Source organism: Anolis carolinensis, chromosome 5, assembly GCF_035594765.1.
Source record: "Anolis carolinensis isolate JA03-04 chromosome 5, rAnoCar3.1.pri, whole genome shotgun sequence".
Lineage (NCBI taxonomy): Eukaryota > Metazoa > Chordata > Lepidosauria > Squamata > Dactyloidae > Anolis > Anolis carolinensis.
This window is the reverse complement of record NC_085845.1, coordinates 67768304-67840392: the sequence shown is the minus strand read 5'-3', so window position 1 is coordinate 67840392 and position 72089 is coordinate 67768304. Positions and strand designations below refer to the sequence as shown.

Sequence of the window (72089 nt, the reverse complement as noted above, 5' to 3'; positions counted from 1 at the left end):
TGCCCGATATCCAGAAGTTCAGTTACCCATTCAAAAGGCTAATTTATTCATTTCTGCTCAGCTTTGCCTTCCATGGGAATCATAAGCTTCTGGACACCTCTGGCCAGATAAACAGTGTAAAACAGAGCTGTACTGATAAAGGAATTATCTGTCTTTCCCGCACACACAAAAGGGATTACATTTTCAGGCTTAGGAGATCGCCAGAGGGATATTTCCTAATGGTGCAGCGATCTCTGTTCCCAGGGGTTTATGCAAGTAGAGAGGACTGGGGGAAAGGGTACCCTCACAGTACATTTAATTCATCTTTATACAATATTGATTAATACAGCATACACAAAATTTTCATTCACTACATTTATTAAAGGTTTTAATTTGATAGAATTTGGGATACTGTTGTTACTAGGTCCTCCCAAGGTTTTCAGCTACTTAGCAATAGCAAAACTTTGATGAAGTGGAAAAGATTTAATATAAAGAAAAAAAATCATATAAATTCTTGTAGGGTCTTCTTTTGGTCCAGATTAATTTGGGAGAGGGATACAGTGTCTCGATAACGAGGTGAGCCCAAATTTTCATCCCCATGTAGACTTACTCTTAATGGATGGAGATCCTTTATTGAGATGGTGTGCACAGCAATAATAATAATAATAATAATAATAATAATAATAATAATAATAATAATAATAATAATAATAATAATACTTTATTTATATACCGCCCTATCTCCCGGATGGGACTCAGGGCGGTTTATAGTCATAAAAGCAACACAAACATTACATAACAACATAATACATATTATTAAACAAAGTAAAATAATACAATTATAACAATAAATCACACTTACATGACCAGCTCAAGCAAAACATAGCAAAAAGGGAGAATAGATAAGCCTGCTTTACCAACAATGTACATCGTGTGAATAAGCACCAATCTATAAATCTGGCTACCAAAATGGAAATAAAAAAATGGAGGTTGGTGAAAGAAAAAGTTACTCCTAGATGCATTTTGGAAAATGCCTTTACATCTTCCAGATTTATGTGACCTAGTTGTTTCATAGCACACATTGTTAGTTATGAATACAAAATTTACTAAAGCATGTTGAATTGCTGTTTTTTGTATGGTCTAGAAAGCTATCACTATTCTTTCCATGCTATTTCTGCCTCTGGTATCAAATTTTCTGATAAACAAATAATTTTCAGGAACACATCTATTTCATTCACTAACGTACTGTCTTTTTGTTCTATTAAAATTTTTTCAATCATCAATTAAAATGCACTCACCAAAAGTTGTGGATTTACACTTATTAAAAGTCCTTTAGCTTTTATATCATGTAACATAATAGTATTGGTACATATATATGCACCTTTATTCAGGAAAAAGAATAAAGGTGCATATATGAATATAGAACAACAAAGCTACAATTTTCATGAAAAGGGCCTATAGTTTTTGAAAAGCTTATGAGGTATCTACAAAGGAAGGGCTACAGCCAAAAGATCGCAGATGTTAGTTATATTAAAGATGAGAGGACCATTTGTAAAGCCAACCCGTATGGGACTGTAACAAATAAACAGCAATGAACAGGTGGAAAAATCAGAAATTGCTGTTATTTGCAGGCCACTTATCTGTAGGTAAAGTGTGGGTCACAGGGAGGACAGGTAATGCCACACAACAATCACATTCCTCAAGTTTTGTCTGGAGAAATATTGCTAATGGTGCCATTCAGCTAGCCTTCCTTTGTCTTGCTGTATACTCCAGTTTAGAGGCCATTGTCTCTGTTCTTCCTTCATGCTAGTGTACATTCATCTGAAATGACTAAAACCGATGTTATGAAGATTTTCAATTATATTGACCTTGGGCTATCATTGCCATACATAACAGGAGGCAAGGCATTGATATTTATGCCATTCAATCCATTAGTGGTATCAATGACATTAAGTATATTAATGTGCTGAGATATATTAATGGTATCAACTACATTAAGTTTACTAGTGTGCTGAGATGTATTTAATATATTTTAAGAGCCCTGTAATTGAATAGTCCATTGTCACGCATACTATGTACCTGATGTAACTTAGTTCCATTCAGTATATTTAAGGAGAGTCAGTCCTGGTTAGTGCCAAGTGCTGTGAGATATATTTCAAAGGAAAGACCTGGCAAATCCACCTTTGAATATTCCTTACCTAAGAAAACCCTATAAAATCCATGTGATCACCATAAATCAATAGGCAATATGAAGGCATATACATGCATGTAGTTTTATTAAAATGTCTTTAATAGAAGCAAATATATAGAATTCCAGAATGCTAAGTGTTTATGAATTTGGACAGAATGACTTCTAAGGCGTTTCAGGGACTAAATGCCACTGAACCCTTCACACAATGTACAATTACTTCTACTTGTTTTCTATTGCCTGAAATGTAGTAGAAGTGTAGAGAAACAAGGGGGTAAAGGAGACAAAGATAAATCCTCTGAGCTCCAGGTGTAGGTGGAAACAGGAGAAATAGCTGGGAAACACATGTGATGGGACATTGTAAGATTCCTCAGGTCATTTCTGTTCATTGACATGGAGCAATGGGTGGGTGATCAGCTAATTCTTCTTCAGATGATGCAGGTCCTACTGAAAGAAGTGTTTGAACAGGTTGCCTTAACTCTCCTTCAGTGGAAGGGTCTTGAAGGCAAAGGTCCCCATAGAAAGTGGTGTCTTAAGAATGCCACCTTAAGAAAGATATCTTAACTCTGCCTCAGTGGAAAGGCCTTGAGGAAAAACAACTCGAGGGAAACTGGTATCTCAAAAAGGATGTCTGTTTTAAAATGTGTGCTGGTGTCCTTGAAATGGGTGGAGACATTGCCTATCCGTGCTATGGGAATTCAGAGGATGGTTGAGTTAGAAGCCGGAGGAGGCCATCTTGTGTGATGGGGCTGAGTAAATTCTTTGTCTTCTTTAAAGATGGAACCCCATGAAATGCCAAGCAAAGAAAACGATTTCCCCTGTTTCCCCCTTTCCCCCCATTTCCCCCAACTCCGTCTGATGAAGTCACTAATTAACTTATTAAGGTAAGTCACAGGAGTCCAAGAGTTGGAACTGTAAGGCTAGGCTGGTAAAAGCCTAGCACAACATCTTATCAAAGTCTTACAAAGAGAAGATGAATATGCAATATTTGGAAATCCACATTACTGGTGGATAGTCAGCCAAATGCCTTTCTATACATTGATCTGGATTATCAGCTCAAGATTCAGATTTTGACCCAAATCAAACTAAGGCTGGATCTACACTACAAGATGATGCAATTTTAAAATAAAGTTTTAACTGCATTGAACTGAATTATATTAGCCTACACTGTCATATAGTCCAGTTCTATGCAGCTAAACTACATTCTGAAACTGTGTTATATGGCAGTGTAGAGCCAGCCTAAGTAACCTGTAGCTGGGGGGACACCTGCTCGGACCCCTGGCCATTGACCTGTGGGGTCCAGCAAGGTTCTATTCTGTCCCCCATGCTTTTTAACATCTACATGAAACTGCTGGGAGAGGTCATCCGGAGTTTTGGAGTATGGTGCCATCTCTACGCGGATGACACCCAACTCTACTACTCTTTTCCACCTAAATCCAAGGAAGCCCCTCGGATTCTGGAACAGTGCCTGGCCACTGTGTTGGCCTGGATGAGGGCGAACAAGCTGAGACTTAATCCTGACAAGACAGAGGTCCTCCAGGTCAGTCGTACATCTGATCGGGGTATTGGGTGGCAACCTGTGCTTGACAGGGTCGCACTCCCCCTGAAGGCGCAGGTCTGCAGCTTGGGAGTCCTCCTGGATTCAGGGCTGACGCTTGAGGCCCAGGTGTTGGCCGTGGCCAGGAGGGCCTTTGCACAATTAAAACTTGTGCGCCAGCTGCGACCATACCTCGAGAAGTCTGATCTGACCATGGTGGTCTATGCCTTAGTTACCTCTAGACTGGATTATTGCAATGTGCTCTACATGGGGCTGCCTTTGAAGACGGCCCGGAAATTACAATTAGTACAACGCTCGGCAGCCAGGCTTCTAACTGGAGCGAATTACAGGGCGCATTCAACGCCTCTGTTTAAGGAGCTCCACTGGCTGCCGTTTATTTTCCGGGCCCAATTCAAGGTGCAGGTTATCACCTACAAAGCCCTAAATGGTTTGGGACCCACCTACCTTAGAGACCGCATCTCCCCCTATGAACCCACACGTTCTCTTCGCTCATCGGGGGAGGCCCTTCTCTCGCTCCCACCCCCCTCGCAGTCGTGGTTGGTGGGGACGAGAGAGAGGGCCTTCTCCGTCGTGGCCCCCCGGCTTTGGAACTCGCTCCCTAGAGAGATCAGGCAGGCCCCTACCCTCCTCTCCTTCTGGAAGAGCCTAAAAACCTGGCTTATCCAAAAGGCCTTTGATGATTAATTGTTATGGTTTTGATTTATCTGCCCATCCTACAATAGCTCCATCGTTGATGCTTTGCCATTATTACACTGCACTTTATTGTCCATTTTAGCTGTGAAACTACCTCTCCCCATTTTGGAATATTCTGCACTTTGGCCTAGATCTGTTTATTAGTCTCCTGTTTTTAACATTTTATGCTGTATGTTGATTTTAATGGCTGTTTTATTGATACTGATGTTTTTATTGTTGGGATATTTGTTTTATTGTTTTGTTGTTGCTATTATATTGTTGTATCGGGCAAGGCCCCATGTAAGCTGCCCCGAGTCCCTGCGGGGAGATGGGGCAGGGTATAAAAATAAAGTTATTATTATTATTATTATTATTATTATTATTATTATTGTTATTGTTATTACCTCTGAACCTGTTTCCAGCCTGAATTATGTATTTTCCTAATAATATGTATAGGTATTATGAAAAATATTATGAAAGGAAAAGACTAATCTTGTATTTATTTATTTAAATTGATTTCATTCTGCCTTTTCTTTTGATGAATGTCAGATGACAGGTTCTTTCTCATCATAACAGCTTCCTCGATATAAGAAATATTAATATTTTCTCCCTAATGATGATGATTATGATGATGATGAGGTTTGTCGTGCTTGCAAGCATTTATTAAGCAAGAAACCGATTCTCCATCACATAACTAGGTCACTGTTGAGTATATTTTTTAGCATTTTTTAATTTTCTGTCTGTAATAGGCACTCAGCCTTTTTGAAAGCATGCATACTCCCCTGTAATGTTTAAGCACTCCATAAATGTATTTCAATGTTTAATGCTTTGAGTGCAATCAAGTCTACCTAGGCATACAAGAATAAATGCTATTCAAACATAGTGGAAGTTCAGGAAGGAATACATTCCAGTTTCAAGTGCAATTAAGTTGTAGTCAGGTATAGAACCAATAGCTCCAGGTTTTCTTGCAGGAGGAGAGTTCCTTTGTACTTCTCATTGATTTGTCCTTCAGATAGACATAATGCTTAATTTTCATATCCTTCCATTTGGAGAAGCCCAAACGTTAAGGCACTGAGTCAACAGTGGCTGATGATTTCTATATCAATTAGGCAGCTAATACAAAAAAAGGTTCTTCTCGGAGGTTCCTCAGAATCATACCCTTGGATTACTTACCATTCATGCCATCATTTTTACCATATGATCGCGATTTGGATCACAATCAAGGCCTTGCCTTTTTGAAATTTAGATTGTTTATGTGAGTCTATCTATATATATAAAAGGGTAATGAATCATAGAATCATAGAATCATAGAATCATAGAATAGTAGAGTTGGAAGAGACCTCAAGGGCCATCTAGTCCAACCCCCCGCTAAGAAGCAGGAAATCGCATTCAAAGCACCCCCGACAGATGGCCATCCAGCCTCTGCTTAAAAGCCTCCAAAGAAGGAGCCTCCACCACGGCCCGGGGGAGAGAGTTCCACTGCCGAACAGCCCTCACAGTGAGGAAGTTCTTCCTGATGTTCAGGTGGAATCTCCTTTCCTGTAGTTTGAAGCCATTGTTCCGTGTCCTAGTCTGCAGGGCAGCAGAAAATAAGCTTGCTCCCTCCTCCCTATGACTTCCCCTCACATATTTGTACATGGCTATCATGTCTCCTCTCAGCCTTCTCTTCTGCAGGCTAAACATGCCCAGCTCTTTAAGCCTCTCCTCATAGGGCTTGTTCTCCAGACCCTTAATCATTTTAGTTGCCCTCCTCTGGACGCTTTCCAGCTTGTCAGCATCTCCCTTCATCTGCGGTGCCCAAAACTGGACACAGTATTCCAGGTGTGGTCTGACCAAGGCAGAATAGAGGGGGAGCATGACTTCCCTGGATCTAGACGTTATTCCCCTATTGATGCAGGCCAAAATCCCATTGGCTTTTTTAGCTGCCGCATCACATTGTAGGCTCATGTTTAACTTGTTGTCCACGAGGACTCCAAGATCTTTTTCGCACACACTGCTGTCAAGCCAGGCGTCCCCCATTCTGTATCTTTGATTTCCATTTTTTCTGCCGAAGTGAAGTATCTTGCATTTGTCCCTGTTGAACTTCATTTTGTTAGTTTCGGCCCATCTCTCTAGTCTGTCAAGATCGTTTTGAATTCTGCTCCTGTCTTCTGGAGTGTTAGCTATCCCTCCGAGTTTGGTGTCATCTGCAAACTTGATGATCGTGCCTTCTAACCCTTCGTCTAAGTCGTTAATAAAGATGTTGAACAGAACCGGGCCCAGGACGGAGCCCTGCGGCACTCCACTTGTCACTTCTTTCCATGATGAAGACGACGCATTGGTGAGCACCCTTTGGGTTCGTTCGCTTAGCCAATTACAGATCCACCTAACCGTAGTTTTGTCTAGCCCACATTTTACTAGTTTGTTTGCCAGAAGGTCGTGGGGGACTTTGTCGAAGGCCTTACTGAAATCTAGATATGCTACATCCACGGCATTCCCTGTATCGACCCAACTCGTAACTCTATCGAAAAAAGAGATCAGATTAACAACAAATTATCAGATTAAAACAACAAAACTACACATCCCAGAAACACTAAACTTGGCAGCACAACCCATCATCCATGCCTCTACGCTCATACAACAAAAATAAAATAAAAATAAAATCCTAATTAGAGGGAGAGCAATAATTGTTTTTATCCAATTGCTGCCAGTTAGAAGGCTATGCTCCGCCCACTTGGTCTCCTAGCAACCCACTCATCCCAGGGGACAGGCAGAGTTAGGCCTCACTTAGGCCTCTTCCACACTGTCTATAAAATACAGATTATCTGATTTTAACTGGATTATATGACAGTGTAGACTCAAGGCCCTTCCACACAGCTATATAACCCATTTATAATGGACTTAATGTCAGGGGAAAACCTTTACCCTCTACCACCAATTCCTCAATACTTTATTTCCCATACCACCATACTTCGCCACAGCAACGCGTGGCCGGGCACAGCTAGTTGGAGATTATATATATATATATATATATATATATATATATATATATATATATGAGAGAGAGAGAGAGAGAGAGAGAGAGTTTTACCTCACTCCCATCCTCCACCCCTTCCCCTGGACATACAATTTACACAATAAACTACAGAAATTACATTTGAAATATCAGTTTAATCTCAGTTTTTCAATCCTACATCTTAATACATTCTCTAAATAATTCCTAATTGGGTCCCACGCACTCATAATTATGATAACATTTTTTATTTCGTCTATATTGCTCAATTTACAATTTGTTATTTTCACATTTAGCATATTTACTATATAATTATACCAATTTGTCAGAGTCCACTTTGTTTTATCTTTCCAGCCCCTCACTAAAATAATTTGTGCACACTCTATTAATTTGTCAGCCACTATTTCACTATTATAGACTCCTGGTATCCTTACATGTAATACATTGCTATTAGCTATTATTATTTGGAGATTTAACAGTCTATTAATTTCTCCTTCAATTGTCCTCCAGTACGCATGTACTCTGTCACATTCTCATGCTGTTGTTTATTCGTTCAGTCGCTTCCACTCTTCGTGATCTCATGGACCAGCCCACAGCAGAGCTTCCTGTCGCCTGTCGCTACCGCCAATTCGTTTACAACCGTGCCAACACCTGTCCTTTATTCCTGGTAAAAAAATGTGAAAATTGTGCAGGAGTACTGTACCATTTTTGTAGCTTTTTCCTTCTTGCTTCCCTAAGTACATTATATTTTTTCCTTTGCTGTATTACTTATTTCCTTTTGGATATCTTCTCTCTCAATTTCCATATCTATTCTCCACATTAAAATATTTCCTCTATTATTTCTTCTTTTACCGTTATAATTTGTTCATACAAATATCCTGCCACTTTTTTCTCAGTCATTTCCTAATCACCTTCTCAAATGGACTGTCCTGTTTCTTAATTCTCTCCCGCCATCTATAGATACTTTGTCTCATACTCCAACTTTGAATCCAATGTCCTCCTCCTGTCCAATTCTGATTTTCTTTCTGCTCTAAAGGATTTCCATCTTCCCTCTACTTTTGATTAATCTCAATGCTCTGCCTACATTTACATCTTCATTGTGATTAATTTGCCATATTGTTGCCAGCTTATTCTCACTGCCTGGACTTAATTTCTTCTTTTTTTTTTGTATTGTCGAAGGCTTTCATGGCCAGACTCACTGGGTTGCTGTGGTTCTTTTGGGCTGTATGACCATGTTCCGGAAGGAGAGAAAGCTTCTGGAACATGGCCATACAGACCGAAAGACCTACAGCAACCCATCTTCTTTCTTTTTTCCTACACTCTTATTGTTCCTTTAAATGGTTCCTTATATTCTGTTTTCTCTCTTCTATTACATTCCTTAAATATTATTTCATTTTCTTTAATTTTATTTATAATTTTTTCCATATTTACCCTTTTTTTCTAGTGTGCTGTATTTCTAACTGTCTTGAAATTGAAACACATCATGGTATGCTTCTAAACTTGGTATTCCCCAGCCTCCTTCCTCTTGGTAGCACATGACCATGACCTGGCTGTAATTATTATTATTATTATTATTATTATTATTATTATTATTTATTGCCCACCTCTCCTCATGATAAAGCAGAACTGTCAAGGACAGAACGCCACAAGATTCAAAGTAACAGAGTTTATTAGATTACAGAACTCAAAAATGCCCGTAAAACACAAGGGCCAGGCAGTTTTTGCCTTTAGGAGCAAAAAGGGGCAAAAGTAAATGTTCAAAAGATAAACCGGATTAAACCGGAGTTTAATCCGGGTAAAAACAAACTGCTTGCTTCAGCCTGGGTATAAACGAAACGAAAGCCAAGGAACAAAAGATACAAAGAATGCAACTAATTGGCAGCAGATTCCTCTCTGCTGCCAACACTGTGCTTAGAGTAACTTGCGTCGCTCCCCCACACACACAGCAGACAGGATCTCCAACACGAGTAAATCAGCCAAGGATTGTAGCAGTTGAGTAGACCAGTTCCGTTCCGTAGATCAAAGCCAGAAGCAGACGTTTGTAGTTTTTCCAAGTCCAAGAAGGGGGGGGAAGACAAGCCGTGGTCAGTTCAGTCCGAGTTCTCAAAGCAGGAGATGGCGTCCGTCAAGAAGACGACGGAAGGTCAAGCTAATAAGAGTAAGCACAGGTTTGCACAAACAAATGCCCACACAATCCCTCCCGCCGTCTGACCCTGGATTCCAATCAACTTACGTCACAGCACAGGAAAGCACACAAGTCTTCAGGGAAGCGTCCCACACACACACGGATCCCAAGCGTTTGCCCAGATTACCTTGCCCAACGCAATTTGCAATTGCTCTCAAGCCCCATTTTATGCCAGTTACAAATCTTCATCACTGTCAGCTGTCCTCCTTAACCCGGGCGTTTCCTCATCACTTTCCTCGTCAGAGCTGGAACACCTCTGACTACGCCCAACAGCATCTCCAGCTGTGGATCCCGTCCCATCCCTCCAGCTAAGCCATGGGTCTAATCCTGAAGGTCCCCATTCATCTTCTGTCCCATCATGGCCAGTGGCACCCACTTCCTCCCTTACCCGAGTCCAATCCATCTCATCCTCCTCTGAGCTAACCAGCCCCTCCTCCATTCTCTCCGTAAACCCTTCGAAAGACTCCTCGTCAGATGGTGCTGCAAATATGTCTCGCAGTCTTTTTCTCTCTCGCTCCTCGAGAGTATCTGACTCTCGAGGAGTCTTACGCCCACGTCTGTCAGTAACAGAGCCATGAGGCTCAATCATAACACTATCCCCTCTCACAAAGGCCTCCTCCCCCGATGGCGGAGAAGTGGCAGTGATACCTTCCGCTATAGCACCACGACGACTAGAGGTATCAAGTTTCAACAGCGAACGATGAAAGACTGGATGGACCTTTAAACTAGACGGTAAACGCAAACGAAACGCAACAGAAGAAATCTTTTTAACGATAGGAAAGGGACCCAAATACCGAGGCGCAAACTTTCCCCCAGCCTGTTTAATATGTTTGGAAGATAACCACACCAAATCCCCTTCTTCCAACTCCTCCCCTGCCTGCCTGTGGCGGTCAGCCTGAGTCTTCTGCGTTGCCTTAGCTTCCAACAGTAAGCGACGGGCAACATCATGCAATGCAGCCATTTCCGAAGAGCGGTACACAGGGTCCGAAGAGACCACATTGGTCGACGGCGCCACACCTCCCCGTGGGTGAAAACCATAAGTTAGCTCAAATGGCGTATGCTGACTAGACGTGTGCACCGCATTGTTGTAAGCAAATTCCGCCACCGGTAACCACTTTACCCAAGCCGTGGGTTGATCTAAACAAAAACAACGCAGATACTGCTCTAAGAGCCCATTAACCCGTTCCGACTGTCCATCCGTTTGCGGATGGAAAGCTGAAGACACGTTTAACTTAGTCCCCAAACACTCATGGAAGTGTTTCCAAAAGCGTGACACAAATTGCGGAGCCCTATCTGAAATAATCACCTCGGGTGCTCCGTGCAAACGATAGATGTGCTTTGTAAATAGTAAGGCCAACGTAGGGGCCGCCGGAATGGTTGAACAAGGAATAAAATGAGCCAGTTTACTAAATAAATCCACCACCACCCAAATACAAGTATAACCCCCAGACTTAGGCAAATCTGAAATAAAATCCATGGAAATGATTTGCCATGGCCTCTCCGGAACAGGTAAAGACGATAACAACCCTCTAGGGCGCCCAACAGGCGTCTTACTCTGCTGACAAACGGCGCAGCTGTCACAAAAGCGCAGAATGTCTTGCCGCATCTTTGGCCACCAGTAGCTCCTGGTGATAAGCTGTACGGTCTTGAACCTGCCAAAGTGCCCAGCCATGGGTTCGTCATGGTGGGCTCTAATCACCTCCAACCTGAGGGTCCCCACTGGTACGTAAACCTGCCCCCTACGCACCAATACCCCGTCTTGATCCTGGAGATGCGGCAGTATGGTACGGTTACCTGCAGAGAGCAGCATCAGTTGCTCCTGAGTCCACACATCATCCTTCTGAGCCTCAAGGATCTGGTCATGTAACCCAAGCTCATTATCTACAACACACAGAGAGGCAGTAGGCAAGATGGTCTGACATACTACCTGCTCATTGGTCTTAAATTCCGGCTTGCGGGATAAAGCATCGGCCCGCAAGTTTGCCTTCCCCTCCACGAACTGCACCTTGAAGTTAAACCTGGAGAAAAACAAAGCCCAGCGGATTTGACGCTGGTTTAACTTCTTTGCTGTTTGCAAGTGCTCTAAGTTCTTGTGATCAGATCTGACCACGATCTGGTGCCGTGCCCCTTCAAGCCAGTGCCGCCACACCTCAAACGCCACCTTAATCGCCAACAACTCCTTCTCCCATATGGTATAGTTCTGCTCGAAGGGTGTTAGTTGCCGCGAGTAAAATCCACAGGGACGCAAGGTCCCTGAGGAATCCTTCTGAGACAATACAGCCCCCAACGCGTAGCTAGAAGCGTCCGCTTCTACCACGAACGGTCTGTCAACATCAGGATGGGTTAGTATGTTGTCCGATTGAAAACTAGACTTTAGTTGTAGAAACGCCTCGTGAGCTTCCCGCCCCCACACAAATGGCTGTTTCTTGCGCAGAAGCTGCGTCAAAGGTACCGTGAGCTTTGCAAAATTCGGAATAAACTCCCGGTAGTAATTAGCGAAACCCAAGAACCTTTGTACATCCTTCTTAGACTTCAGCTCCTGCCATGAGTTGACGGCGTCAACCTTATGTGGGTCCATTTTAAGTTCCCTACCTGACACTACATGACCTAGGAACTCCACTTCAGGCACATGAAAGACGCACTTGGAAGCCTTGGCGAAAAGCCCATTAGCCCGCAGTCGGTGCAGAACCTGCTTGACATGTTGACGATGTTCTTTCTCGTCCTTAGAAAAAATCAAGATATCATCCAAATAAATCACTAAAAATTGGTCAATTAGGTCCCTGAACACATCGTTCATGAACCTCTGGAATACCGCAGGAGCATTACAAAGCCCAAAAGGCATGACTCGGAACTCGTGGCATCCGAAACACGTGTTAAATGCCGTCTTCCATTCATCCCCTTCCCGTATACGGATTAAGTTATAGGCCCCCCGCAGGTCAAGCTTGGTAAAGACCTTAGCCCCTTGCACCCTTGATAACAGTTCCGAGATTAAAGGGAGCGGGTACCTATCCCGAATGGTGTATTTGTTTAGGATCCGATAGTCACAGACCAGCCTAAGTTCCCCAGTCTTTTTGGCTACAAAGAATACTGGTGCCGCAGTTGGAGAACTAGATGGGCGAATAAACCCCTTGGCTAAATTTTCATCTAGAAACTCCCGCAAAGCTTGCCTTTCCGGTACAGTCAAGGCATACAGCCTCCCTGCTGGCAGTTTCGCACCTTCTGCCAACTTGATGGCGCAATCATATGGCCTGTGCGGTGGTAATTTGTCCGCTTCTCTTTTACAAAATACATCAGAGAACTCCCCATACTCAGCAGGCACTCCCTCCATATCAGAATGAGTAACATTTAGAGTGCAACAGTCCTGCCTCTTTAAGATCACTTTACGTGTTGCCCAATCTACTTGTGGGTTTACTACAGCTAGCCAATCCATCCCCAGGATCACATCATATCTAGGCAAGCTCGTAATATCCCACACAAACGTTCCCGTTACTCCCTGCACCTCCCACGTTACTGCTGAGGTTTCATGGTTAACCACCCCAGTCTCCAGCAGTCTCCCATCTGCTCCTTCCACCCACACGTCGCATGCCTTGCGCACTCTAGGAATGCCATGCTTCTTAGCAAACTCAATATCTACATAGGAGACCGTAGCCCCTGAGTCCAGCAGTGCCAAAGTAGAAACAAGTTCCCTTCCCCCAACAGATAATGTAATGGGTACGAAAACATGCTTCCTCCCCTCAGTTGACTGCTTGAGGAGCCCTAGTGCGTTGGACTCACGTCGCACTAGGGCTGGCCTTTTCCCGAAAGCTGGGAAGGTTTCACATTACAATTTTTGGCAAAATGCCCAGCATTCCCACAGTACAAACACAAGCCCAGCTGCCTCCTACGGCTCTTTTCCTCTGTAGACAGCTTTTTAAAGACCCCAAGCTCCATGGGCTCTTCCCCCATCACCACAGGTGCCCTGGTTACATGCATGGGTGGCGCACACATTGCTTTTGAGTGTTTACGAGCCTCGAACCTTGCGTCTAAACGCAGCACCTTAGCTACTAAGGCGTCCCAGCTTTCAGCCGGCTCCAAGCGTGCTAATTCATCCTGGAGCATATCACTTAACCCGGCAGTAAATAAAAGCATGAATGCATTTTCCCCCCAATCCAGCTGGTGGCGATACAGGTTAAACTTATTTAAGTAATCCAAAACAGTCCCCTTTCCCTGTTTCAACCGATACAGAGCCCACCCAGCGTTCTCCGTGCGGAGAGGATCCCCAAAAGTATCAGTTAACAACTTTTTGAAATTATCCAAATTGTCCTTGACTGGGTCATTTCCCAAAATTAAATTAGTGGCCCATTGTCCTGCGGGACCGGTCAACAAACTCAAAATAAAGGCCACCTTGCTAGTGTCTGTAGGAAAAGCATGAGCACTGAGCTGAGAAAAATAAAGCTCCACTTGTGCCAAAAAGGTTGGCAACTTGCACCTGGTTCCGTCAAAGCGTTCAGGAGTCAAAACATGTCCTTTCACAGCCTGAGCTGTTTGGCTAACGGTAAAAGCCGTTTGCAATTGATCTACTTTGGCCCTTAACTCATCCATCGTCTTCCTGACGGGTTTATTGCTGCAATAAACTTTTTATGGGCGTTGGGCAATCTGTCAAGGACAGAACGCCACAAGATTCAAAGTAACAGAGTTTATTAGATTACAGAACTCAAAAATGCCCGTAAAACACAAGGGCCAGGCAGTTTTTGCCTTTAGGAGCAAAAAGGGGCAAAAGTAAATGTTCAAAAGATAAACCGGATTAAACCGGAGTTTAATCCGGGTAAAAACAAACTGCTTGCTTCAGCCTGGGTATAAACGAAACGAAAGCCAAGGAACAAAAGATACAAAGAATGCAACTAATTGGCAGCAGATTCCTCTCTGCTGCCAACACTGTGCTTAGAGTAACTTGCGTCGCTCCCCCACACACACAGCAGACAGGATCTCCAACACGAGTAAATCAGCCAAGGATTGTAGCAGTTGAGTAGACCAGTTCCGTTCCGTAGATCAAAGCCAGAAGCAGACGTTTGTAGTTTTTCCAAGTCCAAGAAGGGGGGGGAAGACAAGCCGTGGTCAGTTCAGTCCGAGTTCTCAAAGCAGGAGATGGCGTCCGTCAAGAAGACGACGGAAGGTCAAGCTAATAAGAGTAAGCACAGGTTTGCACAAACAAATGCCCACACAATCCCTCCCGCCGTCTGACCCTGGATTCCAATCAACTTACGTCACAGCACAGGAAAGCACACAAGTCTTCAGGGAAGCGTCCCACACACACACGGATCCCAAGCGTTTGCCCAGATTACCTTGCCCAACGCAATTTGCAATTGCTCTCAAGCCCCATTTTATGCCAGTTACAAATCTTCATCACTGTCAGCTGTCCTCCTTAACCCGGGCGTTTCCTCATCACTTTCCTCGTCAGAGCTGGAACACCTCTGACTACGCCCAACAGCATCTCCAGCTGTGGATCCCGTCCCATCCCTCCAGCTAAGCCATGGGTCTAATCCTGAAGGTCCCCATTCATCTTCTGTCCCATCATGGCCAGTGGCACCCACTTCCTCCCTTACCCGAGTCCAATCCATCTCATCCTCCTCTGAGCTAACCAGCCCCTCCTCCATTCTCTCCGTAAACCCTTCGAAAGACTCCTCGTCAGATGGTGCTGCAAATATGTCTCGCAGTCTTTTTCTCTCTCGCTCCTCGAGAGTATCTGACTCTCGAGGAGTCTTACGCCCACGTCTGTCAGTAACAGAGCCATGAGGCTCAATCATAACAAGAACACTATTAAAATACATAAAGCAAATATACACAGGTAAAAAGCAGATTAAATTTACTGATAAAATGCAGGTTAAAATTCACAAGTTAAAATTGACTGGGTAGGGTAAGTATGCCAGAAGAGATGGGTCTTCAGTTGCATCTGAAATTCCAACAACTGGTTTAGCTGTCAGAGTTCTTCTGTAAGATCATTCTACAGTCTTGGGGCAGCCAATGAAAAGGTCTTCTGGGTGATGGATGCCAATCGAGAGCTGATGAGGACTATTAAATGCAATTTTCTGAATCAGTGTCCCACAAAACCACAGGAACAGGCGTACAACCTAAGACACCAAAAAAGTTTTGTTTTGTTGGGCTGTGTTATAATTCAAACTGATGCATAATTTAACTTCTATTCCTTCAGCTACCTGCATTCTACATAACACACTTTCTCACCACCTCCCACACTTTATTTTGAGCTGCAGCCTTTCAGAACATTGAAAAAGCTCAGTTTGGCTGCCTTCTCCAACCTCCTTCAACAAATGAACTCATCCATCACAGGAGCAAATGTATTGCAGGTTTTTGGAGGGCCATCAAAGGATCTATCCAAGGTGCTGAATTTCCTTAGAGCTGGGTTTAGAGACAAAAAGTAAAAATAGGAGAGTATCCGTTGAAGTCTATAAAGTAAATGAAGATTGTCTTTATGTGAAGAAAGACCCAATATATCTGTGGGTGCTTGTAAGGCCTTCTTCAGGTGCCACTTCCAAGCAAAGCTACAGAAATTTCTGAGCTAGGAAAATCAGGGCAATTTTCATTATGTGAGTAAGGACCTTTAATAGTTCCTTAAATTTAGACCCAAAGCAGATTCCTCACCAATTCAGAAAAACCACACCTTGATTCGAAAATTTGAATACACCCTAGGATTCATTAGGTCCCTTTTGCCAAGTCAGAACCATACTTTCAAAAAAGGGGCTCTTGTTTGAATAGATATTAAGTAATTTATTTCCAAGGACACGGAAAATTTAATCCCCAAAATACCATTATAGGGTAGAAACAAGGTCATTTATGCATGAGGAAATATAACTCCCCAAATAAGAACAACCTATTTTGTGAGAATATGTTCTGTGAGAATGTAACTCATTTATTTATCAAGATTATCACTAATTTATTTCCATGGGAAAGGAAATATAATCCCCAAATAAATACACACTTGCTTGTGAAACCAAGAATTTACACTCAGAAAGAATGTAACTAATTTATTTCCATGGGAAAGGAAATATAATCCCCAATTAAACACAAACTTGCTAGTGAAACCAAGTATTTATGCTCAGAAAGAATGTGATTAAATTGTTTCCATGAGAAAGGAAATATAGCTCTGAATTAAATAAAACATTGCATGTGAAACCCAGAATTTTGCATAGAAAAAATGAAGTTAATTTGTTTTTTTAAGATGTTGACACTTTTATTTTCATGGTGAAGGAAATATACTATATAAGCATGACAGAATAGACTGGGCTGAAAGATCCAGGCAAACTCTAAGAAGATACTAAATTGAATTTGTGATGATCTTGATGTTTATTTCTTTAGAAAGGGAGTTCCAGAGTTGTGGGTAATGACAGAGAAGGCCCTCTCTCTCGTTCCCACCAGCCATGCTTGGGATGGGGGTGGGACCGGGAGCAGAGTCTCCTCCGCTGACCGCGCTATCCAGATTGGTTTATAGGAGGAGATGGGGTTAGTCAAATAGCTTGGACCTGAACCATTTAGAGTTTTAAAGGTGATGACCAGCATTTTGTGTTTAGCCCGGAAGCAGACTGGCAGCCAGTGGAGCTGCCGCAAAATGGGAATGATTCTCTCCCTGTATGGAGCTCCTTTAGTTATATGGCTACCGATCTCTGAACCAGTTGAAGCTTCCGAACTATCTTCAAAGGCAGCCTGTGATGCCCCTGGCTGCGAGAGCACTGGAAACCAATACACCGAGGCCAATAAACAGTCTAATACCTTTATTAAGGAATTAGTAAATTAAAACAAAAATAAGCAGAAAGTATAGTTCATCAATAGACCTTTCAGGGAAGGTCAAATATAGTCCAGTAATATATTGTCCAGTATATAATATTAGAGTTCAAAGTTGTAATCCAAAACCGAAACACACTCAAACTTCCAAACAGTTTGAGTGGGGAAAACGTCCAAGATTTTACCAGAGTTCAAAGCAAGTCCAAGGCAAGGAATTGAAGACAAGGCTGGATACACGACACGACAATGCAAGGCTGGAATCACGGCAAACAAGACAAGGAACACGGCAAGGCAAGGCACGACAAGACTGGAAGGTAGTGGACTTAAACGCAGTCCACACTTGGCTGGAAGCGAAGTTAATCCTGACACGTCAACTGACACGTTGACTCCACGCTGGCTAGCCAACACACAGAACTTTTAAGGAACTTCAAATCTCTTCACAGAGCAGGTGTCCAACTGCTCTTTTCCCAAGGGAAAAGAGCTAAAACAAACATCTTCACCAGATGCGATCCTCCCCGAGAGTTCTCAGAGGAAAATAGGTTAATCAAGAGATTCCCTTGCTGCTAATCTCGCGCTTCGTCTTTGTCCAGCTTTCTCCTGTCTGTTCGTTTGCACAAACATTCTCCTATCAAAGGGGGGAGAGCTGGGAAGAGAAGACTCCGTTCTAAAGTCCTTTTTAATGAGCACTGAACTGGAATTGTCAATAGGAAACATCTGGAACGGGGCAGAGTCTTGCTGAATTGGCACTAAACCTGTGTCCTCATTGCTGTTGTCCACAATGGACTCAGGTTCACGGCCCGGGGATCCATGGGACATCACACAGCTCCACATAGAGAGCACTGCAGTAGTCCAAGTGGGATATAACTAGGTCATGGAGTATCATGGCTAGATCTGGCATCTCAAGGTATGGACGCAGCTGGCGCACAAGTTTTAATTGTCGAAAGACACCCCTAGCCACTGCCAACACCTGGGGTTCCAGGGACAGCAATGAGTCCAGGATCACAACCAAGCTGCAAACCTGCAACTTCAGGGGGAGTGTAACCCCATCCAGAACAGGTTGTAACCCTATACCCTGCTCTGCCTTCCGACTGACCAGGAGTACCTCTGTCTTGTCTGGATTTAATTTCAACAGGTTAGCCCTCATCCAGTCCATTACTGATGACAGGCACCAATTTAGGACCAGGATGGCATCCTTGGCTTTAGGTAGAAAGGAGTAATAGAGTTGGGTGTCATTAGCATAAATTTGACACCGAACTCCAAAACTCTGGATTATCTCTCCCAGCAGTTTCATGTAAATGTTAAATAGCACAGAGGACAGAAATGAACCCTGAGGGACCCTACAGACCACCAACCAGGGAGTCAAACTGGAGTCCTCCAGCACCACCATCTGGAACCAATCTTCCAGGAAGGACTAGAGCCACTGCAAAACACTGCCCCCTAGCTCCATCTCAGAGAGCTGGCCCAGAAGGATACCATGGTTGATGGTATTGAAAGCTACTGAGAGGTCCAGGAGAACCAACAGGGACACACTCCCCCTGTTATAGTTCTCTTTGTTCTCTTTGGCCACCAAGGTGACCAAATGCTGTCTTAGTTCTGTAACCGGGCCTGAAACCAGATTGAAATGGATCCAGATAATTGGTTTCATCCAAGAAGCTTTGCAGTTGGGAGGCCACCACCTTCTCTAGAACCTTGCCCAGGAAGGGGGGATTTGATACTGGTTGATAGTTGTTCAGCTAAGTGGGATCCAGTGCCAGTTTCTTTAATAGAGGTCTTACTACTGCCTCCTTGAACCTCATTAACATTATACCTTGAGTCAAGGAGGCATTTACCTGCACCTTCACCCATTCCCCCAACTCTGCCAGTCGTCACCCCCTCCCAGCCAATTTTATAAGCCAGGATGGGCAAGGGTCCAGAGAACAAGTGGTCACCCTCATTTCTTCCAAGAACTTGTCCTTGTCCTTGGGCTGAAAAGAATCCAATAAACAGGGGCAAGCAGATTCCTCACTTACATCCACAGAGACTGCATTAATACTGATGTTCAAGTCGGAATGGATTTGAGCTACTTTATCTGCAAAGAACCTAGCAAACTCCTCACAATGAGCTGCCAATTGGTCAGGGATCCCTTGTTTGAGAATTGTATGCTTACAAGCATTCTGCCTTGAGATTGAAATATGATTTCAAGAACCTCTAAATCTGAAGCTTCACATCAACAAATTTTTACAACTTTGTTAAATTTAATAAAGTCTTTGAGCCATTATTATACTCTTTTTCTCTCATTTACTCTGTGAATATCATTTGCTATCCTGTTCCTATTTCAAAATCACAGCTGAAGTATTTTCACCTTTTTATTTAAGTCATAGTACAATCTACTGACAAGCATCAATCATTCTGACAGGTATAAATCATTTTGACAGGTGTCAATCATCTTAATAAGAAGAAAAGCCTCAGTGGATGACAGGTGAAATTCTTTAAACAGTTAAGGACAGACAATAAGCAAAAGAAAAAGGACAGAGAAATGTGGTGAGGAACCTGAAGACAACTGTTTTGCAACTTGTGCACAGGGAAAAGGATAACTACTGCAATAATCAATGCAGAGAAATAGAATTATCTTCTATTCCAACAACAAAAAAGGAAAACCAAAGACATTGTTTGCAAGATCCAAACATCTTGGCTTTTAGATAAAGTTCAGGCTTGATTTGCTCTAGGACATAGGGAAGCTCATGAAGAAACACAACCTACAAACTATCTACAGACCTACTAAGAAAATCCAACAAATGCTACATTCAGCAAAGGGCAGGAGGGATCCTCTCACCTCTGCAGGAGTCTGCCATATACCATGCAGCTGTGGACAAGTCTACCTAGGGACCATCAAACGCAGCATTGCCCAAACACGACTCAAGGAACATGAAAGGCACTGCAGACTAACTCGACCAGAGAAGTCAACCATAGCAGAGCATCTGATGAACCAACCTGGACACAGCATATGATTTAAGAACACAGAAATGCTGGATCACTTTAACAACCACCATGTCAGACTACACAGAGAAGCCATTGAAATCCACAAGCATGTGGATAATTTCAACAAAAAGGAGGAAACCATGAAAATGAAAAAAAAAAAAATCTGACTACCACTATTAAAAAAAACTCTAAAGTCAGGACCGTAAATAAAGTACAACACTCTGAAAACAGGGGAATTACAGACATGAAACAAACAGGACTAGTTAACATTTCTCAACAAAGGATTCCCCCAAGCTGGAATCAGCCAGGCCTTGAATCTGCAAGGCCATTCAATGCTAATCAAGGTGATTAATTGCAACATTCACACTTTCCTCCAGCAGACAAGAGTTATTTCTCCCACCCTGGATCTTCCACAGATATAAAAACCTCTCTTGCCTAGTTTCCAATATACCTCACAACCTCTGAAGATGCTTGCCATAGATATGGGCGAAAGGTCAGGACCATGGCCATACAGCCCAGAAACCTCACAACATCCCACTGCTCTAGGACACATTTATTAGTCCTTTTTGCACTGCACAGTATCCATAGAACTCTTCTCTAGCACCACATTTTGAATGAGCTCATTTCATTCCTATTGGCTTTCTTCACTGTAGCTAGATGGTTTTGCTACAGCAAATTATCCTTCATTGTTGTCTTCCTAGTGTCTCTTTCCATGTGACAGGAGGATTCCAGAACTACTTTAATGGTGGCCGGGTAAGTTGTTTTAATTTTTACGGGCTTAGTTTGACGGGGCTTCTCTGCGTCTGGGTGCCTCCCAGAAGGCACAAGGGGGCATCTAGACACCCCTCTGGGAAAGCACAGGTTTTGGGGGAGGTGTGGGGACTTAAATGCATGTCAAAGTGGGTTTCTTAAACCAGCTTCGGCGCACGTTTAAGTGAAGTCTGGAAGCTCCCAGAGATTGCTTTTTGCAGCAAGTTGATTGAGTGCTCAGTAGTGATGTGTGCGGTATTTGTTTCATCTGTTTCATTCATCTATTCATTTAGTATCATCCATTCGGATGCAAGATACAAAATATGCAATTTTCAGACAAAACAAAAGGCGACACGAAAGAGAAAGCTGCATGATCACTGTGCTTGCTTTCATTTTCCTTTCATTTCAGGCTGCAAAACAATAAGCAGGTACTAACAGAGGTCTGCTTTCCCATTACAGCTGATGCGTACCAATATTAATATTAATAACAATAGTTATTCTGGGACCCTAAGCTGAGTCTGAGAGAGGTCTGCTTCCCCATGACAGCTGATGTGTTCCAATGGGTGTTAATAATATTAATATTAGTGACAATAGTTATTCTGGGACCCTAAGATGAGACTGAGAGAGATCTGCTTCCCCATGACAGCTGATGTGTACCAATGGATGTTAATAATAATAATAATAATAATAATAATAATAATAATAATAATAATAAGACTCTGAGGAAGACCCAAATGTTTTAAAAGTTGGTGGGCTAAAAGGGGTGACAATTTTCACCTCTCTAGCCCAAAAACCGGGGGGGGGGGGGGGAGGTGAGCCTCAGAAGCCCTCCCATTGCTGCCAATGGTCCAAAAAAAAAATATTTTTTTGTGAGACAAAAATTCTATTTGTATAGTGGCTCTGTTTTCAGAAACAGGAACAAATACAAAACTGATACAAAATGAATGAAGTGAACAGTGATTCCATACAAATGCACACCACTAGTGCTCAGGCCTGCTGGAACTAAAGCCTTGAAACACTAATGCCCGTTAGGCTGGTAGCTGAATAAAAATAATGGTGTCGGGGCTGCAGCATGGGGGACTTTAGTTTGCTCCTTTGTCCACTGTACCTGTTTAGCTTTCAAAACCCTCAAGGTGGTTTGCAAATGAAGAAAAACAATGTCATGTGGGACACCTTTGTTTTAATTATTGTGCTGCAGAACTTGCAAATGTTACTATTTTGGGCTGTATATCTGATAAAAATCCAACCAATAGAGTCACTGGCTTTGGTGACTCAGAGATTCTGAGAGTTGGAGGACCTCAAATTAACTTTTCTAAACTCTGTGCTAAAGAGGGATTTGACAAGTGCTTCTTTTCATGTAACTGCAAGGTTCAGGAAATTGAGTTGGCTATATTATCTTTTGTAGCTCTGTTTCTAGACCAGAATTGATCTGTAGTCGTTTACCCAATTCCAACAACTGTTGCTTTCATCCATGCCATTCCAAAAGATGGTCTTCCTTTTCCCCAGCCTTTTTATACTATGGTAATCGAAGCACACCTGACTTTCAAGGTGAACTGTAATGATGCAGTGTACTGGATAGTAGAATGACAAGCTGAGAAGAAGCTCCACTTGGTATAAAAATAGACAGGGGCTGTCTTTCCACATTTCAATATCATTCAGTGCTGGGCATCATTCCTACGTGGCCGACATCCAATCTTGCATCTGTTTATACAGTGCCTACAAATCTCTCTTGCTGGGAAAGAACAAATAGAAGCAACTTTGTTTAAAAACCATATTCAGTTTTGTAGAGGCGACAAGGGTTGATTTTCAATAAGTAAATCATGTCCATCCTATTTGTTGCTTGTTAAAAAAAATACCAGCGAAGAAGTGAGAAGCTTACATTTTAACAAGCAATTTTAACTGAGCTTACAAGGCCAAGAAAACACCAAAGTGTTATATCTAGGCCTCAGTGCAATGTATATCTGAAAAGGAATATGTGAAATGTTCATGAAAAGGAAGGGACCGTTTAATTGCAATGATTTGGAGAACTTTGTCTACCAAGATAAATAAAAACATGAAGATGCTTTAGAGAAAAGTATGAAATACACTTCCTCGGGTATATTTAAAAAGCAATAAAGAAGCAATAAAGAGTTGCTCACACTAATTTGCATAAACAGATTATTATGAAATGAAATGAATAAAGGAAAACAATGGCAGAAAGCATACGACAGACAGCATCAGCAGCAGTGATGGGTCCCCTTAGTTCAATGTTGGGGTCACAAAAAAATTGACAACAATAAAAGGTTTCTTTATGCCACTCATTTACACCGATCTGTTAGAAACAACATACAGTTTTTACATTAGACTCTACAGAAAATGCTTCAGCTGTACTTCACAAACAGAAAATCAGCCTGTTTAGCAAACCTTAAAAATGCTGATTTATTTTCAGTAAATGTTTGATTTGTATACCTATTTTATATACTTATAGACCTGGGGTCATGTAAACATTTCTTGGGCCAAAAAGGGATCATGAATGCTTAAAAAAGCTTAAGAAATCCTACTTTAAGCTAAAGGTTTTAGCAGCCTTTAAGAGCTAAAATGTTAGCTCTAACATTACCTTGTCATCTATATGCACTACAGTTTATAATAAAAGTGAATGTATGGATGGATGGATGTGGGTTAGTGGTGGACTATGTATGTTTGTATGTATGTTTATAGGTTATTTTCTTCTGGGTCCCACTTCCAGAGAGCCCTGTGATCCCTACCAATATTGGATCTGTATGTCTTGGCATACAAATCCCCCATGAAAACAGAACATACTGGAGTGGTTGGTTGGGGGTGGAACCTGGATTTCAGGAGTTATAGTTCACCTATATCCAGAGAGCACTCTGAACTCAACCAACAATGGATCTGGACCAAACCTGGCATGCTGCACCCATCATGACCAACTTTGTATATTACTAGGGTCTGGATTGTCCTTGAATTCTGAGATGTATAATTCATTCCCATCCAAAGAGTGCTGTGAACCCATCTGATAATGAATCTGGACCAACCTTGGCATGCATACCCAACATGGCCAACTTTAAATACTGATGGGGTTGGTGGTAATCAGCCTTGATTTTTGGGAGCTATAGTTCACCCACATCCAGAGAGTACTGGGAACCCAACTGATTATAGATCTCGATCAAAGATGGCAAGCATACCCCACATGGCCAACTTTGTAGACTACCAGAATTTGGAGGGATTGTCCTTGAATTCTGAGACATATAGTTCACTCCGATCCAAAGAGTGCTATGAGCACAACTGACAATGGATCTGGATCAAACATGGCATGCATGCCCAACATGGCCAACTTTCCATTCTGATGGGGTGTGGAGGGATTTGACCTTGAATTTTGGGAGTTATAGCTGGGTAATTTGCCTTTTGGCCTAGGTCAGGTAGAAGTCAATGCTTCCTGTTTCAGAAATAAAATATAACATGTTCAATGGATTTACAGGAATAAAGTGGAATAAAATCTAGTTTATGGTTAGGAGGAGAATGGTTAGAGTCTAAAGGTGGAGCGGTCTGGGAGGCTTTATGCAAAATAGAGGATGCCGCTTGATCTCATTCTGACTTGTTGCTCTTGGAAAACTATATATTGCTAACTATAAATTCCTTTTGATTAAGAGTTTTGGTAACAGTGTTCAATGACAAATGCTTATTGCCTCCCACCACTTCTCTTAAAAAAAAAAAACCTCTCCTAAGCCTAAAATGACTTAGTGGGCCAAATAATAGCAACAACAACAACAACAACAACAACAACAACAACAACTTTATTTTTGTATCCTGCCTCCATCTCTCTAAAGGGACTCAGGGCGGCTTATATGGGGACAAGCCCAATCTAAATAGTTAAAATATAACACATTAAAAATAATAAAACAACATAATAAAGCAGTATAAACATCCTAGACATGAATGAAGTATAAAACACCCATCAGATAAAAGCATAGTGAGATTGTCCCAGGCATCCTTTGAAGGTCATTTGGGGGAACCACCCCTGCTTCAAATATATACATATATTTAAATTAACTCGAAGTGTTGCTTGATATACCAATGAAGCAACTTCCTTGCAACTCATTGCCTCATTTATGACATGTAATTTTGTCACACCATTTTTACAAAAGGAAAATGCAACTTGTTAGTTGTGGCCAGGTTTTTCTTGCCTGCCAGGGTCTACATCCATTTCAGTGCAAGAAATTCTGTCTCTGAAAATCTGCCAGGTGACTGAAAAGAATAGAGGGAAAGAAGTCAGACTCTAGTGTATCCAAAATGTAATGTTGGATTATATCCAAAATGTAATGTTCCGACATGCCAAGAGTGAAGCATAAATAGTTGAAATATTCACAGAAAGGAGTTTCTCACCATGCTTGATTTCTTAGCACACTTTTCTAGCTAATGCTAGACAAAGGCAGCTGCAAAATCCTTCAATTTCAGTTTGCCAGCCGAGTTTGTCATCACACAATTTCCCCAATGACAGATCTTACAGGTATGACAGCATGCACCAATGCCAACAAAACAGTCATTTGGGAAGCAGAACTATTGAACGGCTATCACACCTTGAGGGGCTACTGAGAACTGCAAAAAATGAAACAGCATAAAAATAAATAAGCCAAATGTCAGGTGCTAACAAAACAACAGTTAAAGGGGAAAGCTGATAAGGAATCCCAGATTTCAAGTATGAACAGGCAGGAGTTCAAAGAGAGCAACTGCATTAGGCTGCATGTGGGTGTCTGTGTCAAATGACACCACTTAAAACAATTTCTCCAAGGAATTGACTTCCAAAATGATGGGGGCAGTGTTTAGGATGCAGTTGGTGAAGAAATATACAGTGATATTGGCTTTGAAGATAGACCTATGACCAAGGTGAACAGATTGTGAATGTTCAGTGGCATATTTATATTCTGATGTCCATTCTGTGATAAAGATCTGCCCTCACATTGACTTGACTTTGGGCTGCTTGCATAAGAGAGTACAGTCAAGCCCTCCATATCTATGGGTTCTGCTTACATGGAGGGTTATTATTCTTATTATTATTATTATTATTATTATTATTATTATTATTATTATTATTATTTTATTATAACCCGACTCCAACTCCCTGAAGGGACTTGGGGCGGCTTAGATGGGGCCCAAGCCCAGAAGACAAAACCAGATAAAAATTAAAACACAACAACAATATAATTAAAACAATTGAGCAACAATATAAAACATCATAAAATACATCAGCAGGCATCAAGACTAAAAAGTGGGACTATTAAAATTGCAAGAGAGGGGCAGGGCATGTGAAAAACGCAGGACAGTAGAATCATGGGCGGGAGTAAAGTGCTGGAGATCAGGGCAGTATACAATTAGGACTGGGCAGTAATAAATTACAAACTGATCTATTCTTCAAAAGCATGTTGAAACAACAATGTCTTCAAATCTTTGTAGAATGTGGACAGGGTGGAGGCTACTCTGATCTCCCTGGGGAGAGAGTTCCAGAGCTGGGGGCCACCACGAGAAGGCCCTCTCCCTCGTCCCCACCAATCGTGTTTGTGATGGAGGCAGGAGTGAGAGAAGGGGGAGATACGGTTGTGAAGATAAGCAAGACCCAAACCATTGAGGACTTTGTAGGTCATAACCTGCACTTTGAATTGGAACCGGAAAATTATCGGCAGTCAGTGGAACTACTTCAGGAGAGATGTTGTGCGCTCCCTGTAGCTCGCTCCTGTTAACAACCTGGCCACTGATCTTTGCACCAATTGCAGTTTCTGGGCCGTTTTCATAGGCAGCCCCATGTAGAGTGCATTTCAGTAATTCAGTCTAGATGTAACCAAGGCGTGGACCACCGTGGCCAGGTCAGATTTCTCGAGGCACAGTCACAGCTGATTCACAAGTTTTAACTGTGCAAAGACCTTCCCGGCCACCGCCGACACCTGCGTATTAAGCATCAACGCTGAGTCTAGGAGGACTCCAAGACCTGTGTCCTCAGGAGGAGTGTAACCTCATTGAGCACAGGTAGCCACCCTATACCCGATTGGCCCCACGAATGACCAGGAGGACCTCTGTCTTGTCTGAATTAAGCTCAGCTTGTTAGCCCAACCATCCCTAGCTTGAAAATGTTCCCAAGAAAGAAACAAAATTCAAGAGCAAATCTTGATATTGTCATGTTATATAAAGGACACTATTGTATGTAATGGGACTTGAGCATCCATGGATTTGGGGTCCAAGAGAGAATCCTAGAACCAAACCCTAGCAGATACTGTAACAAGGGCCAACTGTACTGAATACTATTTTATGCCTACATGTTAAGACGACATACTTGCTTTGGAGGCATTGCTTTGGAGTCAGAATTTCCCTCCTCCAAACATGGAACTGTCCACACTGTACCTATTTACTTCTTTATTACTATTTCCTAATAAATGTCTGTGGGCAATGATTTAAAATATAAACTGAACTCTTAACTTGTAATTGCATCCTCGCCTTTTCTCCCTCCCCATTTGACTTTTATGGTATTACAACTTTGCTCTATAAAATTTCTTGCCAAGCAGTTAAATCAGTGGTTCTCAACCGTGAACCTCCTTCCTCTTTGTTAACTTTATTAATTTTATTTCTGCTCCTTTCCACAGAGCTGACCATTGCATTGGCTAGACCACATCTGATCTAGGTTATTAAATTTGTTTGTTTGTGGACGAGCAGATGATGACTACTGGATGGCATATGTTCTGTATCAGAAACTAGAGCTGATGTGGTCTATCCAATGCAATTTTCTGAATCAGCACCCCAAATAACCAAACCAAATCTAATGTTGACCAAAAACTGATTCATAACCCTTTTAGTACTAACGTTGGAGAGTCATCCCTGGTCAAAGTGGTCCCTGGTCAAAGTGGTCCCTGGTCAAAGTGGTCCCTGGTCAAGTGGGCCCTGGTCAAAAAAAGGTTGGGAACCACTGAGTTAAATAATAGTAAATAAAAATGCCCACTGTTATTCATATGCTGAAAGAAGCCATTATTTATATTTTCAGACTTAATCCATGAATACATGAAAGCATGTACATTACTTGAGCAAATATTGATTTACAATCACTGGCGGTTGGTGGTTTTCATTCCATTAGGGTAGTGAATTCATTCTGGATTTTAATCCAAGCTTTAAAATTAAAATCTGACTGGGATCTACCACCTTAATTGCATGGAAGCCACCAATCAGCTCAGCATGATTCCTCAGACGTTTCCCTACCTCAGTTTGGAACTGGCTTATTTATTAGTCATTTTCTCCAAGAGTTATTTCCTGATTTATAGAGTTAATAGTGCCTTCATGCTGGTCTCACCCAGTCAATTTCCTCTGTTGTACTGCTTCTTGTGTAGTCCCTGTAAGCAGCAAAACTTGATTTGCAGTATACTCAATCATTAAGAGTTGGGCACATTCATATTCTAGACATGGTAATTACAAATTCAGTTCATAATATGTAGTTTCTTACAACTGAAAAGTAAGAACGGACTTGGTTGGAAAAGTACTGTGTCTGACATAGTAGAAGGAAATGTAAGAATTCTGATTATCAGTGACTCATTAATGCATGCAGGTGAACTGATTCTCAGGTAAACTATGAATTCTGCCATTAGCTGCTCCTATATCTTTCTCAGAGATTTGGACTGAATTTGGAATATGATGACAATTATCTCACTTCACACCAATGGCTTTAAAAATAGGACTGTATATATTGAGAAAATGATGTGGTTTTCACAATCAAGTATGTTTTCAATGGTTCCTAGGAATGTAGAGTCAGCTAGGGTAGTGAGTCCTGACTGTGGGTTATTTTAAGGATTTCACCTTAATCTTCCTGCAGAGTTTGGCTTGCAATAGGATAGCTCTACACCCCCAAATCCAACCAGCTTAAATATCTAATCTATCTCAAACCTTGACTTCTATTTAAGAGACATCATTTTACTACACCCTTGTGTATCATGGGATTTGAGAATCCATGGGTTTTGGTATACATTGTGGATCCTGGAACCAAACCACACCAGATACCAAGGGCCACTTGGTATCTGATGTGGTTTTGATTTTTATGGTTTTGGAAGTTAGGTATGCACAAATTGTTTTTGCTGTGGTAGAATTGGTCCTTCACATCCACAGGTTTAATCATCTGATATTCATCCAATATCTGTTTTATATACTTATATACCCAGGGTCACATAAAAAAAATATTGGGCAGAAAGGGGTCACAAGTTGAAAAAGCCCTGAGATAGGGGAATTCATTTATTACCCAATTGTGAATAGAATCATAAAGGGCACTATATCCAAGAATATCAAGGCAGAAAATCCCTCAATATCAGCTTTGAACTGGGTTATCTGAGTCCACACTCAGATAATGTGGGATTTTTTTATTATTATTAATTAATAACAGCCTGGCATGGGTCTTGCAAGCTCAGGACCAAGGCTTCCTTCATTGAGTAAATCCACCTGTAATGTGGTTTTATTCTTTTTCTACTCCCTTTGAGTTTACCGCACATTTATTTGTCTTTTATCATGTTTTCTTGTTTGCTGAAATATAAGCCACACATGACCATTTTAGTATTCTTGGCAGAAGGCAGAGTCCAGATTACTCATCCCGATGAAACATTAATGTATGAAGTATAGCAGCAATCCATGTATTTTACTTCAAGGATGCCCACTAGCCAGACATCCAGCTCCTTTCACAGACAAAGGCATCAGTGAAAATAATTATTAACTCGATCCATCCTGAAAGTTTAAGATATGCCCTTCTCTTTCTATGTTTCTAAATTTGGTTGAAAGCTGGCAGACAATAATAATGGGCTCATTTGCATTTCAGTAGGCTCATTATCATTTTGGCTGCTGCTAATTGTAATTCATAGCAAATAAGGTCCTTCTAGAAGCACAACCATCCTTTTCCCTGCCTGTATAGACTAAAATATGTAATTTTTATTGTTCAATCAATCATTTGTCATGTTAAATTTGCATTCAGAATATCCCATTTGACTTCCAAGCTAAACAATATAATAATATCAGTCATCATCATAGGTGATCACTCATGGTCGAGTACCATGTCTTCCAAGAGTACAGTCTTGGCAATGGGAGCTAGGGGCCTCCATATTTCGCAGTTTCTCCCACTGTTGCCACTTGCTGATCACCATGTGACGTTTGTTGGTTTTGGTTGGCTTTGAAGATGCCTATGTGTGAGTTTGTTTTATGTGTAGAGATCAGTGCACAGTGACCAACACATAGTGTACACAGAAAAAGGTTCTAATCCAATGGCATGGATACCACAACAATTGTGGTACCACAACTCTTATCAGTTACACGCTTCATCCACCTTCACAGTCATTATAACATATACTGTGTAATCCTCTGCCTGTTCTTCCACTGGGAACATTGTGAGATTTTTTCAGATCGTTCTTGTCTGGTCCCTCCCCTGTGATCTTGCAGCCTGGGTGACCGTACGGGGAGTACATGACTCACAATGGCTTAGCTTGTAAATTCACTGTAGCACACAAAACACATACCATGACAAGGTGATTATCCGGTGGGGGAAAATATCAATAACAGTATTGCATTACTATAATATCAGAACAGTATGTGTAATGTGTGTGTGCTTGTGTATGCCTATGCACATGTGTGTATGGAGAGAGAGAGAGAGAGAGAGAGAGAGAGAGAGAGAGAAATTTATCTTGTCTTATAAACCTACGTTTTCACTAGATTATGTTTTAACTTTTGTATATGTCATATTTTAATGTTGTTCAACATTTTGATCCATGGGGAAAGGCAGTTAAGAAATTATTATTATTATTATTATTATTATTATTATTATTATTATTATTAAATAATAATAATTATTAAATGAACTGTTTGTTGGAAATGAAAGCTATGGACTTGTCAACATCAGAAGAGGAATTTTCCAGGGAGACTCATTGTCCCCTCTGCTTTTCATTATTGCCATGATCCCTCTGTCAACAATCTGACAAAAAACAAACCTCGACTATCAAACATCTAAAAAATCTCACAAAATTTCACATCTGATGTACATGGATGACCTGAAGCTATATGGGAAAACGCAAACTGAAATCCAGTCTCTGACTAACAGTGTCTGAATTTTTAGCACTGATATCAGCATGGAGTTTGGTTTGGACAAATGTTCAACAATGGCATTGAAGAAGGGAAAAATCATTGAAAGTGAGGGCATAAATATGCCTAATGGCCAACAATAAAGTGTCACCAGCCAGAGGCCTATAAATATCTGGGCATATTACAGCTGGACAACATCAAGCATGAACACGTGAAAACTGTGGTCAGCAAAGAATACACACAAAGGGTCAGAAAAATTCTCAAAAGCAAGCTCAATGGAGGCAACACCATCAAGGCCATAAACACCTGGGCCATACCTGTCATAAGATATACTGCTGGCATTATAAATTGGACACAGGCAGAACTGGACAATTTGGACAGAAAAACAAGAAAACCCATGACCATTCATCATTCGCTGCACCCTCGCAGTGATGTTGACCGGCTATATCTGCCTAGAAGATCAGGGGGCAGAGGACTCTTACAAGTAAAACAAGCAGTCAAAGAAGAAGAACATGCCCTGGCAGAATATGTAAAGCAAAGTGAAGAACCCTCTTTGATTGAAGTCAAAAATCAGAAACTCGTCAAAGCACAGCAGACAAAAAAAACAGTAAAGGGAAAACCGCACTACAAGCTAGAGATGACAGCTGGCACAACAAAACATTGCATGGAAAGTTCCTTGACAAAATTGAAGGAAAAGCTGATAAGGAGAAGACCTGGCTATGGCTCATGAATGGGACCCTGAAGAAGGAGACAGAAGGCCTGATCCTTGCAGCCCAGGAGCAATCCATCAGAACAAATGCAATTAAGGCCAAGATTGAAAAATCAGCTGATGACCCAAAATGCAGACTGTGCAAGGAAGCTGACGAAACCATTGATCATATCCTCAGCTGCTGTAAGAAAATCGCACAGACAGACTACAAAGAGAGGCACAACTATGTGGTCCAAATGATTCATTGGAACTTATGCCTCAAGTACCACCTGCCAGTAGCAAAGAACTGGTGGGATCACAAACCTGCAAAAGTATTGGAAAATGAGCACGCAAAGATACTGTGGGACTTCTGAATCCAGACTGACAAAGTTCTGGAACACAACACACCAGACATCACAGTTGTGGAAAAGAAAAAGGTTTGGATCATTGATGTTGCCATCTCAGGTGGCAGTCGCATTGACGAAAAACAACAGGAAAAACTCAGCCGCTATCAGGACCTCAAGATTGAACTTCAAAGACTCTGGCAGAAATCAGTGCAGGTGGTCCCAGTGGTGATGGGCACATTGGGTGCCGTGCCAAAACATCTCAGCCGGCATTTGGAAACAATAGACATTGACAAAATTACGATCTGCCAACTGCAAAAGGCCACCCTACTGGGATCTGCATGCATCATCCGAAAATACATCACACAGTCCTAGACACTTGGGAAGTGTTCGACTTGTGATTTTGTGATATGAAATCCAGCATATCTATCTTGTTTGCTGTGTCATACAATAATAATAATAATAATAATCCATTGTTGTTTTATTATTATTACACTTCTCTCTGTTAGCTTAAATGCTTGTGCCTTTAATACCAGATATCAGTTTAAATAGCATTAATGTCAAATGTGTCCTATCCCTAAATATGATATTGGACGTATCTCTCCCTATGAACCATCTCAGAGATTAAGATCATTCAGGGAGGCCCTGCTCTGCTCTCGGTCTCACCTCCTTTGTAGGCGTGACTGGTGGGAACAAGAAACAGGGCCTTCTCAGTGGTGGAACTCCCTCTCCAGTGACATTAGATCAGCACCCTCCCTCTTAGCCTTTAGAAGAAAGGTAAAAACTTGGCTGTGGTATCAGGCTTTTAGAGAATAGGGCAGTGCAATGACAGTTTTGAAATATATGGAACGATTATGTTAAGGCTTGGACTAAGACTATGGATGGCATGACTTTTTATGTAATGTAATGTTTGTAAATGTTTACTATGTCTGATTTTAATCTAATTTAATTTTAATTTTTAAGTTTTATATGTGTTAAAGTATTGAATAATTGCTTTTATGTAAGCCGCCTTGAGTCCCTGTGGGGTAGAGAAAAGTAGGGTATAAATAGAGTAAATAAATCAATAAATATTGGGGTTATGCCACTTTTAAATCCAGACGGCCAATATTATGAAATTCCACATGACACCCACCCCCTTTCTCTCAGATCTCATTCCAATGCAACTTAAGGAAGACAAATTGAAATTACGAAGATGATAAAGTTGATTGTACTACAATAAAATATCCGGAATCAAACCTTGGGAATTCAGATTTTTGTTCTGCACACACAGATAACAAATATTACCACTTTCTGATAATAAAAAAATAGATTTCTGTTCCTGTAGTGAACGTTTCCATTAGATGCCAATGGACGTCTCCAAAATGTTACCCCTCTTTCGTAGACCTGTAGCCCAATCTATTGAGGAGCAGTATGTCCCAAAAACCAATTCACATTATCCTGTTTTAGGGATTTTTTAAAAAATCATCTATATTAGCTGTGCTTATTTTGTATGGGCAATTGTGGCACCAATCTGAAGAGCCATCTCAAAAACAGCAGGGTAAACATTTGTCTCTGGGCTCAGAGATTTCCTCCCATTTAATCTAGCCAGACACAAGCTTTCATGCACTTCCATTCTTCCCTAACCAGGAATCACTTAGTCAGAGCTGACAGTGCTGAACATATGTTTGCAGGGCCGGCCCCACCATAGAGGCCACGTGAGGCGGCCGCCTCGGGCGCAGGTCCCCGGGGGGCACCGTCAGGCTTCCCCTGCCCCTGCGGGGGGGCGCTTTTCCCCACCCCCTGTGCAGCGCCGGCGGGGGGGGGGGGGCGCTTTTCTCCACCCCCGCTTAATATTTTAAATTATCTCCGGCCGGCCCTGTATGTTTGACAGAGAAAGGGGAGTTGTGCCCCAGGGCTTTAGCTGAATACTCACTGCAGGAAGCTTGCTCGGCTACATCCCAACATCTCAGCTGTCTCTTCCATTGTTGTGTTTCGCTTTCTTTATAACAGAAAGTCCAGTTGGTCACCGCAGATTCTTTAACCTCCATAGTGTACCTCCTTTTCTGAAAGTAAGATGGTGCAAATCAGCATAATGCATTTTGTGTTTTGGTCAGCTTTGGGAAGATAGAAGTCTTTGCCTACAGTCTGTGTAACAGCTCTAGAATTCATCAGTATTCCTGAGGGGGCAAGCACACAGGCTGATCTGATTCCTTTTAATACAATCTTAACTTGAAAGACTAAATTTATCGCCTAACTACAAGGATACAGCGAAATGTGTGTATGTCTGTATTTAGTAAAAAGGCTAGATTGTAAAATGAGTTTGAAGAGAGGCTGCTTTTAGGCTGGAATTTATTTGATGTATTTCAAATAGTTTTATGCTGCCCTTCAGCAGTGCTTCCAGGAGAGTTTGAAAACACGATAGCATACAAACATCACATTGAAGTCATATCAAACTGCAGCATATTAAAATAACAGCACCTAAATAATAATATGAAATCACATGCTTGTGCCAAGAAACCAAAAGGATACTGTTGTAGCAATGCTGTAGCCTCAATATAAGGATTTCTGTCCCCAACTATTCTGCTGACCGAAATCCTGATATTGAAGCAAGAGCAAAGAAGTACTTCTCCTATCATTTGACACCTGCCTCGCCTCAGATTGTGGAGGCAGCTGGATGTCTTCAGTACACAACCAGCTTGATATAACAGCAAACATGCCTCCATGTACCACAAGAAGCTTCAAGGGTAAATGCCAGCTCTTGGATTGAAGTTTGATCTCAGAAACATCCTGCAACTTTGTGAAGTTCTTTAAACACTAGTGTAGTGTATGCATAAACTAAGGAGAAATATTCATCCAAAGGTGCTATCTAGGGAACTTTGTATGAAACCAGACTATCTCTGTCCAGTGTAAACACAGGGACCCAATTGGAGCAAAAACACTCCTTACCATAATGTCTACTTAAGCCTCCAGAGACAAACTGGATTTGAGAGTATTAGTAGACTGCAATATGTGTCACTTCAGAAGAGGAAATTAGTATCTCTCTGGACAGGTGATTCACCTATAGCAACCTATTAATGAATTAAAACTAATAGCTAATCCCAGCGAAAGGAGACCCATTGATTAAACAGCTGAATAATAAATAAAAAAACATTAATTGAATTCTATTGACTCAGCGGTCCTTCTCTAACTGGGAATAGCCAACTGGATTTCAGTAAGCAAGCACCAGTTCAGCATTTCTCCTGTCACACTTGAATCAGATGAGAACAAGAGCTAGATGGCATAGGGCCTCATCACAAAGGCCAGGCAAAGTGCTCCGCTTCACCTGGCAACACAGAGAAAAGAGATAGATAGGAACATAGTGTATAGATCCAGGGAAGTCATGCTACCCTTCTATTCTGCCTTGGTAAGACCTCATCTGGAATACTGTATCCAATTCTGGGCACCACAATTGACGGGAGATGTTGACAAGCTGGAAGGTGTCTCAAGGGTCTGGAGAACAAGCTCTATGAGGAGTGTCTTAAAGAGCTGAAGATGTTTAGCCTGCAGAAGAGAAGGCTGAGAGGAGCCATGATAGCCATGTATAAATATGTGAGGGGAAGTCATAGGGAGGAGGGAGCAAGATTGTTTTCTGCTGCCCTGGAGACATGGAACAATGGCTTTAAATTACAGGAAAGGGAATTCCATCTGAACATTAGGAAGAACTTCCTAACTATTAGAGCTGTTCAGCAGTGGAACTCTCTGCCCCGGGGTGTGGTGGAGGCTCCTTCTTTGGAGGCTTTTAAGCAGAGGCTGGATGACCATCTGTCAGGGGTGCTTTGAATGTGATTTTCCTGCTTCTTGGCAGGGGGTTGGACTGGATGGCCCATGAGGTCTCTTCCAGCTGTATGATTCTATTATTCTGTGAGAGGGGCAGAGAGACAAATCCGTCACCCTGTGCACGGCCCCCTCTTGGCAAAGCTTCTCCCATCACACATGGGAAGCATTGCCCTTTTGCAGAGGATCTGTGCTGGCTCCATTGGAAGCCTCTTGTATTGTGAGGCAAGTGTTCAAGGACACTTCCAGCCCAGTTGGGCATGGGGCCTCAGCTGGAAGTCATACAATGTTGTGTGATGGCCGGTGTGGGGCTCTGTCCCCAAGACAGGGTGAAAACATCCAAGGATGCTAAATTAAACAAATATGATGAGGTTGATAATCTTACCAGTGGTACCTCACTTCACATCTACAGTGAGCTTTCTTCTAAACCTACTCCACTTAACAATTTAATTATAATAATATGTCAAACACAGGAATGCATTATCAAAATCATATACAGTACAATCCTCATATTCATGGGGGATATGACTCAAGACCCTACATGGATACCTAAAACCATGGATAATAATAAACCCTATATTTTGACTACTTGGGCCAAAAACACACAACATAATCACACTGTTATACCTAGAATGAGCCATAAACACTTGGAAGGGTGGGGATTTTTTGGAGTGTAGATAAATGAAATTGTGGACACTGAATCCAAGAAGAAGGTGGTTGTACTTTCTAAATAATATATCCCCATATATATTCATTCATACAGTAATATCTAATGTCTATGATGAGGTACAATTGCTGGAATCCTGTATAGTGTTTACATAGTAATGGTGCTAAGTACTGAATCCCATTGCAATCCCCATTTCCTGGGCAACAGCTGCTACAATTGGCAAAGATTCTGTTCTCCTGTCACTCAGGAAGAAATTGACTGTTGTTTCCTTCTTCCATGGGCTATATCCATTGTAACAAGGAGAAATAGGACCCATTTCACAACCCCCCTCCCCAAAACACACACACAGATTCCTTATATGAGGAAAGGTGGGAACTGCAGGTGTGTGTAACAACTGTGAGTAACTACAAGTAATACATTGACACAGGATTCCAGCTTCTATTTCTCTAATACCTTTATAACTGCTACTAAGTTGTCCTCCTTCAGTTCTCCTCTCATTGCATGAAAATAGCTGGTCAGTTTTTCTGCAAGTGCTACTGTCCATATTCTATTAATACATCTACAGAATGAAAGTCCTTGGGCACTTTTCCAAGTTCTGGCAATCTCAGCTCTTGCAGCTCCTACAAGGATTGCCAGCAGTTCTTTATAACGCAATGTCTCACTTTCTCCAGTAAATATTTTTAAAACTAATAAAATTCTTTTGCAATTCCCATTTGTCCTGTTATTTTACTTAACTATCCAGAAAATCCAATGCCGATCAGATAATTCGCTATTAATTTTTTGTAATTTTGCAGGGGACAAATGCCATTTATGAGCTGTGTTTAATATCCTTCCTTTATAGAAAACTAATGTAGGTTTGTGAGACTGCGAAGAACAGATTTTTGCAAACATCTCCTCTAATGCTTAGGTTTATTTCCCAGGGGAGACCAGGGTTTGATCACCACTTGGCCATGGAAACCAGCTGGGTGGTTTTATACAGTAAATAACAAAGATTAAACATTTCTCTTTACTATATTCCTCAGGGCAAATATAGCTCCTTTATTTGTTGCTGCTGTTGTTGTGTATTTTCAAGTCATTTCCAACTTATAGTGACCCTAAGGCAACCTTAACATGTTGATTTCTTGGTAATATTTGTCCAGAGGGTGTTGTCATTGCCTTCCCCAGAGGTTAAGAGTAAATAATTTGCCCAAGGCTACTGGGTTTCCATGGCCGTAAATGTAAAGGTTTTCCCCTGACATTAAGTCTAGTTGTGTCCGACTCTGGGAATTGGTACTCATCTCCATTTCTAAGCCAAAGATCCAGCGTTTTCTGTAGACACCTCCTAAGTCATGTGGCCGGCATGACTGCATGGAGTGCTGTTACCTTCCTGCAGAAGCGGTACCTAATGATCTACTCACATTTGCATGTTTCTGAACTGCTAGATTGGCAGAAGCTGGAGCTAATAGCAGGAGCTCACTCTGCTCCCCGGATTAAAACTGTCAACTTTTCAGTCAGCAAGTTCAGCAGCTCAGAGATTTAACCCACTGCGTCACCGGGGGCTCCAAGCATGGCCGTATAAGGGTGTAAACCTTGGTTTTTGTGAAATCCTAGTCAAACGATCAAGCCACTTATATCATCATTGGCTCAAAGTGTTCTTATAGTGCCTGACATATTATACAAATGAGTTAAAAATAAATCTTAGCAGATCTAGGGTGGGCTGCCCTAAATGTTTCACAGAGACAAAAGGTACTAAAGAGTTTTTGTCCTGAGGTCCAAATTGCTCCTTGGAACTAAGCCACATAAGGTAAAGGTTTCCTCTGATGTTAAGTCCAGTCGTGTCTGACTCTGGGGGTTGGTGCTCATCTCCATTTCTAAGCCGAAGAGCCGGCGTTGTCTGTAGACACCTCCAAGGTCATGTGGCCGGCATGACTGCATGGAGAGCCATTACCTTCCCGCCGGAGCGGTACCTATTGATCTACTCACATTTGCATGTTTTCGAACTGCTAGGTTGGCAGAAGCTGGAGCTAACAGCGGGCGCTCACTCTGCTCCCCGGGTTTGAACCTGGAACCTTTCAGTCTGCAAGTTCAGCAGCTCAGCACTTTAACACACTGAGCCACCAAAGGCTCCTTCAAGCTACATTCATACTGAAATTTTCTCACCCTGCTAGACCCCACTTTTTCCCTTGCTATCATCTGGTCTTGCTCCTTTGTAATTTTACCTCTCTGCATATTTATTGTAAGATGTGAAAGGAGCCATACAGGCTATCATTAAACATGATGAAGGTTTATTAAACTGCAAAAATTTTGTGGGGACTGGGGGAAGGAGAAAGCAAAACATCATGTTTATGATAGTTTTGGATATGTATGAAGCAAATTTCTAGTTCAAATTGACTGGAAAAAAAATTGGGAAAAAGCTGACACATCTGTGGGAATGTCAGGGGGCTTCAAGAGGTAGGAAAATTGGGCTCAGGGGCTAACCAGACCATACATTTCCACCTCTGCTATAAAATGTCAATCTATGATGCATACTAGCTCATTCATGTCATCACTTGATGTTCCCGTTAACGCCAACAGAAAGCATATGAGAATGGGCTACAGATAAGATCTTGGAGCTGTCTCCATGCAGTACACAGGCACAAATGTGCAGACATAGAGGCCAACTGAAATATTGTTGATGTTCCTTTCGACTCAGATGAGCCTCTTCATAGAAGTACGTAACCTGACTATGTAGCCAGAAGATATGAGAGACTCAAGGATAAGACAAGGTGAAACGCAGCTTACTATTTCTGGTCAACAATCATACAAAGGTGTGCCGTGATAGAAAGGCTGACTCAAAATTACTTATTACTTAAGACTCCCCTTCCAAAGACATTTCAGCATCTTGTGTTCATTGATATCTTTGTTTCCAGATTGTAAATTGATGTTGTTTACTTGAGAGAACAAAACTGAAAGAGTCTGCTTTGTTTTTTTGGACTCCTTACATTTTAGCATTTCTTCTTGAGTTCATGAAGACATATAGACATTTGTATGATCCAACCTGACCCCTGTCCAAAGATATAGATCTAGCATGGCAAGCATGATATCAGCTGCCATCATATCATTCACTAAAGTAGATACCAGAGATGATACTTCATTCAAATGATTTCTTTCACTGTCTGTTAACCAGATGATGTGTTATCTTATGGTACTTGACTCTGGAAAGTAGTTATTCAACATGGCTGTCTATCCCCATCTAGTGCCAGAAAACATATATCAACATTAGGAAACAAGTGTCAACCACTAATGAAGTAATCAATCTTTAAAATCAAACAGCTTGCAAATGAAATACCAGGGAATCCTGGAGATCCTTGAAAGTCTGTTAAAGTTTAACTTTAGGAAAAAGCTGATAATTGCAGCATCCCTGCAAGAAAGTTTTCCAGCACTGGGACAAAAGAAGATGTAGATGAGCAGCAGCTGGGCTGAGGAACTCTATTTTTGTTTCTATCCCACTTTTCTCCCATGATGGGACTCAAAGAGGCATACAGCATTTACAAACAAAAAATATGAACGTGAACCCAAACGAATGAGAAATTAACAATTTTAGACATTAAAACATTATGAACTCTGGTTACCCATGACAACTAGCATAAAACTAGCATAGCAACATAAAGTAAAAAACATACCGGTTAAAACCCATGTAATGTCCTATTCCTTTATGCCGTGAAACAAACAATTGCTATATCGTTCACATATTGCACATCACAATGACTGTCAATTTACTGGTCTTCTTCAGGGAAGGCCTGCTTCCAAATGACAGCAGTGAGAGGGCCATTCTAACCTCTTTCAGGAGAGAGTTCCAGAGTCACAGTGCCACCACCAAAAAGGCCCTCTCTCTCATTCCCACCAGCTGCGGTTGAGACGATGGTGGGACTGAGAGTAGTGCCTCTCCTGATGACGTCAGGACTCATGGGTTCATAGGAGGAGATGTGATCTAATAAGTAGGCTGGTCCTGAATATAGTTCTCTGTATTGTTCTTCTCCATTTACCATCAGACCCAATCACTCTAGGTAATGTCAAGGCATTAAAAGACTTCTGTTCAATAATTTCTAAAGGACCACAAGTTTCCTACATTCAATAATACATATACTCACTTAAACTCATGCAGGGTGATAAGAAAGTCCAATAGAATCATTAGGACTCTCTGTTTAACATGTTAGCTGGAGTGTCAGTCGAGACAGTGAGAAATATACCAAGATTTAAATCCTCACTCAATTCAGTGTGTGTGACTTTAAGCCAGTCCAAAATCTCTTGGCTTCATGGAGATACTATAAGAACTGGAAGTACTTTTATATTTTTGGCTTGCTGTTTCTACACCAGCTGCCCACCCAATATTTTCTCTCAACCAGAGCCCAAAATTAAATATAAGCTTAGCTGAAGACAAAATAGCTTGGACGAGGAAAATCACCAAGGGCACAAGGAGGATTGAGAATCCATCCGTCCAGTGCTCCCCTACAAGTGTTTTCCTCTGTTATGTTAACAGAGAAATAGAAAGTTTGAAAACATCCCAGTGTTGTTATTCCATCCCGTTGCAAACTCTTGTCACAGTGTATGTAATCATCTGCTCACTTACAGACAAGGTGATTGAACAAGTTTTTATCTGTCTCATATACATGCACACACATGCACATACAAATGTAAGTAATGAAAAAGCAGGTCTCTTTAAGCAGTAGGAGGGAAATCTCATGAACTGGCTGTGACCTTCTGAAGAGTGAGCTATTTTCAGCATGGTCACAGTTCACACATAAAATAGACAGATGCAACACATCTGGTTTGCTATTGCTGTTGTTCCATTCTTGTTAAATCGTAGCTTACTTGTACTTTTTTAATTATAGTAAATTGTTTTACAGTTATGTGCTGTCACTCTGACTAATGAACGTAACCACTCTAGGTACTTAAAAACATCAATGAGCAGCAGTAGCAGCAGCAATAGTTATTATTCTTTGCAAAGATGCAGGTGCCAGACCTCTGTCATAATCTATTTACCATCCTGTGTGCATCTATTTCAGCATCTTACTGCACATTATAATGACAGCAGAGTGTAAAAGCCTAATGAATACAAACCAATTGGCTAGGCTGGTTGTTGTAGCTTTTCAAAGTATTATTGAATCCAAGGGAGCTCTATTTTTTCATGTAGTCATTTCATTAGCTGCAGAGTTAGCCAGACAGCGGAGTGCATCATATGCTGTTGATGGTGGTCATCTCAGTGGCTTAGAACAGATGATAAAATTTGGGGAGCCATGTTGTTTTTTCCAAGGATTGTTCTGGTGACTTTGAAGTTCACCTCAGGAAATAAAAAGCAGGGATAGATTTATAGCTTAAATATGTTTCAGTGCTCAGCAGAGTTAGGAGGTCCAGGGGGACCGAGGGCCCTTGGCAAACCACGTATGGTCCCACAGGTCTACACTGATCTAGATAATGGCCTCACACAGAAACTTCAGCACCACATTGCTGACTATGAGATGATTCACTCAAGGCATGATACAAGGTGTTCCTCCCACCCAATATCCCTGTTATTTTTCCTGGCTCATTTGCAAGGCACATCACAACTACCCTGCTCATGCCATTTCTTTCATGATACAGCTGATTTCTTCTGTCCATGTAAATGGCTATTTAACTATTTATTTATTTGCTTTTCTTGCTTCTTACAGTTTTTGCTTGTACTGATATGGATGTGTGTTAACCTCGGAGTAGTGGAGAGAGTGGTTTCAGCCTTTGTCCCCTTTTTGTTTCCTCCTCCCATTCACTTTAGGTGGGATTAGCCGAGTGGTTGTATGGAGAGAGAGTAGGTGCCTGTCTTGCATTTGCTGACCATTGGCAGCAAGAGATATAACTACCGTCCTCATCATCATCCCATCTTTTTTCCCAGTCTGAGATACAGCAGTTAAAACAAGCATCCAGGACACAAAGAAAAGATATACAAAGTAGAGTAAGGATAACATAACTCAACCATCTATGTAACTGGTCACTATCCTTACTGGGAGCCCCCGGTGGTGCAGTGGGTTAAACCCTTGTGCTGGCAGGACTGATGACTTGAAGGTTGAGTTGCTGACCTGAAGATTGCCAGTTAAAATCCAACTAGGGAAAGTACGGATGAGCTCCCTCTATCAGCTCCAGCTCCATGCGGGGACATGAGAGAAGCCTCCCACAAGGATGGTAAAAACATCAAAAAATCTCCAGGCATCCCCTGGGCAACGTCCTTGCAGATGACCAATTCTCTCAAACCAGAAGTGACTTGCAATTTCTCAAGTCACTCCTGACATTTTAAAAAAAAACTGCCTTTACTGGTGAGGACTCCCTAAAATAGGATTTCCCCCTTCTCTCAATCCCAGAGAGGTCTAGGAGGAGGATAAAGCTTTCTCCCACTGTGTAAACATCGCCATCGCTGCTCAAGACAATCTTATTGGAATATATTACCTCCCACCTTTTATGGTGTCTTTTTCTTTTGATACTACAAAGAGAATGCCATTTCATGGCCCCAGGAGCAATTGTACATTTGGAGACAAGCTACTCATTAAGCTGTGTTTCCATTTGACTGAAGGGATGTGAGATAGTTTTGTTCTCTTTTATTATTCCTGCATTTCCCTCCTATCTTTTAAAAAAGAAAACTTGCCTTTTGCTAGTTTGCCCTGAATCAACCAGGCTCGTTTCCAAGCCCCTCATTCAACTGAACAACCTCCCCTTCCCAGCACAATTTTCTATTACAAACTGAAAAACTCCCTTGGACTTGCAAGTACCATCCTTTTCCTCTTGCAATAACATTACAGGATGAGTATCCATTATTATTATTATTATTATTATTATTATTATTATTATTATTATTATTATTATTTTATTTCTTACCCGGCTCTCCTTGTGGCTCGAGGCAGGTTACAATACAATTTAAAAACATGAACATTGCAAACATTCAACAATTATACATATTTCTATAACATCTCCATCTATGAAATACATATTAAAATACACAAACAGACATCAAACAAAGGACATGAGTTTAAGATTCATAGTTAAAAAGTGTCTGGGTAGGCCTGCTGGAAGAGATGTGTCTTTAGATGGTTTTTATATTCTGACAGCTGATCCAGCTGCCAGAGCTCTACCAGTAGATCATTCCAGAATGTCATCTCAAACTGTTTGGGACCAAAAGTGTTTTGGATGTCAAGGGTTCCTTTGCTCAATATTGGAATATGAGTATTTGCAAATACATACATAATAAGATATCTTGGACATTGGACTGATTGGACATTATATCTTCATATTTAAGTGCGTATTGAGATAAGATGTATATCTGGTTACACATCTGGCAATCACTCTATACATATAGTTTACTAAAAAGACCCCCACAGCACCCAGTTCTAGTCAGGTTTGCTGAATTTGGGGGCATGGATATGAACTACAGAAGTAAAGAATACTAGCATTTTTCCTCATCTTTGATAAGAAAGGTTGCCTTAGCATAGTGAGATACCTAGTTTAATAATGGTCAGCTTTTGCAAGATCTACTGTATTTGGGAACTTTTTGGGAAATGTAGCATGTAAAAGTGTTTGATCAGAGGCAAAAAGCTTGGATGATGAAGCAAAGCAAGCCACTGTGCAGAAAACTTGGTTTTTTGCCTAAAACATACAATTTTGTGAATACAATGTTCAGGGATCTGGTTCAAACCATTTCCTGTGCTGCCCTAGACCAAAGACGAACAATCAGAAAAACCACCAAAAAAGCAACAACCTAGCCTCATCTTATAATTAAAGTTGAGTTTTAAATGTATAATTCTTGTGCGCAAGGACAAAATAAGCAAGGATATACATCTCTAATATGAATTGCAAAGCAGGTCTTTTGGAGCTGTTTTTCACTTTCAAGACAAAGCACCATGTTCAACTTATTTGACTTCTATACAATCCCCATTTCAAAATCAGAATCATATTTCATCAGTCTTGATTTTTACCAACTTTATAACAGATTTCCCAAGACTGACAGCAATTGTTATCTACTCCTTGTGCTGTGCTTGATATTTCAGGAGTATTTTTCCAACATTCACTCAAAAGTCTATTGTTTGTGAAAGTCTTGACAGCCTTACATCCAAATTATATGCCTACTTTGGGAATCTATGATTTTTTTTAATTGACTGCTTTAATTCTGATTCATAGTCTAGTTTGCTTTTGGGTGGATGAGTAAGAATAGATTAGACATTTCCTAATCAAGGGGAATGATGAGTGACAATGCTTCCAGCTACAGAATCAAATATGTGAAAATATATGACTCTTGTTTTCATTGATTTTCTCCAAATCCCAGTGGCATTCTCATCCCAGTTCAATATTGATTTGTGACACCATTTTTACTTCCCATGTGGAAATGTGTATGTAGTTTTCCTCATATACACCTCTGTGTGCAAATTGTTTCCATTGATTATGTGCATTTGTTGATTTTATTGCACATGGCAGGCAAACCAGCATTGAAGCAGGACCTTGAATATGGGACTCACACACAATCCCATGTACACCCCATTGTTGGTCTGCCTCTTCCCTGTGATAAACCTATTCCCCACTATTGACTAGAAAAAGCCATCAATAGCTGCCAATCCCATCACCTACCTTGTGCAATAGGACATCTCTACCTCTATGCCAGCATGCTGCCATTGACGTGACATCAAGGGATAGGATTCTCTTTCTGTCCCACTCTCCACTCTCTTGCATTTTCCAGAGCTGGTTTTTTTTATAGTAAATTGGTGTTTTTAAAGTACTAATCCTTTTTTGTTTTAAATTTAAATATTTAATAGAAATAGTAACAACAAAATGAACTCCTAACCATATGCATAAAAATATACATTCTTGAACACTGTGCCCTAGCATTTGTACAGTTAGTTGCTAATTACACTATTTTTTCACTCCACCTATCCCATTGTGTTGACTTCCTGTCCTTTAAGACAAATGTATATGATTTTATCCTTCATAATGAAACATTTTTCCATTCTTCCTTCTAGCATAATAGTATTACTAAAAAGTTCCATGCCAAAAAAAAAACCTCTCTGGCAAATAAAGATTAAATTGCAAAGCCTCCTGCAAATGCTTTTCTTTCTTTAGAAATGATCCCCAGACTTTGATAAAGTTCTTTTGTGTTTGTCTTTGTTGATCGTGGCCAATTTATCTATTTCTTCTGTTCTATAAACTTTTACTATCCATTCTTTTATTGCTGGAAACTCTGTGCCCACATTATCATAATTTGGTGATTTTATTTGTTTGTTTGACTTTTAAAAAATTGACCACTGCTGCAACTGTGAAAAAGCTTAAACATAATTTTAAAAATTACAGAGCAGCAGAACTGTAGGAAGCCATGGTTACAAGGATATGCAGAAATATCCCTCAGGGTTCAATTCTGTCCCCCATGCTGTTTAACATTTACATGAAACTACTGGGAGAAATCATCCGGAGTTTTGGAGCTCAGTGTCAAATTTGTGCCAATGGCACCCAACTCCATTATTCCTTTCCACCTAATGCCAAGGATGCCGTCCTTGTCCTAAACCGGTGATTGTCGTCAGTAATGGACTGGATGAGGGCTAACAGATTTGAGATTCAATCCAGACAAGACAGAGGTACTCCTGGTCAGTCGTAAGCCAGAACACAGGGTATAACATTCCAGCCTGTGTTAGATGGATTACATTTCTCCTAAACTCACAGGCTTGCAGTTTGGGGGTCATTCTGAATTCATTGTTGACCCTGGAACCTCAGGTATGCCAGCTAGCAACTTGTGAGCCAGCTACAATTGATACACTAGACTTGACCATGGTAATCCACGCCTTAGTCACATGCCATTTGGACTACTTCAATGCTCTTTACTTGGGGATGTCTTTGAAGAAAAATCGGGAGCTTCAAATAGCACAGAGATAGGCAGCCAGGTTACTAGCAGGAGCAATGCACCAGGAGAGAACCACTCCCATGTTGCAGCAGCTCCACTGGCTGCCGATCTGCTTCTGGGATAGAAAAAAAAGTGCTGGTCATTACCTTTAATGCCCTAAGTGGCTCAGGTCCAGGCTATCTGTCAAATCACTCATATACACCATCTCAGAGGAGGCCCTTCTCTTGGTTACACCCACGTCTCAAGTACAGCTGGTGGGAGCAAGAGAGAGGGCCTTCTCCGTGATCGCCCCCCCACCTCTGGAACTTCCTAAAGAAATAAAAAGAGCCCCCTCCCTCTTCTCCTTCAAAAAAACAATTAAAAACTTATTTCTGTTCACTGGTATAGAGAGAAGAGGATGATTAGAAGAAAAAATTCAGTCAACTTGTGACCATACTCTGATTCAGTTGGTTTTGGCGTAATAGTACTGTTGACCTCGCTGGTGTTATTGGCTGCATACTATTTTAATAATTATTTTAAATGAATGTTACTGTTGTTGATATAATTTATGTCTAATGTCTGCTATGTTAGATTGTCTTTTGGGAACATGGTTGTTTGCTTTATGGTTCTTATTTATGATTTGGGTCTGGCACTGAATGTTTGCCGTCTTTTCTTGCAAATCTGCCCTGAGTACCCTCAGGGAGAGAGGGCAGAATATAAATAAAGTTTTACTACCCTTATTATTATCCTCATGGGACCAGAGACTGTCAAATCAGCACTGTTGCATGAACGGAGCAAAGTGCAATAACAAAAATGCTTATGTTGGTATGTATCTGCCATCACTGCTCATGTGACTACCATGGAATAGCAGTTTTGTGTGATAAAGTCCTGTGTGGACTTTTCAAATATACACATTTTGCTGTGTATGTTTTTCAGATGTTTTCATGGTTTATGCACATTGTGACTCACAAAAATGCATTGGTAACCTCAAGATGTTACGGCTTTCCACAACAAATTACTGTATGTCTTACCCTACTGCCGATCGCATGAGATGCAAAATGGATATTTTTCTATGAACCCAACAAAATTTGTTTCCCTTCCTATTCTGAACCTTATCCTTGTTCCATGAATGCTTAGCAACATACAAATCTAATTGGATCTACATTCTGAGAACACCCTCCCCATCCGCAGAGAGAACTGAAATGACATCCAATTGAAATCCTTCTAGTTTCCATTTACACCTTGGAATTGACACAAGATTGCCTAATTATCTATTCACTATCAAGGCAGTCGAGATATTCCTTGGTCAATGTCAGTTAACAAGTTCAGGAATGTAACCTTTCAGCTGCCAGAAAAAAAGCAACTACCAATTTCATTAATGCCACTTTAATAGACTGCTATAAATAGTCCTCTGTCCCGATGTGTCTGATAGCTTTGATGCAGTAGATTGTTTTCCTTGGCAAAAGAGAATGAAAGAAACTGACCTTATATGTGTGGATGTATTCAAGCTGGGCAGCTCCTACTGTCAGAACAAATGATTATGAAATGATATTTCTAATTTGAAGGTGATGTGGTCACTATTGACTTTTTCATTAATGTTAAAACTAGAGAACTTATACATGCATCTCATTTGATTTGCTTTAACTAATAGCATAAAAGAGGTATATTTTTGCTATAACTTTCTCTATTTGGATGCTGATTATATCCTTTGGTAGCACCTCTCTTGAGACTTCTTGGCATATGAATGTTAACATGATAGCAGTCACTTCTACTAGGTAACATGGATCAATAAGCCTTATCCAGTGAAGGGGACAATGATGGTAAAGGACCTGGAAATCAATAATCGAGAGAGGTGAATATATTTACTAGTCTTGTACATTTGTATAAATCTCTATCAGTTTGTTCCATTTGTATGGTCCTGTTTCCGTATTCATCCCTAGCTTTTAAAACTTAGTTTTTTCATTTCACCATCCAAATATACAAATGCATTCATCCCATTGGCAGCAATGGGAGGGCTGCCCAGACTCCCCTTCCATTTTTGGGCTAAAGGGGTGAAAATCACCACCCATGGAGGGCATATCTACCACTTTTAGTCCTCCAACTCTGATAAGGTTTGGGTCATCCCCCAAATTTTAGGGATTTTTTTTCTATAAGATCTCCTTAAAAACATTCCTTCTTTCCCCACTGGTCCCGCCCTCTAACTTAAGGGCTTAAGATACTAATGATTCTGAGATGCTTTACTCTCAATCTGCAGAGGAGAACTGAGGTTAAAGACCGGGATTAAGGTACCATTGATTCTGAGAGGTCTCTCTCTCTCGATATGCAGAGGAAACCTGAGGTTAAAAAATAAGCAGGCTGCAAGGCAGGCACAGAGGCAGGCAAGACTGGCAGGAAGAGCAGCAGCACCACCACCCAGTAGCTAAGAAGAACGTGCCTACAATGAGCTCTTTGGGGGCATTCACCCCATTAAATGTTCAGTTCTTCTGACTGATCTCAAACTGGCTCAGAAAACCAGGAAATGCTTCCAGGGCCGCTCAAGGAGCGCCCCAAACAAAGCAAACAGTTTAATGCTGCTTCCACTTTCGTTTCACTGCTTGATCTGTGTGGGGAGGGGTCTGCCGTACCGTGCCATACGAATGAACGACACAGTACAAAAGCATGGATGAAACATATGAAACAAATACCGGGCCCCACTCTAATATTTACCATGAACCAAAGGTGAATCTTTGTTGTTATGTGTTATCTAGTTGACTTCGGGTTATATGGTAACTCCATGAATGAGGACTCCTAAGGGATCCTCTTATTAACAACTGTCACGACCCAGGCTACAGAGCACCAATAACCATACGCAGAAGCCAGAATCTATCTAATATCTTTATTAAGGAAATATATAAAGTTAGTAAAAGCAAATGTAAAGGATAGTCCAGAAGCAGACCTTTCAGGAAAGGTCAAAATTAGTCCAAGGAATTAATGTCCAATATGAAATATTAAGGTCCAAAGTTGTAATCCAATAACCGAAACACTCACTTTGCCAAGCAAAGTGAGGGGAGATGACAAGGTCCTTTAGTCCATAAAACTTGAACGTGGCTAGGAAATAACTTGATACTTGAAACAAGGCTTGAACGTGGAACAAGGTAACTAAGAACAAGAACAAGGTCCGTGGAATAACTTGGTAAAATCCGTGAAACAAGGCAAGGATTGGTCCTGGGAAACAAGGCAAGGTCCGCAGGTAAACAAGGCTGGGAAGCAAGGCGAAGGCTGGATAGCAAGGCAAGGCTTGAGCAAGAGCGAGGCTTGAATCGGAGCGCGCTGTCCAGACACAACTCGCTCCGTAGGCTGACGAATTGACTCCGCGAAGTTGCTACGCGGGCAAAACACCTATATAGAGTCCAACTTTCTCACCAAAGCGGTTCTCTGGGAATCAGAAACGAAAGCTAAACTCTGAGACCAGATGTTAAACTCCTTAAAGATTCTCACGAGAACCAATGTTAATTGGCAACATTCTTAGCTGCTATCCTCGCACTCCTGCGCGAAGCTGAATCCAAACTTCTCTGTTGTTTACAAAACTCCCGGCGCAAGAACACGGGAGAAGTAGGCTCTGGGGTTGTTTGACATACTTCTGGGGCACAACTTTCTTGCAGGTGCAAGGTTCCCAGATCTGCCTGGGAAAGATCTGGCTGAGAGGAATCCAGTTCAGACTGGGAAGGTAAAAAACCCAAGTTTTCATCTTCATCAGGAATTACAATGTCCCGAGCAGGACTACAAGGCCCATGGTTCATCACAACAACCGTGTTCAAGTTTTGCAAATTCGGGGGCATAGCTTCCTTTATTGAGCTGATCAACTTCACTACTCACCTGCAATACCTTCCTCTATTCCTACACCTTACACTGAGACCAGCACTAGTGTGGTGGAATTGGGAAGATATAGTTTAAAAAAATACTTGAGGTAAGCTTGAATTTGAAGATGGAAGCCAAATCAATAGATCCAAATTTCAAGAAAGGTGATTCTGACTAAATGTTAGGTGAAACACTTGATGGTAAGAGCTGTTTATCAGTGAAATAAATGACCTCAGAAAATGGTGGATTCTCTATATTGGAATTTTTTTGGTGCTGCTCCTTTATCCAGACAGAGGCCAAAAGGGAGCACTAGACAGAGAAAGATATTCCATTTTAGGGGGAGGGGTTGTAAGAGTATCTCCTCCTGTTTTCTTGTTATTCCCATCATCACCACCACCCGTGTCACCGTCATGGAAACAACCATCTTGTATGACATAGGAAGGTGAAAATGGGGGAAATGGTTTTCCTCCTTCAACTCCCCTCCTCCTCATAAAATGGACTTCTCTGTCTAGCACCTCCATTTGACCTCCGCCCAGATAATGCAATAGTAACCTTTTGATTGTACTGGCTTGGAATAAATGGTCCTTATGATTTTTTCCAGTTCTATGCCTCTACAGTTATATCATTCTGTGGGTGTATCTACACTATAGAATTAATGCAATTTGCTATCAAGTGTCAAGACACAGTGCTGAAGAACTGGCCGGCCTTGGATAGTGCGTTTCATGCTTCTTATAACACATGACTCTTTGAAACAATGTAGAAAATTTGTCCTGTAAGAATCCACGTGTGCCATTCAGCTGAAGGTAAGCATGTAGCATAATACACACACTATCTCCACCATTAATACAATTGCTGTGTTGGTATTGTAGACCCATGCTTATCTAACAAAGGCCATATGATGAAACGATGTATCTCTCATGGTTTTCTCTAGAAAATTATTTGCTGGCAGTATCTTTTTTCTCATAAAAAACAAGAGCCATCATTCCAATGGGACACTCATTCCTTGCTAATTGGTAATCATTTTATGGCTGTTCCAAATGTTTTGCTCAAAGCATTGTTACTCACCTGTACAACATTTTGCTTCCTTATTAACTTATTACTTTGGATTATAGTTTTCATCCTACCTTTCAAGCCTCTACCCTCAGCCACTTAAGATTTCTCAAAGCACACGGAAAGAAGCAAAATGAAAAGAGGTCATTAAAAAAATTAGCAGTCTAATCCCAAATTAGTTTAAGTGGTGCCGAAATAACTTGCCGGACATAATTACTGTGATAAACCCAGAATGCATTCCAGAAACACAATGCAATCTCCCATTGTGTAGAAAGAGAACAGCTTAAAGTAATACTTGACTGGATGAGAAAATTAATCTGACAGCTCCTAACAGGAGTTGTAAAATGACCTGCACTAAAAAAAAAAAAAAGACTCAGGTTGTTATGAAAGGGAAAGTCGTGCAAAAGACTTCCAACATTTATATGGCTTCTGAATGAATAGATATGCCCTCAGATGGACTAGACCCCAGATTTCCTGACTATTCACATTCTAAATCCAACCTAGTGTCCTGCAGATATTGTAGGCTTTTATTCATAGCATTCCCAACAAGCATGACAATTACTGGGAATGTTGCGACCTAAAGTCTATAATATCTGCAGCATGGACTTGATTTGTTAAAGTCAGAAAAATAATTGGAAAAAATTCTAAAGAATCTCAGCTTTTCTCAGCATTCATTTGCCCTCAAGAAGAACTGCAATCTTTTACAACAATTCCAAAGTAGAAAACATGCAGTTAGAGAGCTACATGTACTGCTGAGAGGTCATGAGTTCGAAGCCAGCCCAGGTCGGAGTAAACTTCTGACCATTAATATTCTAACTTGCTCTTGACCTATGCAGCCCGAAAGACAGTTATATCTGTCGAGTAGGAAATTTAGGTACCGCTTTATGTGGGGAGGCTAATTCAACAAATTTACGACACCATAAAACTGTACAGGAGCGTGTGGAAGAATGAGAAAGTACTCCATCAAGGACTCGGTGTCACAAGTGGACAGTGAAGCAGCACTTCCCCTTGTGGCTGGAATCGAGCATAGCCTCAGGAAGTTGGAGGCTGGAATGTTAAATTGCCTTTGTGTCTGTCTATATATGTCGTATGTTTAATGACACTGAATGCTTGCCGTGTATATGTCAAGAGTCAGAGTTTATTCAAGATATAGCCCAAAAAATAGGCACAAACACAAAAGATGGCTTTAAACACTTACATTTTTGTTTGGACTGCCTTTAAACACTGAAAGTTATCAAACAAAGGCAACCGCAGCTAAAAATAGTAATAACAGTGCAGTCCAGGAAAACCCACACAGTTCCAGCCCTCCGTTGCAGAGCAACCCAGGTAAACTTACATCTGAAGCAAAGTCCCAGTCCAGTCTTCTTAACACGTACAGGAATCCCAATGGCGCCCAGCAACACCTTGCCACACGCAAAGTGAAGTGACCAAACACTCCCAATTTATCCCAATTCTCCCTGGGTGTCCAAACACCAACACCCAAAGAGCAGGTGTCCCAAATCCTTAATCAGAGTCAGATCTCCACACAGCTAAGGCTCGTGGATCGGGCGTGTCTAATTCATCAGAATTCCAATCATCCTGCCCACACCCAACACCATGCACACCTGAGGATCCATCCTCCCTCCTCCAAGCAGACCAAGTGGGATCTGCTTCTGAAGATACCCAAGGTTCAGCAGTATCCATGGGCCCCAATTCCCCAGGCATCTCCGGTGCCCATGCCCAGTCAGTGCTCACTTCCTCAGCCACCACCTGTTCACCAGCATCCATTTCTTCAACAAACTCCCCATCTGAATCTTCCTCAGAAGACTCCCCATTGAGTTCCCTAATTCTCTTCCTGTACAAATCCTCCAAGGAGCCCTCCTCACGAGGGTTTTTCCTTCCTCTCCTGATCCCACCACCATCATCCACAGTCCCCGAAGGCGCAGTCACAACAGTATATGTGCATTGTGATCCGCCCTGAGTCCCCTTCAGAGTGAGAAGTGAGGAATATAAATGCTGTAAATAAATAAATAAAATAAATAGGACTCCAATTCATCAGATAGATGGAGATCTAAGATCCATTTACAACCATTCAGTATATCAATATACCCTTTGTAAGCCTCGTTTTTGGCCCAATTGATCAAAATCAAACTACATCAAAATGCCATTTCTAATGTCTAAGGCTACTGTCTATAAAAATTTATTACCTGCTGTGTGAGTTCCCTGAATCACACAGATTTCTTTGCATCTCTAAGGAAGGTAATGGCATTTTTATTGGCTGCTTCTCTTCTTTCAATTGTCATTTGTGTTGCATGTTTTCTTGGATCTGTGTGTGTTTCTCATGGTTTAACACTAAGACTAAGGCAGATTTCCTTCTGACACTAAAGACTAAGGCTATTTATTTAATCAAACTCACTCTCCACACTATTGCTATTTAAGAATCAAATTAAACCAGGTGTCCCTTGTCCCCTTCAATATGAATAAACTGAGTAACCTGAAGTGCTTTCCTCTTTTCTCTCTATTCTCACTGCAAGATTGTAATTACTCCCATATCTTCCTTTCTTTTTTATGTAACAAACTCCTTTTCCAATAATTTCCCCAACTCTTTCTCCTTTATTATCCCAAAGATACTTCTTTTGTTAACTGACAGGGAGACAAGAGGGTCTTAAATGGGGTGTGCAGCACACAACCTTGAAACACAAAAGGCATTGGTCAAAAAAACAAGCAACTTCCAGAAGTCCAGCAGCTGCCCACAACCCCTTGGATTTTGGAGATACGGACAAATACATCCCAGTGCATCCTGTGGGAATCAATTTAAAAAAATACAGACATGGATTTGAAATGTTTGGGAAGGCCCTGGTTTTGGGACTGGGAGGGGCAAAAATGTTGCAACATTTATCCCATCCCCATAGGGGACATGGGGTGTGGGGCAATAGCTTTGGTACACAGCACACAGCTCTCAGGTCACACTTTAGCATTTATTTATTTACACACCACTTTTTCCCCAAGATTGAGTCATAAAGTGGCAAACACCATAAAAATCATATAAAGGGTAAATGTTGGAAGGACAACAAGGACCTCCTGGGCAGCCACTGAGAAGGCCCTCTCTTATATCTCCACCAACTGTGATTATGATGGTGATGGGATTGAGATATGATCCTAGCACCTATACTGGCTTATAATGGGAGAGTCAATCTCTCAAATTACCTGGACATAAACTCATGAAATGGGTAGGAGTATATAAATAGCACTTTCCCAAATGTCCTCATCTACCGAGTACAGTACAACCTGCTTCCCCACGGTATCTTTTACCCATGCTCAGAGCCAGCCTTAGGTAATTTTCAAGTGTAGGCGAAGAGAATTTTGGTGCCCCCCTCAAACCAATCACTGAAAAATAAAAGCGTTGGATAAGCGAAAATGTTGGATAATAAGGAGGGATTAAGGAAAAGCTTATTAAACATCAAATTACATTAAGATTTTACAAATTAAGCACGAAAACATCATGTTTTACAACAAATCAAGAGAAAATGCAGTTCAATACATGGTAATGTTATGTAGAAATTACTATATTTGCGAATTTAGCACCAAACATTGAACAGGGATATAGGGCAGTGTGGACTTAGATAACCCAGATAGCCCCCAGTATTAAAAAAACTCTAAAATCAGGACAATAAATAAAGAACAACACTCTGAAAACAGGAGAAATCCAGACAGTAAACAATTAGGGACAGCTAACACCTCCCAAAAAAAGATTCTCCTAGGCAAGAAGAAGCCAGGCCTTGAAGCCAAAGGGCCATTAAATGCCAAACAAGGTGATTAATTGCAACATTCACACCTGCTTCAAAGAAGAGTTCTTTCTCCCACCCAAAGTAGTCAGGGCAGCTGCCGGAAGGCCCGAAGGAGAAGGAGGAGGGGGGTGGCGCCATCCTCCTGGGACAATGGTGCCCCCGGGATGATGGTGCCACAGGCACGTGGCTAGTTCACCTTACGGTTGGACCGCCTCTGCCCATGCTCCAAAACAAAACCCACCCTGGAAGTGACTGTGGGCCTCTATTGGCCCTCCAATATGATTCTATGGTATGCTTTTGACCCAAATATAGTCAAAATATAGGATTATCATTATCCACAGGTTTAGATGTCCATGCAGATTTTTGTGATGTATTCCCCATGGGTATTAGTGTTATACAGTAAGAAGAATGTCCATCTGAAAGAAAGATACCACTGTTTTGTCGAGAATGTACAATAGAAATAGTTTCAGAGAACACATTAAAAGGAAAGTCCTGAACTGATGTTTCATTTGCCATATGTGCCAAATATTATGTTTTCAAACTAAAGTATAATTATTTTGTCCTTTCAGAGTATCTGCACTATGAGAAAGACACTCACGTATAACCTCTTAAGTGGCTGAATCTATAGGGACAAAATGCTCCCTCCTAATAGCATTTCCCTCTCACAAATGCACACTGAGTGGCCTAGTATTATCTGCCAGCTGTGGGCAAAATGAGAAGCAATTAAGAACATTAATCACGGCTCTGAAAAATGGGCTCCCTTTCTAGGCACTCAAGATCTCACAGATACACATATGCTGTTCTCAGTTTTCTCCTCACAAGATATCACACATCAGCTATTAAATGTTTCCATTGAAAAAGAAAGCCATTAACTTCACTCAGAGTCTAAAGGAAGTAACTTGATGTTGCAGTAACTTGATGACCAAACTTAGGCTGTCATACTTTTGCCACATCATGGGATGATAGTCCTTGCTTAAGGGGGATGCATGCAATAGGAAAAGAGGAATATTCAATCAGAGAGGCAACAGCCATGAGCCTTCAAGATCTGAGCAAGTGCTATTGAGAAGTGGGTGATTTGGAGATTTCTCATTCATAAGGTTGTCATAAGTTGGGGTCAACTGGAAGGCAATTAGCAACAACAGCAGCAATTCAAATCCAAAGTAGTCAGTAGAAAATAGGAAAACTTGGATGGAAAAAAGAATAATCAGATTAACAAGTGTATAAAAATGACTGTGAAGAAGCTCTGTAAGGAAGCTGAGATTGTTAGTTTTTTTTTAATTCAATTACCCCTTCTACATTTATCTATCAATCAGAGTATTAGAAGCTGTGCACATGTGCATGTGTACATACATTGCTCAAGATCTCAACTTGGTTGACTTTTCACAAAAAGAAGATAAATTTATGAAATCCATCAAGTTATTATCTCTACTAAGGCTTTTTTTTTTACTTGCCTGGATTCACACTTGCTTTCTACTATTTCTGGAGCTGTTACCATTTTGCACTGAAAGACAGCAAATTCTTTAACAAGTTGACTTAGAATAACCTATAGTTATTAATAGCAAAAAAGGATCTACTTTTGCAAGTGTTAGGAAGGATGAAAGCACATTCAGATAGAGTAAGACGACAAAAAGGGAGAAATTACCAGATGAGTACGAGTTTTCTTTGTTATCTAGTCATGTGGCATAGGGTCAAGTCACATTATCACTCTCTAACAACGCTTTTAAAAAATGGAGAGGGATGTTCCTGCCAAGAAATATGGAGTAAGGGAGAAACCTAGTTGCCTCCATAAACAGCACCATTTTATCTTAAAGTAGAGGTAACCTTGAAAGTATAGAGATACCTTATTCAGGTCAAGTTGTCTATGAAAGCTTTTTTCTCATTCTCCACAATAAGAATATAAGGGGGTGGTGGTTCTATATCTACACCTTCAAACACAGTTGTATTCAACTTAAAAACAAAACAAAAAAAAAAAAAACAAGGAGTATCAGGGAAAAGGTTGGAAACCCTAATTCAGAACTAAAACATCAACCCAAATCCAGATTTTAGAAAATTAAACAATCATTGCTCTGGGTCTTGTGGGAAAAAATTGTTACCATATTTCTTCAATTGTAACATGCCATCAATTGTAAGATGGTACAGTCACCAACAACAAAAATACATAAGATACACCTGTGATTCTAAGATACACCCCATTTTAGAGATGTTTATCTCAGGGGAAAAGTGAGGCTTAGAATTGAAGTAATACAGTGGTTTCATTTTCCTCCAGTACTATTTCAAGGTCTAAAACAGAGTGGGGAAAGTTCAGAGAGTGAATGGCCTCCTCCATTTCACTCTCACTCTTAAAATAATTTAAAATACTATTTGCTTCAACAGATGTTTCCATGAAAGGCAGTTTTGTAATTTTGCAGGATAATAGGTAGAGTTGTGCACAGAAACCATTTCCTTCAGTTTCATCCACTCTTTCGTTACTTTTGTTCCTTCAGTAGCATGTAACGGGAAGGTCCTTCCCCCTATGAAAATCAGCTCAACACAAAAGCAAGTGGGAGCTGATCTTGAGTAAGCTTTAAGAGCTTGTTTGTCTCCTTTAAATGCCTTGGGAAAAGAGTGTGTGTGGTGTACAGGCCCAGGAGAGAAAGTATGGTGCCTGTCTGCAGCTGAGCATCTCTCCTCTAGAGTAGATATGTAAAATGCCTAAAATGATGGGAAGGGGAGCCTGGGGACCCCCCACCCCCAATAATGGGCTGATAGAACACAGCTCTTTTGGCATCCAAAAACAAAAACAGATATCTGCCCTCCTGATTTTGGGAACTCCCAAAAAATGGATCAGAGCCCCCACCTAAAGCCAGGACATGAAACAGGTCAAGGTTTACCCCAAATGCATGACCCTAGTAATAGTACTCCAAACTCTATGGAAAGATCCACAAATGACACTTCTAGTTTCTATCATATTTTTTAATTTTGTGGGAAGCAGTTGTAGCCTTATTGCAATATGATTATAAAATTACCTAAATGGAAATTACCTGTGATTGGAGAAATTCCTATTTCCAGCTCTGCAAAAATAATTGGACAAAGTCTGCATTGTCTCAGAAAGACCATATTGATTTTTTCTCTGCGTAAGACATTTTAAAAATTCATCTACTACTGTCTCTTTCACAATCTTCCCACTTTTTAAAGAGTTCATGGGGCTGTTGCTTTAGCAATTTTTGTGAAAAGAAAATTGCCCCAGAAGGGATTTTAAAGCCACTAAGTTTTGATTTCTGTTTAAGAAAAGTTCTTTTGATGGATGAGGCCATTTTTGTTGAAGGGAAGAGTGGGAGAGACACAATTTTACTCAAGTGAAAAAGACAATTTTATTTTCAACGTCATGAACTTTTTAAAGCAAAGATGTTTTGCAGGTGCCAGTGGCTTTGAAGAAAGACCTATTTCCCATGCTACCAGAATATCAGCCTGAATTCAATTAAATAATCATAACTAGACTAAAGTCATTGAATCCGTTGTTGAATTGTAAATCAAAAATTGTCAAATTGCATTGAAATTTGAGAAAACCTTTAAACAGGTTTAAAGATGATTTATGTGATGACTCATGGGCCATGTAGTCCCGTTCCTAGCGCTGTTGAGACAGATGAAGAGGAAAACTTGGTTTTTCCACCGTTTCAGCCAGAATTGGAACTTTCCCAGCCAGAATTGGAGCCCTTGCACCTGCAGGAGGTTTGCCTTCCAGAAATCTGCCAAACAAGCCCTGAGTCAGAATCTCCCCCATTTTCTCGCCGTAGTTATTATCAACAACAAAAAGGAGTTCAACAGGCTAATCGCAGAAGCCTGAGAATCGCAGCCAGGCATTCAGCTGATTAAGACTGCTTTCATGAGAACCTTTAGGGAGTCATGCATCTGGACACAGAGATTGACTTTCGGTTCTGGTTCCCCAGAGAAGTGTTCTTTGGTGGGAAAACAAGACCCTATTTAGGCTCCTTGCCCCGTAGGAATCTTGCGGAGTCAATTCGTCAGCTACCGGAGTAGGTTGTGTGTGGACAGCGCTACTCCCGTTTCCAAGCCTTCGTTCCTGTTTCCAAGCCTTCGTTCCTGTTTCCAGCCTTGTTTTGCTTCACGGACCTTGCCTTGCTACCTAGGACTCAGCCTTGCTTTCCAGGACCTTGCCTTGCTTCCCGGACCTTGCCAAGTATTTACCACGGATCTTGTCCCTGTTCCTCGTTCCTTGTTGCCTTGAATCAAGCTTTGTGTACCAAGAATCAAGCTATTTCCTTGCCTTGCCTAAGTTTCATGGACTAAAGGACCTTGTCATCTCCCCTCACTCTGCTTGGCAAAGTGAGTGTTTCGGTTACTGGATTACAACTTTGGACCTTACTATTTCATATTGGACAGTGTTTTCCTGGACTATATTTGACCTTTCCTGAAAGGTCATCTTCTGAACTATATTCTACACTTATTTTTATTGCCTTTACTTATTTCCTTAATAAAGATATTAGATAGATTCTGGCCTCTGTGTATTGTTATTGGTGCTCTGCAGCCTGGGTCGTGACAGTTTGACTCCGCCACCCTAAGCACCAATTAACCTAGGCCAGAATGTCTACCGGAGCCGGACCGGGTGACCAGCCACTCAGCTACACCATCGACAAGGATGAAGTGGACCGCATCCGAGATAAGCTCAATGCGCAGGACGGAGAAATAAGGGGATTGAAGGAACGCGGGGTCCGTCTCCCGGCCATGGCGTTGCCAACCAAGTTTTCTGGAGAAGCTTCTAAGGTTCATGTTTTCCGTCGCCAATGCCAGGCTTATCTAGAGGCCCGTAATGCCGAGTTTCCCCAAGAAGACATCAAGGTGGCGTGGATTTACAGTCTCCTAGACGGGCCAGCGGCCAACTGGGCGACGACACTGTTTGACCAAGTCTCCCCACATCTGAGGTCAGCACAACACTTCCTGGATCACCTTAAGGCGACTTGGGGAATCGAGGACAATTTGGAGGCGGCCGGCCACAAACTCCGGCGCCTCTCCCAAGGGGACAGACCTTTGTCCCAGTACATAGCCGAGTTCCGAGTGCTGGCCCATAACACCGGCTGGAACGACATAGCCCTCAGAGGACAATTTCGGGAGGGTCTCAACATCGAGATGCTGGAGGAAATCTCCAAGGTGGATCCTCCACACTCTCTTGAAGGACTCATTGATCAATGTTTACGAGCTGAAGTCATGCTGGCCAACAGAAAGCAATGGATCCGAGGCCAGAGCGGTAGGGCTGGAGCGAAACCTCCCGCTCCCACCGGCATCCAGCCGCGTCCAGTGTGGAGACCCCCGCCACCAGCCCCATACCTCAGAGGAAGCGAGGAGGTGCCGATGCAGCTGGGCAATGTGCGTCCCAGGTTGGATACTGCCGAGAAGGCCCGCCGCCAACGCCTGAATCTCTGTTGGTACTGCGGAAACGGGGGCCACTTTGCCAGAGAGTGCCCAGCCAAAGGAAAGCCCGCCGCCCGTCTGGCGGCGGCGTCCTCCACGGAGACGAAGACGTCTGTGGCGGCTGGCGCAAAGCCGGCGGGGGAAGCCAGCGACCGGGCGTAGAGAGGCTCGCCAACCCGGTCAAAAACCCCACTCAAGAGCCGCCAACCGGGGTCCTATTTCTCCTAGTGGTCACCTTGTGGTCAGCGAAAAAAGGACCCGTCATGGTCCATGCCATGATAGACTCAGGAGCCACAAACAACTTCATTGATAGAGAGTATGCCGACTCTCTGGGATTACAATATCACGATTTCAAGAACGCCCGTGTGGTGCAGGCCATAGATGGCCGCCCCCTCAAGACAGGTCCAGTAAGCCAATGGTCAGAACCCACCAGAATGTGGATAAGGGAACACATGGAAGAGATTTCCTTTTTTGTTACCGAGGTTCCCCATTTCCCAGTGATTTTGGGAATTCCATGGCTGACCCTTCACGACCCAAACATCTCCTGGTCCAACAGAGAACTTCAGTTTGCTTCAAAATATTGCCAAAACCATTGTCTTGTAGCCAAGGTCTGCCATACCACAGACGCTGAACCCATCATCACTTTGCCCAAGAAATACTCAGACTTTTGGGATGTATTCAGTGAAAAAGAAGCCGAGAGACTACCCCCGCATAGACCTTATGACTGTGCCATTGACTTGGTGGAGGGGGCCCCGATCCCGCGATGGCACCTCTACTCCCTGACTGAACCAGAGCAAGAAGCTCTCAGGGAGTTCTTAGAGACAAACCTCCGCAAGGGGTTCATCAGACCCTCTCAATCCCCAGCCGCTTCCCCAGTGATGTTTGTGAAAAAGAAGTCAGGGGACCTACGCTTGGTGGTGGACTATAGGGCATTGAACAATATCACTAAGCGAAACCGATATCCCCTGCCTTTGATCTCGGATCTCTTAGACCGGCTTCGAGGGGCCAAGGTTTATACCAAACTGGATCTTCGAGGAGCTTACAATCTAGTTCGCATCAGGGAAGGGGACGAGTGGAAGACCGCCTTCCAGACTAAATTCGGTTTATTCGAGTCCCGGGTCATGAATTACGGTTTATGTGGAGCTCCCGCAACGTTCCAGCATTTTGTCAATGACATCTTTCAGGATTATCTAGACCGGTTCTTGATTATCTACTTGGACGATTTTTTGGTGTTTTCTAGATCACAATCAGAACATGAGAACCACGTTAGAATGGTGTTACAACAATTGCGGGATCATGGACTTTATGCCAAGCTGGAAAAATGCGCTTTTGACCTACAAGAGGTAGATTTCCTGGGATATCGTGTCTCGCCACTAGGGCTCACCATGGACCCGGCAAAGGTTGCAGCAGTATTGGAATGGCGGGCGCCAACCAACAAGAAAGAGGTGCAACGTTTCTTGGGGTTCGCGAACTACTACCGCAAGTTCATTCCAGACTTTGCCCGCTGGTCTGACCTAATCACCAGCTGCATCCGTGGGAAACAGCCTTTCCGCTGGACAGAGCAAGCAGAGAAAGGATTCCAGCAACTAAAGAAATTATTCACGTCCCAGCCAATCCTTCAGCACCCAGATCCTGAAACCCCTTTTGTCGTGCAGGCGGACGCCTCAGATGTGGCGATTGGGGCTGTACTCCTACAACCAGTGGGAGATCACCTTCACCCTTGTGCCTTCTACTCCCGTCAACTGACCGCACCAGAGAGAAATTACACTATTTGGGAAAAGGAACTTTTGGCCATAAAGGCAGCCTTTGAAACTTGGAGACATTGGTTAGAAGGGGCCAAATTTCCCATTGAGGTCCATACTGATCATCGGAATCTAGAGCATCTAAGAACTGCCCGCAAGCTAAATCAGAGGCAACAACGCTGGGCTTTATTCTTTGAACGTTTTAACTTCCAAATCCATTATGTAACCCCAGCCCAGACCAAGCAAGCAGATGCTCTGTCACGGAAACCGGAATATGCTGCAGGGCGCAAAGAGACCTTTGAGTCCCAACTGCTGCAGCCCGAGAACTTTGCCACGCTCACAGTGGGAAACACCAAATCCACTCCAATTGAATCAACTCCCTCTACTCCAGGACCCCTTTGTGCTCAGGAAATCAGGGCTAGTCAGCAAGCAGATGCCTGGGCTCAGGACCAACTTCGCCAAGGACTACATTTCCCCTTTTCACTTAAGGATGGGTTACTTTGCTATAGAAATCATGTCTACATCCCTCCAGGACCGGGCAGGGAAAAAGCACTTCGTCTGTGTCATGACTGCAAGCCAGCAGGGCATTTCGGACTACTTAAAACCATGCCTTTGATCCTAAGAGATTTCTGGTGGCCCAAGATCCGCAAGGATGTGGAAAAATATGTCAATACCTGCCCAGTATGCCAGCGCTCCAAGACAAGAAGGGAAAAGCCCTCAGGGCTTCTGCATCCCCTTCCTACCCCATCTCGCCTGTGGGAAATAATCTCTGCAGATTTTATCACTGATCTACCACCTTCCGGTGGATTCACCACGATCCTAGTGGTGGTGGACCTTTTTACCAAGTTAGCCCATTTCATTCCCTGCGATGGCCTCCCCACGGCCAAAGAGACTGCAGATTTATTCCTTCAACATGTTTTCAGATTGCATGGGTTGCCCAAGAGTTTGGTCACAGACCGTGGGTCCCAATTCACCTCTCGTTTCTGGAAAGCACTACAAAAACTATTGGGCATAGACTCTCGTTTATCTTCGGCTCACCATCCCCAAACGGATGGGCAAACTGAGCGCACCAATGCCACTTTGGAACAATACCTTCGCTGTTATGTGAACTACCAGCAGGACAATTGGGCTTCCCTGTTACCGCTGTCGGAGTTTGCCTATAACAATGGTGTCCAGGCTTCAACTAAAGAAACCCCGTTCTTTGCAAACTACGGCTTCCATCCACGTTTCTTTCCTTCTGTCATTGAAACCTCAGAAGTTCCCGCAGCAGAGGACTGGCTGCAGGAACTCACAGCGGTGCAACAACTTTTACTCCAGCAACTAGACCAAGCCAAGGAGGACTATAAACGCCACGCTGACAATCATCGCCAGCCGGGCCCCGAAATCAAGGTAGGAGACCGGGTTCTTCTGTCCACTGGTTTTTTGCCCTCCCATCGCCCTTGCCGGAAGTTAGATGCCCGTTTCATTGGCCCCTATCCAGTGGTGGCGCAACTTAACCCCGTGACTTTCAAACTTCAACTCCCGCGCTCTATGCGCATTCATCCAGTGTTTCATCGCTCTCTGCTCCTTCCGGCGGATGGAGTGCGCCCTGATGTAGACCGGCCGGCCCCCGCCCCTGTTTTGGTGGACGGAGAGGAGGAGTTCGAGGTTCAGGACATTTTGGATTCTCGCTTTCACCGCCGCCGCCTGCAATATCTCATTGACTGGGTGGGTTTTGGTCCCGAGGAACGCTCTTGGGAAGACGCTTCCACAGTCCATGCCCCCGATTTAACCTGCCGCTTCCATCAGACCTATCCCGCCAAGCCGCGGCCTCGCGCCTCGGGGAGAGAGTCCCAATTTGAGAGGGGGCTTGAGGAGGGGGATAGTGTGATGACTCATGGGCCATGTAGTCCCGTTCCTAGCGCTGTTGAGACAGATGAAGAGGAAAACTTGGTTTTTCCACCGTTTCAGCCAGAATTGGAACTTTCCCAGCCAGAATTGGAGCCCTTGCACCTGCAGGAGGTTTGCCTTCCAGAAATCTGCCAAACAAGCCCTGAGTCAGAATCTCCCCCATTTTCTCGCCGTAGTTATTATCAACAACAAAAAGGAGTTCAACAGGCTAATCGCAGAAGCCTGAGAATCGCAGCCAGGCATTCAGCTGATTAAGACTGCTTTCATGAGAACCTTTAGGGAGTCATGCATCTGGACACAGAGATTGACTTTCGGTTCTGGTTCCCCAGAGAAGTGTTCTTTGGTGGGAAAACAAGACCCTATTTAGGCTCCTTGCCCCGTAGGAATCTTGCGGAGTCAATTCGTCAGCTACCGGAGTAGGTTGTGTGTGGACAGCGCTACTCCCGTTTCCAAGCCTTCGTTCCTGTTTCCAAGCCTTCGTTCCTGTTTCCAGCCTTGTTTTGCTTCACGGACCTTGCCTTGCTACCTAGGACTCAGCCTTGCTTTCCAGGACCTTGCCAAGTATTTACCACAGATCTTGTCCCTGTTCCTCGTTCCTTGTTGCCTTGAATCAAGCTTTGTGTACCAAGAATCAAGCTATTTCCTTGCCTTGCCTAAGTTTCATGGACTAAAGGACCTTGTCATCTCCCCTCACTCTGCTTGGCAAAGTGAGTGTTTCGGTTACTGGATTACAACTTTGGACCTTACTATTTCATATTGGACATTGTTTTCCTGGACTATATTTGACCTTTCCTGAAAGGTCATCTTCTGAACTATATTCTACACTTATTTTTATTGCCTTTACTTATTTCCTTAATAAAGATATTAGATAGATTCTGGCCTCTGTGTATGGTTATTGGTGCTCTGCAGCCTGGGTCATGACAATTTATAGCTAGGATAGAGGGCTAGATATTTAGAAGAGATTTTAGTAGCAGGGAGGAGTGTCTTGGTAACAGTGAAGGAGAATGAGAGGTGGAATTGTTTCAAGAATGAAGGATTAAGTAGAACTTAAGGTTTTTTTTCTAGATTGAGTGCTGAAGAGACACAGCTAAAGAAATATATTAAAGAGAAATAACTGGAAAATAATTGAGAAAATTGTTTTCTTACTAGTTGACTTTTCTTTCTTTCTCCTTTCTTTTTTAAAGATTTTATTTCTTTTTTACATTTATATGGTCTTACTGAGGAACCCCAGTGGTGAAGTGTGTTAAAGCACTGAGCTGCTGAACTTGCAGACTGAAAGGTCCCAGGTTCAAACCCCGAGAGCGGCGTGAGCGGCCGCTGTTAGCTCCAGCTTCTGCTAACCTAGCAGTTCGAAAACATGCCAATGTGAGTAGATCAATAGGTACCGCTCCGGTGGGAAGGTAACAGCGTTCCATGCAGTCATGCTGGCCACATGACCTTGGAGGTGTCTACGGACAACGCCGACTCTTCAGCTTAGAAATGGAGATGAGCACTAACCCCCAGAGTCAGACATGACTGGACTTAACGTCAGGGGAAACCTTTATCTTTTATGGTCTTATTATTGTTGCAAATGTGAGTAGATCAATAGGTACCGCTCCAGTGGGAAGGTAATGGCGCTCCATGCAGTCATGCCAACCACATGACCTTGGAGGTGTCTACGGCTCTTCGGCTTAGAAATGGAGATGAGCACCAACCCCCAGAGTCGGTCACAACTAGACTTAACGTCAGGGGAAAACTTTTACCTTTTCTATTGTTGCATTTTATGTAGTTTGGGGAAATATCAAATAAAAATTTCAACTTGAGTTTGAAGGTAAAGTAAATGCATTTTCTCACATGACTGGGTGACTTTTCATTGAGTATGGGAGTAGACCTTCACAGTGCACCAAAGCCCAGTCACATTGTATAACTTGGACCTGCCCATAATAATTGTTTGCATCAACTACCTTTATTTTTAAGCTTTATTACAAAACCCAAACACTGTATTTCTTCAGTTCCAAGATGCACTTTCCCCCACATGAACATATCTAAAAATGGGGTACATCTTATAATTGTGGGTGAGATTTTTTCTGTTGGTATATTGAAATTAGTATGTGTCTTACAGTGAATGGTGTGTTAGAATAAAAGAAAAACAGTAACGAAAATAACAGGAGAATGATAAAGCTCTGCCATACACCTTAACTATATGGTGAGTTCACTTGGCAAAATAATGTATTAGTCTTGGGCTGCTGGAAAGCAAAGTTTGATTAGCAGCACCCCAGAATATCTTCTGCTTTTGAGGATACAGAGAACCTCCCTCAGATCTTTGTATTTTCCTTCAGCACACCTCCTTGTTCCACTTTCCGAAGTAAGACTTGGAAAGTTAAGTGACATATATTTCTATATTATTTTGATAAAATAATCTGAGGTCTGTTCAAGAATGTACCTTTCTCTTCCCAGATTAAAGAGAAAGACCCATAGATTGCAATTCAAGGAATCACATGATTATGGTTGCAAAATTATCACCACATGGATTACATTTTTCTATCTAATGCTGCTGTTCTGATAGCAAAACCTCTTTTGTTCACATGCAAAATGTCTGGTTAATTTTTTCCTCAAAAATGAGTGAATCATTTTTCATGTTTGTGTAATTTTTCATTGATGAATTAAAGAGGTTACATGGGTTGGATGTAGTCAAATCCAATAGGGAAAAATAATAAAATGAGAAGAGTAAATTTCTATTTACTTACTTACTTAGGCGATCCCTTGTTGTCGAAGTATGATGGCTTCCAAGTGTAGTGTCTTGGCGGTGGATAGGTAGGTGATTATGGCGCCCTATTCTTGGCCCGCATGTTCTTCCATAGTGAGGCATTGGTTTCCAGGTAGAAGGCAGCCTTGGAAGATACCTGTTTGAGAGTTTGTTTTAATGTATGGAGGTCTGTACACAGCTGATCAAAACACAGTCTTCACAGAGTGAGGGTCCCAACCAGTGGCATGGTTAACATGACAATGGTGGCTTCTCAGTCTGTTGCAGCCTTCTTCCGTCTCCACTGCTGTTGTAACATTTATCATGTTGTCTTCCACCTGATCCACCGTTGAGGTGTTTAGATTGTGCTCAGTCTGGAACCTCTTCTGCGACCCCTCCTTGGGAGTACATGGTTGCGATGGTTACACCTGCAATTTATTGGAACACACAAGCAACCTCACCATGACAAGATGGGTAAATATCTAAGAGAATAGTGGCTTAATTATTTTTTTGTTTTTAAACAACAAAATATTTTATTTACAAACTATATTGAGAGCCAACTTATTGCTACATTGGTAGGGCCACCAAGAACTGAATAAAACACCTGGAGGCCTTTCACAGTATACAATTATAGCACTACAATTCTAGATTAAGTGCCATAGCAACTTCTTATGGAATCCTTAGATTTATAGTCTGGCGAAGCATTCATGTTTTATGAATGAGAATTCTAAATATGCCAAATCCAAGGATTAATCAGGATGTCATGGTAATTAAACTGGAATCATAGTGCTATGACGGTGTAGAGTGAAAGGGTTCTCAACTTAACCACCTGCTGGTTAGTTATTTCACACATGAAGTGTATAAGTGTGAGAGAACGAAAATTATATTGAAACTGAGCTCTTCCCGACCCATGACTACAGCTGTATAATATGTTGTCAATTTCTTAAAGTTCCCTTCTTACTTTTACTTATTCTTTTGTTTTTACTTTACTGTCCTTTGGAAATGTTCATCCTATACTTCTTTATCCACTTTCTCCCCTTTGGGTCAAAGCTTCCTTTAGATTCTAAGTAAACACCACTGACAAAAAAAGATAAGAAGCAGAAGAGAGCAGTTTGCGGAGAAAACAAAAAATACAGTCTACTGTCCCTGTGGACACAAAATACAACAAAGATGAAGTGTCAATCACCAGCCAGCCTACATCTTCATCATCAGGCATTTCCTTTACTTGGACAAATGATAACTAAATAAAATTGTCTAAACAATACAACATGATTTATTATTTTTCACCATTTATCACAAATACCTGAGCTAATTAGATCAATAACAGATGTTTGGAATATTAAAGGCTCTCACTAATTCAGGCTGGAGCTATCTGCTAAGAATTTGAATTATCTGCTTTGAATTGGGTTATATGAGTCTACACTGCCAGATAATCTGGGATAAGCAAATAATTTGGGATCAGATCCTGGGATATAGGGCAGTGTAGATCCAGTGTCAGACTCCAGAAGATCAAACCTGCCTTTGCGCCAATTCAGCTAATGACTATGGGTGCATCTTCACTGTAGAACGTGTCACACTCCAAGGCAGAAATCTTTTTGACTATAAGCAACACACCAGCTGATTAAACAGCAAGCAGTTTTTTGTAAAATATATGTATAAAAGCAAACCAGGATAAAATAGTAAAAAGTACAATCCAAAAAGTAGCCAGTAAAGAATGTCTTTAAAGTTTCAGTTTAAATCCAAAGCATGAAACTGCAGAAATTACATGGAGAAAGGTAGGTGAAAACAGGAAACATAGCAAAACAAGACCATAGGCAAAACTTGGATAAAGTAATTCAAAAAGCAAACATTAAATCCCAAAGGCCAATTGAAACTAGAAAATATCCTTGGAAACACGGAGCACTTGGAAACAGGATCCTTGGAGGTAAAGCAAAGTTGCCTCGACTTGAAAACGAAAGCTACATGAATCAATAAAAGCTTTCCCCAAAATCCCAGACCATAAGAAATGCATTCTTTTTCCCTTTTGAGGCAGCTGACTGATCATTATCTCTTTTTTGTTGTAAACGAGCAGATCGTCTGAGTTTCTGAGAGACTTTTCTATCTTTACTGTAAAATTGCTTTCGGTTCAAGGTCATCTTCTCATTGCCACCTGGAGAAACAACCTCCAAGTCACTACCATACTGTAACTCTGCAGAACTCAGTGAAAGGTCATCCCCCTACAACTCCGCTGGCTCAAGCTTCTCATCTGAACCTTGCTCATTTACACTTAATTCCAGCTGCTCAGGCCTCTCATTAACATTTAATTCCTGCCCAAGCCCCTCAACTGAAGTATAATTTCCTTCATGAACTTCAGACTCAGGCTGTACGGTGGGAACAGACACAGATAGAATAGCCTGACATACAACAAAATTAATGTTGTTTGGCCCCACTTTAATGGTCATGGAATCCTGGGATGTGTAGTTTGGTGAGGCACCAGGACTTTTTGATAAAGAAGATTAAAGAAACTGTAAAACTACGGCTGTCTTAATTCCATAGCATTGAGATACGGCAATTAAAGTGATTTCAAACTTCATTAATTCCACAGTTTAGATCAAACTTTTTAGGTAGATGGACCATTCACAGTCCCTGTTGGGGAGCCAAACTATAGTTTGAAAAAAAAAATGAAAGAACAATGTAATATTTAAAATGAAGAACAATTTAAACCAACACAGACTTACCAGTGTTTCAATCGGAATTGTGGGCCTTCTTTTGGCTGTTAAGCTAATCAAGTTAATTAGGATTGTTGTTATTGTGTGCCTTCAAATCGTTTCAGACTTAGGGTGATCCTAAGACTTATGTTTAGAGCAGGGGCCGGGTAAATAACCTTGGAGTCCCACAGGTCTTAGTTTGGGTGGGCCCTGATCTAGATACACTCTGTGTTTCAGAAGATTCTAACACACTACAATCCTTGAATATCACCTAGACAGGGACATCAGAGCACGTTGCTGAGATTCCTTACCAAAATAAAGGAAAGCTAGAGATATTAAGAGAAAACTGTTTCTTTGTGGGGTTTTGTCATTGTTTGTTTGTTTTATTTGATTAGTGAATACTTTTTTTTGCTGCAAGAAATTACCCAGTGTGTCACTTGGAAAGTTGCTGTCTGTATAATAAAGGCTGCCAAATGTAAGAAAATGTGAATAGAATCAGATTTGGCAAACAGGCAGATCTGAAAATATGAAATCCCTGACATTAAATTGTATTTTTTCCTCCTGTTGGGAACATTGTTATAAGCATTATTTTCAAATAAGCAGTACTTTGCATAAGTAATATGTATGTATGCTCCGTATTATCTGATTTTATTACTTTTAATAATTCATTATCTTTATGCAAATCCTGTTATTTGATTTTATCTCACAATGATCCAAGGTCTAATGCAATAAATGTCTACTGCTGCTGCTATTTTTTTATTTATTATCACACAAGGTAAGCAAACAGGCATCTTGTGCTCATCCTGCTGCCGGTCTGCCTCTTCCCCACTATCCAGCAGCAAAACCCATCAATAACTGCCAATCTCACCATGTTCCTATCATTTACTTTGTATGGTGGGGTCATTCCATTTCTGTGCCAGTATGCTGATGGTAAAATAATGTCAAGCGGTGAGATTTTCCTCCTCTTCCACTCCCCTCCCCCTCCCCAAGCTATTTATTTTATATTTTACTGACATATTAGACATTTTGTTAGCCATTGCTGGGACAGAAAATTGCTTTACTTGTAATATATATATATATATATATATATATATATATATATATACACACACACACACACACACACACACACACACACACACACACACATACAGATCATTGGAAATGTGGAAAGGCAAGGTTATGAGAGTATACAGAAATACAATCATGGAATCATTGATTGGTAATTCAATTGCGTAGTTGCATAAACAAAGAGAGGTGTGATAATGTGTCCATACTAGAATGTGTTTGCTTTCATTGATTGTACGACTGCCATGGAATAGAGGCTTCTTGTGATAAAAATCCTGAATGGCATGCTCTGGATTCAAGGAATCATTTTCAGCAGAGGAATGCATAAACTTCAGATTTGTGGAATCTTTCTTCACTGAAACTTCAGTGGCCAAAAACTGAATTACATGATTGAATAATTCGAGATTTAGGAGTTTGTTCTGATTACCTGACATGAATGAAGCTCATAACCTTTTCCTTGTGTACTTGTGGCATGGAACAACAAATTGCTGTTCCTGGTTTGAAAGTGTCTGTTCCTGTTTAATTGCATACTACTTACTGTGAAAGTACTTGTTCCACCCCAGAAACTTCATTTTTCTGCCACAAACTTCATTAAACAAGTGAAGGATGAAGTTCTTCTTGCCAGAACAAAGTTTTCGCTTTCTACTCAACTGTCCCCTTTTTTTAAGGAACCAACCAATCAGGAACAAACATCTAAAACCCGGGAACAAACCCAGATAAACATTCCGTGTTTTCTGATTGCAGGGACATACAGACATTCAAAGATGCAGATTTTCAGCTCAGAATCAAGATATTCTCGCACCTGAAGATCTAGCGAATTAGTCATTTGTAGTGCTTCCTCCCGCATTTTGCGGGACTGGCATCTGGCTACCCTCCATTTTGCTGCAGAAGCTCCTGCAATAAAAGTACTGACTGGACGGGCCCTGAGACTGATCAGGACTGTTCCTGCCAAATCAAAATTGCTGCATCAGAAAACCTGCTTTCTTTATACCAGTCCTGCAGCTTGTGCGTGTTTGTATGTGTGTCTCTGTGTCTGTAGATAAAGAAGGGAATTTGAGAGAGTCTGTTGGGATTATGTTCAATCCTCTGCAGATGTAAAACTACTAAGAGGTTTATATTTATGATGTTAAATTGAGTCAGTCTTGAAAATAGATGGCTGTGAAGTGAGGGCTCTCCACCCATCGTTTGCTATAGCACGCTATAGCACGCAAGTGAAATTTTGTCAGCCCTGGAAAGTAATACGTTGTTTTCCCAGAGAGAATAAAGATTGAGAGGGAAGCTGTCAAACACAAAGGAGCAAAATAAAACCCACCATTTTGATTATCCTTGACTTCATAGATAAAGGGTTCAAATTCTCCCTTAATCATGGAAACCCACCCAACCTTGGGCAAGTCACAGTCTCAAACTCAGAGTAAGGCAACCTTCTTCTGAACACGTCTTATATAAAAAAAACAGACAC

General features: G+C 41.7%; 1 long non-coding RNA gene across 1 annotated transcript; it reads right to left on the bottom strand.

The window, feature by feature from the left end:
* Positions 1-15399: 15399 nt before the first annotated feature.
* Positions 15400-70566, bottom strand: LOC134299238 (uncharacterized). Its single transcript, XR_010006421.1, has 3 exons — positions 66880-70566; positions 34077-34206; positions 15400-15681 (listed from the first exon to the last, which is right to left on the bottom strand). It is a non-coding gene; the product is annotated as an uncharacterized LOC134299238 (long non-coding RNA).
* Between the last annotated feature and the right edge of the window lie 1523 nt (positions 70567-72089).